The 72,089-nt window shown below is 43.4% G+C and overlaps 3 protein-coding genes and 1 long non-coding RNA gene across 4 annotated transcripts in view; 3 read left to right on the forward strand and 1 right to left on the reverse strand.

Moving 5' to 3' along the window:
- The first annotated feature begins 217 nt into the window (after positions 1 to 217).
- LOC145361217 (putative G-protein coupled receptor 139) lies at positions 218 to 3,458 on the forward strand. The gene is made up of 2 exons (XM_080216853.1): positions 218 to 302; positions 2,578 to 3,458. Exons 1-2 carry the CDS (start codon positions 218 to 220, stop codon positions 3,456 to 3,458), a joined length of 966 nt encoding a protein of 321 aa, XP_080072979.1.
- Positions 3,459 to 14,426: 10,968 nt separating this feature from the next.
- Positions 14,427 to 32,868, forward strand: LOC145361218 (scavenger receptor cysteine-rich domain-containing protein DMBT1-like; the record flags this gene model as incomplete). The annotated part of the gene is made up of 13 exons (XM_080216855.1): positions 14,427 to 14,472; positions 15,816 to 15,848; positions 16,601 to 16,915; positions 21,411 to 21,443; positions 22,188 to 22,502; positions 24,053 to 24,115; positions 25,085 to 25,408; positions 25,659 to 25,805; positions 28,696 to 29,010; positions 29,322 to 29,636; positions 31,049 to 31,363; positions 32,067 to 32,384; positions 32,624 to 32,868. Coding segments are annotated over exons 1-13 (2,784 nt in total), but the record flags the coding sequence as incomplete, so codon positions are not given.
- Positions 32,869 to 32,877: 9 nt separating this feature from the next.
- Positions 32,878 to 33,366, forward strand: LOC145361163 (uncharacterized). The gene is made up of 3 exons (XR_013889816.1): positions 32,878 to 32,932; positions 33,072 to 33,110; positions 33,298 to 33,366. It is a non-coding gene; the product is annotated as an uncharacterized LOC145361163 (long non-coding RNA).
- A 34,866-nt stretch (positions 33,367 to 68,232) lies between these two features.
- LOC145361219 (scavenger receptor cysteine-rich type 1 protein M130-like) overlaps positions 68,233 to 72,089 on the reverse strand; it is a 237,407-nt gene continuing 233,550 nt past the window's right edge. The window contains exons 18-19 of the mRNA XM_080216856.1: positions 71,531 to 71,662; positions 68,233 to 68,279 (exon numbers count right to left, since the gene is read on the reverse strand). Of these exons, the coding sequence (XP_080072982.1) occupies positions 68,233 to 68,279; positions 71,531 to 71,662 (179 nt within the window). The remainder of the gene's footprint in view (positions 68,280 to 71,530; positions 71,663 to 72,089) is intronic.

Here is a 72,089-nt window from a genome sequence, read left to right on the forward strand (position 1 = left end):
TCAGAATCTGAGAGCAACAGACTCGCATTTTACAACATCGGGTGAGGATCTGAGAACAGTCGATTGAATGGTTCAACATCGGATCAGAATCTGAGAACAACTGATTGGGAAGTTAAACAAAATGGATGAGAATCTGAATATAACAGCCTGGAATGTTACAGCAACGGACAGATCTTTATCCGGGGCTCTTTACGATCTTTTTAGTTTTTACGAAAACATGTCACCGTTATGGCGGCTCGAATGCATCCTGAAAGTTATTCAAGCTGGATACTATCCACTTCTCGCGATCATTGGTGTGCCAAGTAAGTAGTTATAAGCATTTATTATTTCTATTAACAATGTTGAACTACAGTGTTTGTGTATTTCCTGCCGATGGATCACCCAGGCTCGGAATGTTGGATCTATTCTCTCCCCACAGACGCTGCCAGACTTGCAGAGATTTCCCAGCATTTTCTGTTTCTGTTTCAGATTCCAGAATCCACAGATTTGCCTTTAACAATATATTGAATTATTGGGTTAGGGGTAGGTTTAGGGTTAGATTTTGGGAACACTGTATCCATTGTCTTCAGTTATCCTCACAATCTGTGCTTTCATGCTCACTGATTCCAGTCCTGTCGCAGAGCAGGAGCTGAGGTCCCCCCCTCTGACACTGAACTGAGTTTAAATCCCAGATCATCTCAATCATCAATTTCGCTTAATAGCATTTGGCAAAATCAACATTGTATTGTGTATATATAAACATAACGTGACGTTAAACCCTTTACAAAACGTTGTGCTTCTCTTTCCTGCGGCGAGATAACATTCCCACCTTCACCAATTTGTCCGTTTAACTGCATAATTCCTGTTCCCTGGAATAATTTGAGAGAACAAATATGTACATTCTGCAAAACGTTCAGCTCCTTCAATTTTATTTTTCGTATGTTCTAAAAACAATGCATTCACCCACCGTCAGAAAGCCTGCCGTAACATCTCTGAAAGTGTGCTGAAGATGCATCACTTTGTCAGAATCTCAGTGCCAATCTGGCATCCAAAATATCATCCAACCTATTATGTGTCCCATGACCATAGCTGTTCATGCCCAACACTGTAAGATCTCTGAACTGTGACATTTCCTTACTTGCCTCATCTGTCGCTTGAAGATATCCGTGTTTTCTTTTTACATCCATCCTTGGTTGTTCGAGGACACTCCTACGTTAACCACTCGCAAACTTGGCAACAAAATATCAGAGTTCTTGAAAAGGTTGTTGTCCGTGTACTTACTCACGCATGTCTTCTGTTATCCAAGATCTTGCTGATATATCGAGACTCCCGGTCAATTATTCGGATCATAGAATATTAGAACACAAAGTGGCTTTTCAGTCCATTGTACCTCTGCCAGCCATTAGCCAACTGTATATTGCAATCTCAGTTATCACTTTTTTCCCCCCACAGACTTGGTTGATGTGCTGCTTGAAGGCCCCATCTAAATTCTTCATACATGGTCTGAATGTTTCCACCTCTGTCACCCACATAGGCAGCGGGTTCCAGATTCCCACTGTCTTTGTGGTGAAAACGCTTCACATCAAACACACGACATTAACGGAATCTTGCTTCATTCCTTTAATCTATGCCCCTGGTGATTGACCCCTCTACTTGGGGTGACATTTCCTTCTAATCTGCAATTGTTTTGCCTCTCACGATGTTCAGTGAAGTGTCTGCTCAACCTACTTTAATGGAAGGATAAAAATCCTATCCGAACCATTCTCTCTTCACATCTGAAACGAATTAACACAAGCAATCTCCTGGAAAATCGCTACAGCGCCCTCTGGAATGCAATCACATGCTCCGTCCAGCATGGCGAATAGAACTGCACACCATTCTCCATTTGTGGACTAATGGTTGTTTTAGATAGCCCAACCATACCTCCCTCCACTAAATCTCTCTTCCATGGCTAATAAATTAGACGCCCTCTTAACAACCTGTGCCACAGCGTTGTGTACCTTCCGACATACACCACACCTTTCATTTGGCTCTTTGTACTTCCTGCATTCTGTCGTTCATTGTACATTCTCTTGCCTTGTTGGAATGCAAAAATGCGTCTGTTCGGACGTGCCAAGTTTAAATTAAAGTTCCCACTGGTTTATCAACTTGCCCAACCCGTCTGTATGATTCTGTAATCTTCCTCACGATTGACCCCATTATAAATTTGCATACCTTCTGTGAACTTCAAGTTCATACCTTCACTGTTAAGGTGAACATGATTAACGTTCACTACAAGCAGCAAAGAGCCCGCACATATCATTATTTTACACCAATGCACGCAAGTTTCCAGTACAAGAACCAGCTTCAAATATGATCTTCTCACTCCTGCATATTCCTCTCTAGTTTGTCGCGTGCCCTTCTAACCATGTATTTTTAACTTATTGATCAGTTTCCCGTGCGGGATCTTGCCAAAATCCTTCCTGAAATCCAGTTAGAATGCATCAACTGCAATGCCCTACATCAACACATTTGACAATGCAATTAGTACTCAATTAATGTCGTAATTTTACTTTGAGCCTGATTGTGAGTAACCGTGTTTCTTTCACTTCCCCACAGTTAATTTACTGACAATTGTGGTCCTGTCTCGAGGAAAATGTGGTCTTTCTAAATGTGTGACACGCTACCTTATCGCCATGGCAGCAGCGGATCTAATGGTTGTTATATTCGACCTCATATTGAGGCACATTCCAATCGTTTTTAAGGAGCAATTTCAATTCCTGTTGACCATCCCCACATGCAACATTCACGCCGTCTTTCTTTTTGCAGCCACCGACTGTTCTGTCTGGTTCACTGTCACTTTCACTGTCGATCGATTTATAGCGATTTGCTGCAAAGAGCTAAAAACAAAATATTGCACTGAGAAAACGGCGACTGTTGTTTTAGGGACAGTGACAGCATTGAGTTGCTTAAAAAACATTTCCTGGTATTTTATGCTCACAGACGAGTATCGGGAGCGAAACCAACCTTGGTTTTGTACAGTACGTATCAAGGATATGATTTCTTTGGTCTGGGGAACAATTGAGTTTCTTCATTATATTCTAACCCCGGCAGTCCCCTTTGTCCTGATTTTGCTGCTTAATCTTTTCACCGTCAGACACATTCTACTGTCCAGCAGAGCCCGCAGAAGACTCCGGGCTCACAACAGTGGGGAGACCTCCAAAGACCCCGAGATGGAAGTTCGAAGGAAATCAATCATTTTACTGTTTGTTATTTCAGCCAATTTCATTATATTATGGTCGGTGATTATGCTATTTACGATATGGAACCGGATGGATTATTTGGGATATGAATACATGTATCTCCATTGGTTTGTGCAGGAATTGGGATTCATGATGCAGTTTCTGAGTTGTTGCACAAATACTTGCATTTATGCAGTGACACAGACAAAATTCAGAGAGCAGTTGAAAAATACCTTGAAAAATCCCTTTAATCTGTAATTCATTGACGGGCATAACCAAATCAAAACAATACGAAACGTTACATTAAATGTAATGATCGGTATGTGCTGCTGTTCTAATGGTTGGCTCGAGGCTGATTTTAATTTTCTCAGGAATAGTGGGGCCTCATTCTTATTAGAAGAGGCTAAGATTTGATAGTCACCACTTGGGCATAAAATAAGTAGAAAATAATTCCAGGAAGTGAAATATGAGTGTCAGGTAACCAGGAACAGCAGAAAAATATATGAGATTCCTCAGTTATGACGTTTTGATCAAATAAATTCGGTGGTGTCGGGAATTTGAAATGATATCAGGGATATCAGGAGAATGGATTAACATTTAATATTGTGGCATGGCTGATAATTGGTGGTGCACTATTGGATATGTCCGGTTATAACCTGTGGTGTTGATGCTGCAAGGAGCCAGCCTGATATAGCAACTGCACCAGGGAACTGGGCAGATGCTACATAAGTATTGTCTGTTGTGATATTACTTGCGGCGTTTTTAAGAGTTTTATTAAATAGTGCCACGAATGGGCAAACATTAACACTGCAATGGAGTTACTGTGGAAATCCTCCAGACACCACAATCTGGCGCCTGTTCCGTTACAGTCGTGAATAAAATTAGGATGACCAAAGCACCTAATCAGCCCGTCTTTCGCAGTATGGGAGGAAATCAGAGCGACAGAGGGGGAGAAAAAACACATAGACAAGCTAAGAACGTGCAGTTTGCGCACAGACAGTATCCCAAGCCAAGAATCGAACCGGGGTCCCTGAGGCAGCAGTGGTGACCACTGTGCCATCGCGCCACCAAAATTGGGGAGGGGTAGAAGAAATATTTGAGGCAAACTATTGAATGGAGAGAAAATGTAGCAAGTACATAAGGGGGAGGGAAGATTTGCTGCATAAATAGCATGTTAGGTGGTACCAATGTGTGAAATGCACCTTTGGATATGTGGGCATACATCAGATGATATGGTTGAGTTGGTGTGCTACATCATGAACAATGGCTGAGGGAAGGCATGTCCTGCACTTGGGCAAGAGAGAAGGGAGTTTCTCCTTGTTAGAATGTGCTGGCCGAGATATAAACTACTTACAATGGGGCGGCACGATGGCACGGTTAGCAGTAGTGCCTCACAGCTCCAGGGGCCTGGTTCTATTCCTGGCTTGTGTCATTTTCTGTGTGCATTCTGCACGTTCTCACCGTGTCTGCATGAGTTTCCTCCGTGTGTTCCGCTTTCGTTCCACATTCTGAAAGACATGATGGTTTGATTCATTGACCTGAACTGGCGCCACACTGTGGCGATTTGGGGAATTTCACTATAAATTTATTGTTAATGTGAGCCTTTCTTGTGAGTAATAAATAAACTTTAAACAAAAACTTACACTGACACCGCTAAAGTGTCCCTTAGTTCCGAACCCAGGCAGACATTTGAACTGACTGTTCTACTCAGAACCCGTCATGTTATGGAACCCCTGCAAGGAAATAGAGAGAGAAAAAACAAACTTCCATGAGAACGTAAAAAACTCCGTGAAATCCCCAAAAAAAATCAGAAGAAAACACACTTTTTTGGACGAAATGACTTGGTGAGAGGAAATAAATGCTGGGTCGCTTGGCAGGCAAAATACAAATTGTCAAAGAGCTTTGAGAACACGATGAGATGGACTCTCAGCTGCAGATGCTGCGCACACACAACAAAAGTGCCTCTATATTCACACCTCTAGAAACAACCTGACACAATCATGCTAGATTCAGTAATTTTAAATATATTAGCAGATAAGTTAGCAGAGTGGTAAGCACTGCTCCTTCACAGCTCCAGGTACCAGCGTTCCATGCCCGGCTTGGGTGACTGTCTGTCTGGATCCTGTAGGTTCACCCCGTGTCTGCATGTGTTACCTGCGGCTGCCCCGGTTTCCTACCACAGTCTGCAGATTTGCGGGTAAGATGCACTGACCATGTTAAATTGCCTCTCAGTGTCCCGGGATGTATGGGTTAGACTGATTAGTGGGTTAAATATGTGGGGTCACGGGGATAAGGCCGAAGTGAGATTGTTGTCAGTAGAAACTCGATGGGCTGAGTGGTTTCCTCCTGTTGTGCAGGGTTATATGGAAAGGATTCTGTGATACACAAGTTCCAATCGGGAATGGGATCACATCCCAGCGCATTGGCTAATAGGGTCAGATCTCTTCTACACTGGAACAATAATTCAAACCAGCCGGGACACAAGGGAAACATGTTTACATACCTGGCATGCAGAAAGAGGCGATTTACCATCTATACCTGGGAAGAGGTGATTTGTCACACATCTCTTTAAACTATGCTAATACCATCTCCACTCACATTGTCTGCATCTGTAAGGCTTGAATAGCAGGTTAGCTGCAAAGACTTGCATTCTAATCAGTATTCTGTAAACTGTGTGTGCCTTTATCTGCCTTTCTCTGATCAGAACCTTCCACACACCTGAGGAAGGAACACCATTTCCGAAAGCTGGTGAGATCACTGTCAAATAAACTGGCTGGACTTAAACATGGTGTTGTGGGGCTTCTTACTGTCTGGACACTTACCCAGGTGGGGGGATACAGCATCGGGTGTCTGCTTCAAAGTAACCCGGCACCGTTTAGTCAGGGCCTCACTACTGGTTCTGGGAATATTAAGACTTAAAACACTGCAAGCAGATTTCATTCGCACCTGGGGAAACCCTGTTCGACTCTGTCAAATACTCATAAGGTGTAGGCCACTGACCTAATCTACCATGTCTTTCTTGTAATAATACTGCTGAAAGTGTGTGACTGGGGGCTGCAATCTCTAAGGTGTTTGGTATATCTGTGTCGTTTGGCATATCTAGTAAGCCTGGCGTTCTGGCGAGGGTGCGCTTTAAATCAGTTCCTACAGCTTTGTGTTGAGCTGTCCACCCCAAGGTTGTGTGTCTCACGAGGTGGCCTCTTACCTCAACGTTAACTAGGGGTCTCTCTTCACTATCCCACATGGATCTACAGACCCAGGTTCGGGAGTCCGGACACCATCAATCCAGGGTTCCATAGGCAGGGACAGTTGGATACAGGGGTGGGCTAGTGCTTATGTTCTACATGGGGTGACCGTGACCTTCTATCTCAGCCCAGCTGACTGCACCTTGTGGAAGCTTGCTGTGCATCACAGGAATTTTGTTTTAAAAAAAGCGTTTGGATTCGTTTTAAGAGGCGTTCAGCACTTTCTGGAAATTTGGGATGACACATACACACAGACTGACACACACGGGGTAAAGAGTCGGTAAGGGGACTCACAGCAGGCGAGAATGTGGGGCTTGCTTTGGGAAGGACTGCGACGAGGGAGGGGGGAGCGAGAGAGAGAGAAAGGTAGAGAGAGAGAAAGACAGAGAAACGTGGAGGGAGTGGAAGAGAGAGAAAGCAGAGAGAGATGGAGGGAGGTGGAGAAAAAAAAATGAAAGGGAGGAACAAAGAGGGTCAGAGAAAGACAGATACGGAAAGGGAGAGAGTGAGAGAAAGACAGGTAGGGAAGGGGGGAGAGAAAGACAGACAGGGAGGGGGAGAAAGAGAGAAACAGACAAGGAGGGAGAGAGAGGAGATAGCAGGAAAAGATAGCATGAGGTGAGGTTTGTGGGTTGCAGCGAGGGATTGGGAAGAGACACAGGATCTCAGTGCCCCAAGCCAGGAATGGAAACCGGGTCCCTGGAGCTGTGAGGCAGCAGCGCGAATCCACTGTGTCACCGAGCTGCCCTACATGTTATGATTCAATTCTGAGGGTGCCGGGGGGGGGGAGGGGGTGAATTTCACTGTCTCAGCCCCTCTCTGCCTCACTCTCTCTCTGTATAAAGATTTACCAAATTAGAAAAAAAAGGTTTAAAACAACTGACAGGAAATTCTGGGATCTTGCTGTGCACCGCAGGGATTTTGTTTTTAAAATGGTTTGTTTTCGTTTTAAGAGGAAATTCAACACTTTCTGCAAACTTGGGAAGACACGCGCGCGCGCACACACTCACACACTCACTCACACACACGCGCGCACACACTCACACACACACTCACACTCAGACACACACACAGACACACACACACACACACACACACACACACACACACACACACACACACACACACACACACACACACACATTCACAAAGACAGAGATCCCCTGATAGTTACCAATCAACGTGTAGAGAGACAGAGCAATGGATCCCCAGCCTTTTCATACACTCACTGAGTCAGACAAACTGCCCACACATCCCCAATCAACCTCCATCCAACCACATCTCCTACACATCACCTGAACCCACCGACTCAGGTACGGCCCAGTCCAACAACCTGTGTCAGAGAGGGTTCGGGGGTGTGCTTTTGTTTGTGTTTGATGGAGGTGATTTTGTGTGTGTTTGAGGCGGGGGGGGGGGGGTGGAGGGGGGTGGTGTTGGGTGGGTGGTATTGTGTGTGTTTCAGGGGGGGGGATGGTTTTGTTGTATGTGTGTGTGTTTGTGTGTTTGTGTGTTTGTATGTGTGTGTGTGTTTGTGTGTTTGTGTCCGTGTGTTTGCGTGTATGTGTTTGTGTGTGAGAGAGTGAGTGGGGAGGTGGGTGGGTTATTGAGCAACAGGCAAACGGTTTATCCCAAGGCCCTTCCTTCACATCACCCATACTGGGAGCTGAGGGAAAATGGGTTTAAAGTAACTGGTAGCCTGGGAGAGACCAGGCCTGAATGTGGATTATATAATTTGTTCATCCTGAACTCCATTGGTTACAGATTTGCATCCTTTGCTGATTCTTACAAAGTTCGTGTTTTGCTTCAGCTGCCTGAACGAAAACATTTTTTTGCAAGTTATTTGTTGTTGTATTTACAATTCAATTTCGGATTTCCAAAACAACCTCTGTTGTTGTCCGTCTCGGTGTCTGAATGTGTGTGTCCTGTGTTTAATGGTTAATGAATCACCACAGATCAGAGCTGCAAAAAAAAACGCGTTTAGACTGTTTTGAGAGTAGAAGCACTCACTGGGGGAGGAGAGGAAGCGAATGAGAGAGATGTTTCCGTCAGATAAATGTTGTCAATGTGTTTTTAAGCAGCTGCTCTGCAGAGAGAGAGAGAGAGATACAGTATTTTCAACTCTCTGGGAACTGTGCCCAGGGACACACACACAAATACACACAGACAGATATCAGCTCCTGTTTAAAGGAACAACCAGGCTGGAGTCTGCATCTTATTTCCCCACCCCCGTACCCACACCCCACACCTCTTAAAAAATGTACTTCATTCATGAAGTCTGCGAGGGTTACATTACATGACTCCCCATTCAGTGTAATCCAGTTCAGTTTGTTAGAATACAGTGTGTGACCCTCTGAAGGAGTTGACTCATTAGTTCGATTTCTAATCTTCATTTCCTACCAAATATTCTCCAGTGTGTTGGACTGCACAGATCAGATCGAGCTGGGCACGGGCAAGACCACAGCAGATCAGCCAGAGTGACCCCTGCCTCCCCCTCCAGCCCTATCCATCCTGGATCTACAGATGCCTGATTCCCCTGAAAACTACAGTTATCCACACTGTTTACCACATTTCACCATTCTGTCTGCATCCTCCCGGAACTTGCTGTTGTCCACACTCTTTACTACATTTCACCATTCTCTCACTATCCCCCCGATACCTGTTGTTGTCCACATTGTTTACTACATTTTAACACGAATCCCGATCCTCCAAAAGCTAACTGATATCCTCACTGCTTACTGATATCCAATCAGTAAAGCTTACTGATATCCAATCAGTCAGTGTCCACAGAAATCCTGGATATATCCCCTGCGTTTACAATCCTGACAATTCCTCCTGTGACCCTTATTCTTTGTTACGTTAAAGGAAACTGCCTGTCTTCCAGAATCATAGCTCTATCCTCACTCATTACAACATTGCACCGTTCTGCCTGTGTCCTGCCAATTCCTGTTGTCACTGTCACTGCTGTTGCCTTTCTCCCATCTCTCTGTGTCCTCCCAAATTGGATGATAATCATCATTATTTACTACATTTCAGCAATCTGTCTGGCACCTCAAACCCGGCCATTATCCACACTTCTAACTATGTCTCACCAATCTACCTATGCCTCTGATGTCCAACTGTTATCCTCACTCTTTCTACTTCTCACACATCTCTCTGTGTCCCCCAAACACTGTTATTATCCTTATTGCTATCCACAAATCAAGAATCTTTTTTTTGTACTAAGAAGACCTTCTGTTATCCTTAGTCATCTCTACATTTTACCACATTGTCTGTGTCCTCAAAATCTACCCTACACCCTCATTTACTGCTACACTTCACCAATCTGTGACCCCACACATCCTGCTGCTATCCTTCTGTTTACCCAGTTTCAACTCCCAGCCTGTGACCTGCCACATCCCACAAATATCCTCATTGTTTACTACATTACAGCAATCTGTCCATGTCCTCTCAGTTACTCCCTCACTGTCTCCACCTGCTGGTGTTCCTGTCTTACCGCACTCAGTTAGAATACTCACTGTCTCCATCTACTGGTGATGCTGACTCAATGCACTCATTTACCCCTCTCTCCATCCGCTGTTGATGTTATCTCACTGCAGTCAGTGAGCCACCTCACACTATATCTGCTGGTGATGCTGTCTGAGTGCACTCAGCAACCTGACTCTCCATCAGGTAGTGATGCTGTCTCAATGCACTCAGTAAGCCACCACACTCTCTCCATCTCCAGACCAGCCTGAGACACTGAACCTCAAATGACACAGTGAACCGAGCCAGGCATGTGACACTAAATCTCAAAGGACAAAGTGAATCCAGACAAGCCTCTGACACTCAAACGTAAATGATACAGTGAACCCAAACAGGCCCGCGACACTGAAACAGAAAGGACAGAGTGAACAGAGCCAAATCTGTGACACTGAATCTCAAAGAACAGAGAGAACCCAGGCAGGTCTGTGACACTGAATCTCAAATAACATTTCGAACACAGCCAGGGCTGTGACAGTGAATCTCAAAAGACATAGTGAATCCAGCCAGACCTGTAACACTGAATCTCAAAGGACACGGTGTATACACCAGGTCTGTGACACTGAATCACAAGTAGCAGTTTGAACACAGCCAGGCCTGGGAAACTGAATCTCAAAAAAAGGGATCCCAGTCAGGCCTGTGACACTGAATCTGAAAGGACGCAGTGAAACCAGACAGGCCTATTGAATCTCAAGGAGCACATTGATCCCAACCAGGCGTGTGACACTGAATCTCAATGGACAGAGTGAACCCTGTCAGGTCTGAGAGCTTGAATCTCAAATAACATTTCGAGCACAGCCAGGCCTGCGACGTTGAAAGTCAAAGGATGCAATGTATACAGCCAGACCTGCGACACTCAAACTGAAAAGGACACAGGGATCCCAACCAGTTCAGTGACACTGTCTTGAAAAAGCAGAGTGAACACAGCCAGGCCCGTGATACTGAATCACAAAAGACAGAGTGATTCCAGCCAGGCCCGTGACACTGAAACTCAAAGGACAGTGTGAATACAACCAGACATGTGACACTGAATCTTTTATGACAGTTTGAACAGAACCAGGCCTGCAACACTGAATCTGAGAGGACACAGTTTATTCAGCCAGGTCTGTGACACTGAATTTAAAGACAGAGTGAAGCAATAAAGGCCGATGACAGTGAATCTCAAAGAACAGCCTGAACCCTGCCAGGCATGAGATTTGCATCTCAAATAACAGATGGAACCCAGCCAGGTCTGTGACACTGAATCTCGGAGGACAGTTTGACCCCATCCAGGCCTGTTACAATGAATCTGAAAGGACAGAGTGACTCCAGCCAGGCGTCAGACACTGAATGACAAAAGACAAAAGACACTGATCGATAAGTTAAAAGTGCATTGGATCCAGGGTAAAATGATAAGTTGTGTCCATAACTCACCCAGTGTTTATCACAGAAATTGGAGGTAGAAGGCGTTTTGTTGAAATGGAGGTTGGTGTTCAGAGGGGTACCACAAGGATCAGTGCTCGTTAACTTATTGTTCATGATATAAATAGATATATATACCGAAAAAAGACAAATAGGATATCATTAAGTATTTGGCAGTATTCAAGATAGCAAAAAATGTCTGGTTGATAATGGGCAGGATGTTGCAATAAGTCTCACAAAACCAGGTTACAGTCCAACAAGTTTATTTGGTATCAGGAGTTTTCAGAACGCTGCTCCATCATCAGATGGGTGATGAAAGAGCAGCGCTCCGAATGCTCGTGATACGAAATAAACATGTTGGACTTTTATCTGGTGCTATGAGTCTTCTTACAGAACCCACCCCAGTCCATCGCTGACATCTCCACATCGTGGTCAGGATGTAGATGTCAGAGAGGTACACTGAACGTTCCTTTGTACACAAGAATTGAACCATTCCAAAAAAAAACACAGAGCAACGTTGGGCAGCTTAGGTCGATTATTAATTGTCCCTTAGTGTCGCAAGATGTATAAATTAGGGTTTTAGCAGAATGAAAAAAATGTGGAGTCACGGGAACAAAGCACGAGGAAGATGCTCTGTTGGAGACTCAGTTCAGACTCAATACGTTGAATGAGCTTCTGCTGCAAAATAGGGATCCTATGCTTCAATCACTGAGCGTTAACCTGTGAGTTCTGGTATTGGAATTAATGCAGATATGTTGGGGTTTCAGTTAATGCTCAGGTAAATAAGATTCTTCGCCAAGGTATTTGTACACTGATGAAACAAACAGTAAATAATCAATATATTTTTCTTCGAGATGAGAGACATAAGAAATTTTAGCTGGAAAAATATGTTTTGCAGACAGGTGCTGCCAAATGGAAAGATGAATGTTAATGATATCAAAGACCAACCAATGCTTGTTAATTCAACCTCCATAAACTGACTCCATACCCGCAGTATTTCCCCAATAACCAAACCGTAATAAGTCTCCATCCTGAATAACATATCAATATCTGAAACTGTAATTTCAATGGCACCCAGTACCTGCTTCAGACTTTGTCGTATCACAAAGTGGCTACAGTGCTTAAGCCGCCCTCTCAGTAATAAAGGAAGTCAGGGATGCCAACGTCACAAAATGACTCACATGGAAATCACTATGTGTTTGTAGTTTATCATTTCATAGATTGGATACATTTTTGAGAACTGAAATACATTGAAACTGACCAAAAACTGTCAGGATATTATGGAAGTAATGTTCCCATTATCCCAAGTTCTTATCTGTTCTCGTACTGGTCTGAGTGAACTTGTGCACCCGGTCTGCTGTGTTCACGGGGGAAGCACTGAGGGATAATAGATATGGAGCTGAATGGTGGACCCTCCGCGTCTAAGCGTGGCAAAGGTCTATGTGTAGTATATTGATTTATACAGCCCAGGGAATCAGTTTAGTCTCACACCATTGATTTCAAATTTGTTGAACACAAGTCAAATTTAATAAGGTTTAGCGACACACTATTCCTGGAGTCCCCGATAACTATTTGTAGATGCCGTTCTGTCACTTGCTGCTGGTGAATTCATGAAGGTACTTGAAGTTTTACATGTCCCAGTGCACTGCCCGTCACAAGTTCCAATGTGCAATTGCAATCTGTCAATAATAAAGTGTAGCAGAGACTAACATGCGAGCAGAGACCTAACCACAAGGCCAGGTGCTTCTTGTCGGTTCAGCAACTGCGCAGCGAGTGTTCTGAGGCTGCGCAGACAGTGAGCTGCTTCGGGATGACACAGAGTGTAACTCAATACCAATTGTTCAGCTTCTCAGGAATCATTTCTTCCTGTATGGAACAGATATGTCTGTGGGCTTCCCTTCTCTAAACGCGGCTCTGTAAAGACATTCACTCAAATGAATCTCAAGTTGATCATGAAAATAAAATTACATTTGTCCAACAGATAAGAAATATTTCTGAGCGGCACATTCCCGCCGAACTCTGTCACTCTAAACTGGGCGGAGGCAGCAAAATCGCTCAGATATGTAATGGTGCTTCTAAAGTATGTTCAAAAAGTAATTAAATACAAATTGAGAATAAGAGTCTTTTTAACAGAAGCATTTAATCTCAGATTTCCGGATAGAGATGTTAAACATTAAAAACATTCATAAATTGTGCTTTCTGTCTTTCGAGAATATTGTTCTCCAAATAGAAGACAGTAAAAACTTTGGAGGTTGTTCTAAGAGCAAGGAGAAAAAGTTGTGTTTCCACTCGGGAAAAAAAAACATTTTTTATTTCAATTCCATACGTTACAGATTTGAACTTCTTGCTTGAGTTGCTGCTGGAGTGACATTTCTTCACTTTTCCCTTGTGAAGATGTGAAAATCAGGTTGTGAATACAGGCTGTATTCAGACTCCATGGGAATCTTAAACAGTCGATTGGATTGGACTTGTCGGTGAGAACACTCACTCACAGATTTCTTGAGGAGAGTGATTGGATCTGATATGCAATTAATGCATTTTCTCCACATCACAGCAGTCCATTTCCCCTGGATTTAACCTGGGAATTTTAACACTTATCCTCCCCATGGCCTTCAACTGTTCCTCAGAAATTGGCCTTTGAAATAAGTGGGAAAACAGTGTAAAAATGTACTTAATGCAGTGCAGGCCCAATATGATTTGCAAAAAAAAAAATCCAATATCCATTTCCTTCACTCGCCTGTGTCTGTGCTGTAAGATATGATGATTTGATGATTCGATGCTGTGTTAGTGACTCACTTCCTTATCAAAAATGTAGGCCTCATTAGCCGCACAGGGGAAGGAGGTGGATAGAACTGTCATTGGTATCTTTTATCAAACGGCAATTTAAATTTCACACATGGGAGCATTAATTAAGCAGATGGGAGGAAATATTATTTTCTGAACAAAGAATTCATCCCTGGACCGTTTGCTGTTCCAGCAAGTGTTGGAAGGCCAGTCCGGTACCGGTGTACAAAACTCGGTGAATAGTCAAGTCTGATCGCAGTAACTGACAGTCGGGACGATGCTGCGCTCCTTCCTGACTCTAATTGCATTGCAGCTTCTCAACTGTGAGTTATTATTGATTGAAAGTATCCCGATATCTATTGAGAATTCACTGACATAAAATGTTAACATATATCTCGATATATTGAGCTTTCATGATAAAAATGTTGGTGACCGATGTAAGGGAAAGTTGATGATTTGAATAATAAGTGCCATCTGGAGGTAATGGGATATTAATGTCCATCAATTTACAATGAGAGGAGGCGAGTTCAGTGTCTGAAAAGCTGGAGGATAAAAAAGTGCTCAGCACATTGAAAATATACTTGCTTATGCGTTTGAAATATTGTAACGCACAAAGGAGCCAAGAACAGGCTAGTGGGGTGAGACTGAATTGGTGTTATTCCACCCGGCACAGTCAGTTTGTACCAGGGGCCGAACACTTTCGCCGAATATTGCTCTGAGGCCACAAAGGCCCAATGGATATTGTTTTTGATCGCCGTCTACCTGACATAGGTGTGCAGAATAAATAAATTGGAGTTGAAAATCAAAATGGACGATCAAATCTAAATCTGGAAATTTCTATTTTTTTTTCCAGCAATGTTTTGGATTCTCCGCTCCAGTTAGGGAAAAGGCTCTTGCACATTCAAATACATCCTTCGTTGTTATAAGTGTGTATTGGAATTGGGATTTTAAGGAAAGGAAGTTTCAGTTGGTGAATAATGTAGATTCCCTGTTTCTTTTTATAACTTATTTCCTTTCTAATGTATTTAGACTTTAGAACACCTGATCAATGCATGTTTTAATTTCTCGGCCGAGACTTAAGGCAAGCTGAGATTTAAACACAAAATTGAATGGAAATGCTTTACGCGCGCATGGCAACATTTTACTGTAAAACCTTTATTTGGACTACTTGATTTGTGTTGGTACAAATGAGAGCAGTGGCTGTTAGAATCTGCTGAAAATGAGTTTGAGTGGAAGCCAACTCACTGTGTTTAAAAATGCAGGAATTTTGGCGATGACCATCCACACATGCTTCTCTTGATATTGTAATCTGACCTTGATCTTTCAGCAATCCAACCGGAGACAAGAATCACTGCCCTCTTGATTCTATTATTAAACTGGAGGCTAAAGTGGATTTGGAGATTTGACTGACACAAAATACGGTTTGGGAATACGGTAACATGTGTTTAAAAATATATTCAAAAAATGAAATGAGGCCGGGATATTGATAGGCCATAATATCACTGCTGTAGTAATTTGAGTAAAACGTTTTTAAATGCAAGTGCTTACAAATCAAATATTAGAGAAATAACACAGATCCTCGGTGTTGACTTTGTGATGTGTGGTTTTTGCAGTTTCATTCATCTCGTGTTCCAGCAAAGACTAATTTTTCAAAATTTCATTTCAGGCAGACCAGGGAACAGCCAGGCAGATCCATCAGGTAATCGCCCTCCAAGCTCATATCTGATATTTTACTGCACTAATCCATCCAACTGAATGATAAATCCCTGAGACAAATTCAGGAACTTTGTGTTCAATGGTTCGGTGCAATGTCTGCCTGTCAGTTGTGAAGGAAAATGTTCTTGGACTGTTTTGTCCTGAAAAATCTTAATTGCTGCTCTCTAATTCAGAACGACAGTCAATTAAGGCCTCGAGATGCAGGGTGACAAACAAGATGGTTCCCCTGCTGTTTAGAAATACATTTTCACTTCCCAAGTGACCAGGCAGCGCTGAAATGCAATGCAATATTATAGTCCTGCCACCGGTATATTAGGTTCCGCCGAAAACTCGCCACATTTTCCTTCCCCGGGAAGGGCTGGAGAGGACCTGACTATCCAATTCCGCCGGTTGCAGCAGGGCGGCCCTGGTTTGACAGTGATGACAGATATCTAATCCATACTGGGATTGGGATTCCACTATATTAGTCCAGGCAGTATGGTGGACCAAGGACAATGACAGTCCTGATTTGTGTGGATGGAATCAATTAAATACCTATAGGCTCTCATCCTTCCAACTTCCAACTCATTTGCGGATGTTTCCCACTGTCAATCCATATTCCCCTACCACCTGCAATATTTCATATCATGCCAGGGTTTGTTGAAATCCTGGACACACTCAATATTTGAATTGATTCCTATCTGACCTGTTACATCAGGGGGCCAATAACTGTTGGTTTATTTCTGCATTTTACAGAGGCGGCGAAGCTGAGACTGGCGAATGGGCAGAGTCGGTGCGAGGGGAGAGTGGAGATTCACTACAGGGGACAGTGGGGCACGGTGTTTGATAGTGACTGGGACCAGCGGGACGCCGATGTTGTGTGTGGGGAGCTGGGCTGCGGGACCGCGCTCTCTGCACCAGGCGGGGCTCACTTTGGGGGAGGAGCCGGACCCATCGTGACGTATGATGTTGAGTGCGAAGGAACCGAGACCGCCCTGCGGGAATGTCTCTCAGGGCCATGGGGCAACTATCGCTTTCCCCACTCCAAAGATGCCGGCGTGATTTGCTCAGGTAAAAAAAACATCTGTCCACCATCTACAGCCTGCTCTCCGGGAACGTGCGGATAAAATATTCTGGGACGATAAAGAGATTGGTGAATAATTTCAATATTCTGAAAATAGAATTGTTGTTACATTAATACCAGGATTTAAGTTTATAATAAAGTAACAGCAATGAGAGTGATTAACAATTACCACAACCGTGCACAAGCCCGCTGTGTCCTTGAGCTGGACACAGTCAGGCTTCTGCTGAGGAACCGTTTATCTTCATCTATCTGCAGCGTTTGGTTTATTCTGCTATTTTAACTTAACTTCAAATCGTCCAATTCTCAATGCTTTTTTTTGCATCATATTCCTAAATTTGTACACTCGAATGAAAATGTGGTTCGAACCACAGATGGAGATGGAGTTTGCCAGGTGGGGTTTAACCCTGATAAGGATGAGGTGATCCATTTTGGTAGGACAATCTTGAATTCAGATTATAGGATCAACGGCAGGGTTCTGAGGAATGTGGAGGAACAGATAGATCTTGGGGTTCATATCCACAGATCTCTGAAGGTTGCCACTCAAGTGGATAGGGGCGTGAAAAAGGCTAATAATGTGTTAGCGTTATTAATAGGTGGTTTGAAATTAAGAGCCGTGGGGTTATGCTGCAACTGTACCGGACCTTGGTGAGACCACATTTGGAATATTGTGTTCGGCTCTCTTCTCCTCACTATGAGAAGGATGTGGAAGCATTGCAAAGAGTGCAGAGGAGATTTACCAGGATGCTGCCTGGTTTGGAGGGTAGGTCTTATGAAGAAAGGTGGAGGGAGCTGGGGCTTTTCTCTTTGGAGCGGAAGAGGCTTATAAGATGATGAGGGGGATTGATAGAGTGGATGTGCAGAGACTATTTCCTCTGGTGGATGTCGTTGTTACGAGGGGACATAACTATAAGGTTAATGGTGGGAGACATAGGAGGGATGTTCGAGGTAGTTTCTGTACTCAGAGAATGGTTGGGGCTATGGAATAGGCTGCCTGCTGTGATAGTGGCGTCGGACACTTTAGGAACTTTGAAGAGGTTATTGGATAGGCACATGGAACACTCCAGAACGAAAGGGAGGTGGTATCTTGATCTTGGGATTGCACATAGCTCGGCACAACATTGCGGGCCGAAGGACCTGTAATGTGCTGTAATGTTCTATGTTCTATGTTGTAACCCCAGGGATATGCTCGGATCCCCAACCCTTCGGGTTCTCCACCATTTCCCCTCCAATTATGCCCCAACCGACACAACCACACGCGTGGAGACAGAGACGGACCTGTCAGTAACCACTGTGGGGGAGGCGGGTTCCAGACCTGGGGGTAGCGCGAGAAACAGTCCTGGGCGTGATAACGTATCTGGATCTTACCCGCGAAGAGTCAACATTTTGGGGATGCTTTGATCAGCTGACTGTGTCCGGAAAGTACATTTAAGGGAGTCCCAATCATTCGGCGTTCCGTCAGAATTGGCTGCTGACGTTGACTTGGTTCATTTTCGCTCGGTTCCCAACGTGCCTGTTTGGTGATATTTATTAATCCGAATGTCACTGAAAATGCTAGTTAACTGATAGAGAAGCACCCCATTCCTGTTATCAAAGACGTCACACAGTAAAGGACCGAGAGTCCGCAAAGTAAAACCTTAAAAAAAATAGTGTTTGGACGTTGCAGTTGTTTGAAATAACATGTCTTATAAAAGAAAGTAGAACAAATGTTATGTTGCAATGTAACAAGTCCTATGCTCAATAATCTCATCTCATTAAAATTTGATTTGAATCGCCAGTTAGCTCGCAGTTCTGAAGTGAATATTGAAATCGTTGACTTAACTTGTAGAATGTAATCATAATATAGTTTGAGCAAAGTTGCATTTTCATTTCATTCGTCTCTGAAACCAACAACAAGTGAATAAGAAACTGAGATTGACCGCGGAATCCAACTCAGATCCGTCGGCAAATAGAATTAAATACTGCACTGGGTCTGTCGTCCAGACGGAACAGACATGAATTGAAATTCTAGCTGAACAGCGCAGTCTGGGTCTCGATCGCCGCCACTGTTAGAATAGCATAGATTGCCGAATGGAATCTCCGTGAATTAACCGCTTGCAGAATCCCAGTAACAGTTCTAATTCCTATCTATAGAGTGCGTACATAGACTTCTGATAAACATTTCTCAGTGAAAGAGCTGTATGCCCTTCGTGTGGTACAGTGAGCTGCCATATCTTAGAAAATATATATACTTTGAGTTGGAATAGTGGACACGGCTGGAAATACTGAAAAGTTAAATATTAAATCTCAATGGGACCTACATTGCTTTAACTGGCATATCAAGCATTATACTTAATATCAGTTGCATCCACGAAATAAACAGAAGTGAAAAATCGGAACAATGAGATTTAGAAATCAAAACAAAGCTTTCTAAACCAAACATTAACATCAGCTTTGTGTATCAATCCCTGGATACTTGTCAGCCTCTGCCCAGACACTCTCAATATTCACTGAGCTTTCTGTTCCTTATAATGAGCTATGAAATCCCGTTACTCTTCTTAGATTGGCTAACTCCACTGTTTCTTTATAAAATGCTTGGAATGATTTTATACCGTTAGCTTCGACCTCCAGACGCCGGAAAGATGAATAAAAAAAACAGTTGCCTCGCAAAGATTGGATAAGCGTCTGTTTATATTCTAAATTTGATGTCTTTTATTATATTAATTTGGTATGGCCATAGCTTTGGAAATTATGGTTCCATTAACGGCTCCGAGTTTGTCCTTCCTCCTGCGAGCTACACAGTTCCAGTGTTTAACTGTGGTTTTGAATTACAAATACGATGTTATGTCATTCGTTCCACTCATAACATTGACATTTATTTGTTACGTGTCAGGTCTCATAGTTTAACATAAAATCGAATACTCAGTCATGGGGAGATACATTGGCTGCCTTACGGTTTTGTGCTAATGGCAGTTTGTGATCTTTAAATGGGCCTACATTTTACTGTACGAAACTTTCCACGTCTCTATATCTCTTTCCATAAAAAAAAGTTAATCCCCTACATTCAGCCACTGTCTTTGCACTCTTGTTATTATTATGCTATCTCTTGTGAAGTCAGTGTCCCTAGCAATGGCAGCATTTATTGTCTGTACCCAGATGTCTTCAGGAATTGATCTCTGAGCCTTTTTTGCTGCCTCGCTGCAGTACATGATGCACTGGTGCAGGCATAGTGACATTAGGGATTGAGCTCACACGAGAATGAAGCAACCCCGATATTGTCCGAAATTAGCATGTTGGACCGACTTCGAAGTGAATGAGCAATTCAGGGTATTGCTGTAGGCCTGACCTTTTACTTCTAGGTGGTAGAAATCGCGAGGTTGGAATCAACTGCGGATGAGTCTTGGTCATTTGCTGCTGTGTATCATCTACACGGTACACAAATGATTCAGCTGACGGCTGTTTTGTTTCAGCAAATCAGGCTGCTGTCCAGCACCTTCTATTCCATTGCTTGTTCGTGTCATTACTGATCCGTTGCAGGAGGAAAGGAGGGACAGGCTTCAGGTGAGACGGGGAAAGTTGAAGGAAGATGTGTGAAAGAAGCTCAGAAAGTAGTGCATGCCTGGAAGGCGCTTCCAGAGGAGGTGATGGAAGTTGACACATTAGCAACATTTAAGAGGCATCTGGATGGGTGCATGAAAAAGGAGGAAATAGAAGGATACAGATGGAAACGAAACAGTATTTTTTTCCTTAATTGGGCATCATGATGGACAGGTGATTAAAGGGCCGAAGGGTCTGTCTCTGTGATGTACTTTTCTTTATTCTGTCTTGTTGAAATGGGTCACTGATTCAGTGGGAAAATTACTGAACGCTGAAAAGTGGAGCAAAAAATAGAAAGACGAAATGGGTGAAGGGGGTCCAGAAATTCCAGTTGGACCGCCGAAATTGTGAAATTTTGAGTAAATATTGAAATGTCATCCCACAATTCTGGCAATGAGTACCACATAAATGGAAGTTTTGCGACATTGTTTGTGAATAGTTAATAAGGATAGCTGAGGATTGTCTGCACTGGAAATAAACGACGCACTGTCCGTATTGTAGACGGTGGTGCAGAGATATTCGAGTGATTTTATCATTGTTATTCTGTGGATCAAGTTATAAATTTCAGCAATCCAACCAGAGACATGAATCACTGCCCTGTTGATTCTATTGTTAAACTAGACGCTAAAGTTGATTTGGAGATCTGACTGACACAAAATATCCCTGTTTGGGAATACGGTAACATGTGGCTGAAAATATATTCAAAAAATGGAATGAGGCCGGGATATTCAGGGGCCATAATATCACGGATGTGGTAATTTGAATAAAACTTTGTTAACAGCAAATGCCTGCAAATCATACAGTGAAGAAATAACACAGATCCTCGCTGTTGACTTTGTGATGTATGGTTTAGACAGTTTCTTTCATCTCGTGTTCCAGCAAAGACTAATTTTTAAAATTTCATTTCAGGCAGACCAGGGAACAGCCAGGCGGATCCATCAGGTAATCGTCCTCCAAGTTCACATCTGATATTTCACTGCACTAATCCATCCAACTGAATGATAAATCCCTGAGACAATTTCAGGATCTTTGTGTTGAATGGTTCGGTTCAATGTCTGCCTGTCACATGTGAAGGAAAATGTTCTTGGAATGTTTTCCTGAAATATCTTAATTGCTGCTCTCTAATTCAGAACGACAGTCAATTAAGGCCTCGAGAAGCAGGGTGACAAACAAATTGGTCCCGCTGCTGTTTAGAAATAAATTTTCACTTCCCAAATGACCAGGAAGCGCTGAAATGCAATGCAACATTATGGTCCTGCCACCAGTATATTAGGTTCCGCCGACAACTCGCGACATTTTACTGCCCCGGGAAGGGCTGGAAAGGACCTGACTATCCAGTTCAGCCGGTTGAAGTAGGACGGCCCTGGTTCGACAGTGATGGCAGATATAGAATCCATTCTAGGATTGGGATTCCACTATATTAGTCCAGGCAGTACTGTGGACCGCGGGCCATCATAGTCCTGAGTTGTGTGGATTGAATCAATTAAACACCTACGGACACTTCTCCTTCCAACTGATTTGCGGATGTTTCTCACTGTCAATCCATATCCCCGCTTCCACTTGCAATATTTCATATTATCCCAGAGTTTGCTGAGATTCTGGACACACTCGATATTTGACTTGATTCCCATCTGACCTGTTACATCTTGGGGCCAATAACTGTTGGTTTATTTCTGTATTTTACAGAAGCGGTGAAGCTGAGACTGGCGAATGGGAAGGTTGGGTGCGCTGGGAGAGTGGAAATTTACTACAGGGGACAGTGGGGCACTGTGTTTGGTAGTGACTGGGACCAACTGGACGCCGATGTTGTGTGCAGGGAGCTGGGCTGCGGGACCGCGCGATCTGCACCAGGCCGGGCTCACTTTGGGGAAGGATCCGGACCCGTTGTGACGTATGATGTTCAGTGCAGAGGGACCGAGACCGCCCTGCGGGAATGTCGCTCAGAGCCATGGGGTGACTATCCCTTTCCGCACTCCGATGACGCCAGCGTGATTTGCTCAGGTAAAAACAAATCTGTCCATCATCTACAGCCTGCTCTCCGGGGAAGGGCGGATAAAGTATTCTGAGACGATAAAGAGAGTGGTGAATAATTTCAATATTCTGAAAATAGAAGTATTAACATCAGGATTTAAGGTTATAATAAAGTAACAGCAATCAGAGTGATTAATAATTACCACAACCGTGCACAGGCCCGCTGTGTCCTTGAGCTGAGCGCTTGCTGTTAGCTCTGTTCAGGAGAGGAGTTGTTCACTCCTGGTTCCTCATTGTTCAGTTCCGATCACCATTCAACAAATAATGAATCATTCCAGGGTCACACAGAGCAAATTCTGGACAACAATCAGGCTTCTGCTGAGGAACCGTTTATCTTCATCTATCTGCAGCGTTTGGTTTATTCTGCTATTTTAACTTAACTTCAAATCGTCCAATTCGTAATGCTTTTTTTTTGCATCATATTCCTGAATTTGTACACTCGAATGAAAATGTGGTTCGAACCACAGATGGAGATGGAGTTTGCCAGATGGGGTTTAACCCTGATAAGTGTGAGGTGATCCATTTTGGTAGGACAAACTTGAATGCAGATTACAGGATCAACGGCAGGGTTCTGAGGAACGTGGAGGAACAGATAGGTCTTGGGGTTCATATCCACAGATCTCTGAAGGTTGCCTCTCAAGTGGATAGAGCCGTGAAGAAGGCTTATAATGTGTTAACGTCTATTAATAGGTGGTTTGACATTATGAGCCGTGGGGCTTTGCTACAACTATACCAGACTTTGGTGAGGCCACATTTGGAATATTACGTTGGGCTCTGGTCACCTCATTATAAGAAGGATGTGGAAGCATTGGAGAGAGTGCAGAGGAGATTTACCAGGATGCTGCCTGGTTTGGAGGGTAGGTCATATGAGGAAAGGTGGAGGGAGCTGGGTCTTTTCTCTTTGGAGCGGAGGATGATGAGAGGCGTCTTAATAGAGGTTTATAAGATGATGAGAGGGATTGATAGAGTGGACGTCCAGAGACTATTTCCTCGGGTGGATGAAGCTGTTACTAGGGGACATAACTATAAGGTTAATGGTGGGAGATATAGGAGGGATGTCCGAGATAATTTCTTTTCTCAGAGGATGGTTGGGGGTGTGGAAAAAGCTGTCTGCTGTGATAGTGGCGTCGGACACCTTAGGAACATTCAAGAGGTTATTGGATAGGCACATGGAACACACCAGAACGAAAGGGAGGTGGTACCTTGATCATGGGATTGGACATACCTCGGCACAACGTTGAGGGCCGAAGGGCCTGTAGTGTGCTGTAATGTTCTATGTTCTATGTTACAACCCCAGGGATATGCTCGGATCCCCCAACTCTTCAAGTTCTCCACAATTTCCCCTCCAATTATCCAATTAAGCCAGGGTGTTGATGGGCCATAACATCACGGGTGTGGTCATTTGGATAAACGTTTTAACATCAAGTGCTTGCAAATCATACGGTGAAGAAATAACACAGATCCTCGATGTTGACTTTGTGATGTATGGTTTAGGCAGTTTCATTCATCTCGTGTTCCAGCAAAGACTAATTTTGAAAATTTCATTTCAGGCAGTCCAGGGAACAGCCAGGCTGATCCATCAGGTAATCGCCCTCCAAGTTCATATCTGATATTTTACTGCACTAATCCATCCAACTGAATGATAAATCCCTGAGACAATTTCACTATCTTTCCTTTCAACGGTTCGGTTCAATGTCTGCCTGTCAGGTGTGAAGGAAAATGCTCTTGCAATGTTTTCCTGAAAATCTTTAATTGCTGCCCACTCATTCAGAACGATGTTAAATGCGGTCCCGGAGGAGCAGGGTGAGAGGCAAAGTGGTCCCGCTACTGTTTAGAAATAATTTTTTGAACTTCCCTAGTTACCAGCCAGCGCTGAAACGCAATGCGATGTTCTGACCCTTCCACCACCGGTATATTAGGATTCCGCCGAAAACCCGCTGAATCTCACTGCTCCCAGAAGGGCTGGAGACTACCTGACTATCTAATTCAGACGGTTGCAGTAGGGCGGCCCTGGTTCGACAGTGGTGACAGATATCGAATCCATACTAGGATTGGGATTCCACTATATTAGTCCAGACAGTATGGTGGCTCGCGGAGCATGTCAGTCCTGAGATGTGTGGATTGAATCAATTAAACGCCTATCGACCATCCTGCCTGACGCAGCCGAATGATGTTTTCAACTTCCAACTGATTTGCGGATGTTTCCCACTGTCAATCCATATCCCCGCTTCCACTTGCAATGTCTCAGGGGGAGGGAGTGGAAGCGGATACGACAGTGACGTTTAAGGGGCGTCTTGACAAGTACATGAATAGGGTGGGGATAGCGGAATATGGCCCCCAGAACGGTAGGGGTTTTTAGTTAAGTCGGACAGTACGGCCGCTACAGGCGAGGAGGGCGGAAGGGTCTGTTCCTGTCCTGTATTTCTTTTTGTTCTTTGTGTCATATTATCCCAGGGTTTGTTGAGATCATTGACACACTCGATACTTGATTTGATTCCTATCTGACCTGCTGCAACAACTGGCCAATAACTCGAAGTGTATTTATTTCACAGAGGCGGTGAAACTGAGGCTGGCGAATGGGCAGAGTCGGTGCGCTGGGAGAGTGGAGATTCACTACAGGGGACAGTGGGGCACTGTGGATGATTGGGACTGGGACCAGCGGGACGCCGATGTTGTGTGTGGGGAGCTGGGCTGCGGGACCGCGCTCTCTGCACCCCGCGGGGCTCACTTTGGGGAAGGATCCGGACCCATTGTGACTTCAGATGTTCAGTGCGAAGGGACCGAGACCGCCCTGTGGGAATGTCGCTCATATCAATGGGATCTCTATTCTGAATCTCGCTTTCCGCACTCCAGTGATGCCGGCGTGATTTGTTCAGGTAAAAAAAAATAATAACCTGTCTCTCATATACAGCCGACTCTCCGGGAAAGGGCGGATAAAGTTTTGGGAGAACATATACAGTAGTAACGTGGGTTGTGAGTAATTTCAGTGACCTGAAAATTGAAACATTAACACCAGGATTTATGTTTATGATAAAGTAACAACAATGAGATTGATTAACAATTACCACAACCGTGCACAGGCCCGCTGTGTCCTTGAGCTGACCGCTTGCTGTTAGCTCTGTTCAGGAGAGGAGTTGTTCGCTCCTGGTTCCTCGCTGTTCAGTTCCGATCACCATTCAACAAATAATGAATCATTCCAGGGCCACACAGAGCAAATCCTGGACAACAATCAGGCTTCTGCTGAGCAATCGTTTATCTTCATCTATTCGCAGCGTTGGTTAACAACAAAGAACAACACAACAACGGAAACAGGCCCTAACGGCTGTCTCTGAATTAAATCTGGGTGTCTCGGTCCATGTGTTTGACATTTACTGACTATTGATTGCGGAGGCCATAGAGCGCTTATCCAGTCACTGCGGCTACTTTCAGAGCAGCAATCAGTGGCCAGATTGAAGGTGTTCCAAGAGCGGAGTGAGGATGGGAAGGGTCTGGAGGAGAGTCATGCGGACTGGAAACTTCCCTCTATTCTTCCCTCGCCACTAATTCTGCCACAGCTGCTGAATTGATCCAACATTTTCTGATTTTCTGTGAGAGGAGACTGGCTGGATATCCCCTGTCTCTCCAGGCGTGCTGTTTTAATACCTGTCGTGTAAATCCTTTTCCCGAAATGTTTGACACAATTTGGAAACTTATCTCCCTGTCACACCCCAAACATGATGAATACCAACTGTTCCCATATGATTTCCCTTCGAGTTATTTATTTTTTTTTCTTTTTCTGGACAAGTTTATCTTCAGAGTTTATCAGCAGGATAATTCAGAAATGTGATTGGGAGAGATTCCCATTGAAATGAGCGGCAGTCGGTATTTCCTCCAGAATAAAATGAAGGGAGATTAGTTGTTTTAATATTTAAAGCTGCTGCAGCTTCAGACAGATTTCAGACAGTGTAAACTGATAGAAGGAGATGGTCTCTAGACTCAGTAACTATCAGCCTGGGACACTCCCACTGGACTGCTTTCCAGAACAGGAGATCACTTCAGGGATGCAGTTATTGTTAATTCCCATTCCAGATGTGGACTAAACAATGTTCTTGAAACTTGAAGCAGAAACTCTCCCCCTTCATGGTCTCGCCGTCAAAATAGAAATGGTAAAATTCCAGGAGGATTTCTGATTACGTTTTGTACTTGGTATTTACATTTTAGTGACCTGCGCACATGGACCCTCAATAAAGCTCCAGTGTTGTTTGCTAATCACCGTTTTGACATTCTGGGATCCAGCGTTTCACTTCTGGTTGAAGTAATTTCAGAAAGTTCATTCTCAACACGTTTCAGCGCCGAAGAAACACATTTAGAATTAGTTTGATGTCCATCAGTTAGAACGTCCCTGGGCAAATAAATCCATATGTTATTGATTCAGGTCCGCCTGTTGCACATTGTGATATTTCGCATCACCAGGCGGCAGGGGGCAGTAATACTCAGAACTTATTGAGATAAACCAGCAGTGTTCTCAATTTAAGGGGAGACGGATACGAGTGTTCCAGAGGAATCGCTGTCAGACTGAGCACGGCTTCTGGAGAGAATAATAATTGACACCGATTGAAATTGATGAAACATCTTTGATTATAGAATTTCTTAATGCAGAAGAAGGACACTCAGCCAGTCGAGTCTCCCCAACAGACCATCTAAACCATGTCGCACCCCATGTTTTCACCTCGATAAATCTTTAGATTCAGAGGCAACTAAGGGGAACCAAATTCAGAACCAATCATGATAGAATCTAATTAACAGGATGTGAATATTTTTAATAATAATTAGTGTGTTGTGAATTGATGTTGTTCAGCCCACAGGTTACCAAAACTAGTATCCGGGCCTTCCCCATGTTCCGGCAGATTGGAGATCCATAACGATATAGAATCTGGTACAGTGTGTGACCGTGACTTGGATTGGAATGCCGCCACAGTGATCTGTGCTGCGCTGCAGTGTGGAGTCGCCGTTTCCATTAGAAACGGGGCCCATTTTGGGAAGGGCGCTGGACTTATATGGAACGATAGATTTGAATGTAAAGGGAGTGAGACAAGTCTGACGGACTGCCCCCTTGTTCCTGTAAATCGGTCCAGGTGCACCCACAGGAACGATGTCAGTTTGATCTGTTCCGGTGAGTACAGACTTGTGAATATTAATATTAGAAAAAATGTTCTTAATATTTCAACAACGGAGAGATAACAGTTCGATGTGTCTCTAAAATGGACATGTCTAACCAGACCTTCATATCTCAATGTTCTTTGTTGTAATTTTGGAACAAAATTTCAAAGAATGATCACTTTTTGGAAATCGGAAATATTTGCAATTTTATTAATGTTCTAAAATTAGCAACAAACAATTATTGCTGATTTAATGTCCGGGCCAAACATAGACTCCTCTGAAATATGTGATATGGCGTTATTTGTGGAGTGCTAGGCAGCCGTGCCCTGCTTCCCAAGCGATGATCCCACTGCATCGACAATAACAGACTGTAACTCTGTTCGCATTTAAAGAGGATATTGGCACAACAGAATAAATGAAGGGTTTTGCATTTCAGTTATATTTCATTGAAGGAAATAATTGGATGAGATCAGTAACAACATTGCGAGTTCATGTCTTACATCCAGTAAAACGTGGAAAATTGTACACATGTATCTTGGAGATTTCAAAGCATGGAAAACGCGTCAATAATGTACATTATTCTGAGAATAATGCAATAGTTTTTCGAACGACATTTACTTGCTGAATTTCCTGGTGCGAGATGCTGTCTAAATTTGGAAATACATCGACCGTTTTTGGCTCAGGCTGTTGCTCCACAGGAGATCGTTTTACAATTGCATCGTAATGCAAAGTTTAAACACTGTAGTTTATTTCAAATATATTATGGACCTTCTCCAAAGACATTGTATTCTGCCAATAGCACATGAACTTTTCCCTTCAGGATGGACTGGTCCCAGTAGGTTGAATTACCTGCCCACAAGCATCACATATTATGTCAATTAGTTCTAATTGATCGTTTGTCAATAGTGGAAAATGTCTGTCGATGCAGATGTGAAGTGTGTTTTCTCCTTTACAAAAATAAAACTGGTATTTATTTCTTCTAAATTCAATAAGTTATTTGAGTCTGTATTTGTAATTGAAACAGGAAACCATGGACCGAGATTGGTTGGTGGAAAGGACAGGTGCTCCGGCCGGGTGGAAGTGCTGCATGGAGAACACTGGGGGACGCTCTGTGATGTTTACTTTGGTTTAGAAGACGCCAGTGTGGTCTGTGAGCATCTTCAGTGTGGAGTGGTAGAGAAAATCCCGAGAGGAGCAAACTTTGGGAAGGGAAATGGGACAATGTGGAAGAAAAGCTACAACTGCCGCGGGAAAGAGTCCTGGTTGTGGGAGTGTCCGGTTTCACCCGTCCACAAGTTTGACTGCTCACATGGAAATGACGCCAGAGTCATCTGCTCGGGTATGTCCCCAAATCAAGTTAATGATACAATGTAGTGTGGGGATTGATGAGGATGTTTCTACATTTTTCCGCCCAACTGCTGGTCCATCCTCCAGTTCCAAAAACGTATATTATCCCTTTGTATAGCAATGTATTTGCTTCAGATTCAGAGCAGCCACGCTGGCTGTTCAGCCTCCTGTCTGTCTGTACTCAGCAGCCTCTCGTCACATCTTTAACCTCTGCACAGGGGGAGCAGGCCTTGTGAGAGATGTATCAATTTGATTTAACTTGTTGCACTGTAACCACTGTTCTCCATGTCTTTCTTCGCCTAGATGAAATCTGGTCACTGAGATTGATGAATGGGGGAAGTCGGTGTGATGGGCGAGTGGAGATTTACTACAACCACAGCTGGGGCAGAGTGCAGGACAGCCTCTGGAATCTCCATGACGCTAATGTGGCCTGTAGACAGCTGGGCTGCGGCGAAGCGGTAACCGCCTATAACAATTCAAAGTACGGAGAGGGTGAAGGGCCTGTGTGGGTGAATGATGTCCGGTGTGAAGGAAACGAATCGCATCTCCGGAAGTGCAGCACATTCTCGTTGAACCCGCATCGCAGCGACAGCATCGGCGTAGGGGTTCTGTGCTCAGGTGAATAAACAGGTCACTTTTCCAGAAACATAAATGGAAAGATGTAATCTTGGTCAACTGGGAATGTAGTTCCCTTTTTCTTCGGGAAAATATAGCTGAGATATTTGACACTGACGCCAGGATGCAGAACAGAACGTCACGGGGGAAATCACATAGTTTGGAATATTATGACAATAACAATTTAATAAAAAGATTTAACGTCTTTATAAATCTCGAAGTAATTTCCATCAGTAAATTGAGACCAATAAAGACAGAATTGGCAGCGGGAAATAATATGCTGATCAGTGTGGGGTGGGTTACAACAGCACAGCGAAGGGAGAGAGGGGGTCATGTATCAGAAGGAAATTCCAATCTTGTGTCTCATTCCCCAAAATCATGAACGTTAACTAAGTGTGAGGAAAGGCTTGCTGAAGTCACATCTGAAAGTGTCAGATATGACGGATACCCAAACTCTTCAGTGAATTAAATCAACCAACGCTGGTTAGCGTGCTCGTGTGACGTGGCTGGGGTAACTTTGGTGAAGCGGTGGGCACTGGTGGAGTGTATTAGTGTCGTTGAACATGGCCATGATATTTTGAAGCTAATTTATATTGATGGAAGAGCAGCCAATGAAAATAAAATCATTAAGTATTAGCCAGAAGTAAGGCTTACATCAACACAGCAATGAAGATATTATATAAATCCCCAAATCGCCAGTGTTAGTGATGTTGTTGGTCAGCAATGGGGAAGGCGAGGGAATTGGGGAGGGAGAGGGGTGTAAGTGCGAGTTTGCGCGTGCGCTGGTCGCTGCCGGTGAGTTGGAATGTGCGCGATTCACTTAGAAACGTTTTGATTGCATTCATGTGTTTTGGAGCGGCGGCCGTCGGGGTACGTTGGAAATCTACATTATTGAGCAAACAAGGAACTGAAGAACATTTTAGCAGCAAATTGGGTGAGTTCGCAGGAAAGGTCGTTGTCTGAAAGGTCAAGTCGCTGCCTGGCAGTTAGCAGTATTTCTTAGTTGTTCCAATATATATGGCAGAGTAAGCGAGATAAGTGATGAAGTATGCATGGAAAAATTAGGTAGTGAATAACAAGGGATAACATATTTGTTTCAAGCTTCTGTGTGGAACAACTAATCACCGCAATGACACAATTCCTGGTAAAGCAAAGCATGCAAGGATGAAAGGTTCAGTTCCAATCGGAAAACCGTTGGATTATATTATTGTCAGAAATACGAATATCTGGCAGATCCGTAGTCTCTAAAATTGTAATTTTACGTAAGATTTTTTTTTAGCAGTGATTGATTTCTCTGTGAACAGTAGTTAAATACACGTTCTAATTTACTTCACATGATGTAACAGTTTGAATTTAACAATGAGATGAGTATGCATTAGAATTATAACGTGACCCTCCCATTCTTTTTCTATTAGAACACATGCAGTTAAGGCTCTCTGGCGGTGGAAGCCGATGTGCGGGCCGATTGGAGATTCATCACAACTGGACCTGGGGCTCAGTTTGTGATGATTCCTGGGATCTGACAGACGCTGACGTGGTTTGCAAGCAGCTGGGTTGTGGAAATGCATTGCGGCTTCCTCTTCCTGCTTTGGCCGGACCTGACTCACAGCCAATTTGGTTGGATGAGCTGGAATGCTCCGGGAGTGAATCATTTCTCTGGGAATGTCCCCATGCATTGTGGGGTAAACACGACTGTATTCATAAAGAAGATGTGAAAGTCATGTGCTCTGGTAACTGTCCCATTTTCTGCACTTATAACTGAAGCTTCATACATAAGGTGTGTTCCTAAATTACCTAAAAAAAAAACACTTTGGAAGGCTATTTGGCACAAAGGCTCACTTTCTTATTCTGGACATAACTATCACTGAAGTCTTTGTTCCGTCCACGTCATCGCGTTCCCTTTCGTTTCTTCATCCCTCATTTATTTATCTGAGTGCGAGTGAACTGACAAAGAAAATCAGTTAGGTAGTGAATCCCAGGAAACGGAATTTGTAGACTGTCTTAGAGATGGTTTTCTGGAGCAGTTTGTGACAGAGCTTACGAGGGAGGAGGTAATTTTGGATTTGGTGATGTGCAATGACACAGACTTGATTAGGGAACTGAAGGTGAAGGAACCGTTCGGGAGCAGTGACCACAACATTGACCCTGCAGTTTGAGAGGGAGAAGGTGGAATCTGATGTAATGCTATTACAATTAAATAAAGGTAATTACAAATTCAAGCGGGAGGATTTGGCCAGAGTTGATTGGGTCGAACACCCAAAGGTTCTCATTGAAATTCAATTTTGCATATTCTTGATGATATTGTTCTTTTTCAGTTTACTTTGTGATTTTTGCGAAATAATTCAGGTAAACGGTGACCTCAGATGGCACAGCATATATTATACACGCTGTTTGCAGAAGGTATCATCTGGGTATCTGTCATTTGTTTGACAGAGCACAAAGAGGTGCGTTTGGTGAACGGAAAGCATCGCTGTGAGGGCAGAGTGGAAGTGTTCTACAATGGGACGTGGGGAACAGTGTGCTCAGAAGACCTGGGTGGAAAAGATGCAACTGTAATCTGTGAACAGGCTAATTGTGGCTCACACGTTTCCATTGACTATGGCTCTCGCCGATTTGGAGTGGGATCCGGGCCTATTTGGCTGGATGATATCGAGTGTCTTTCAGATGCGTTGACCCTTCCGCAGTGCCAGGCAGACCCGTGGGGTCAACACAACTGTGATCATTGGGAAGATGCAGGCATCGTTTGTTCAGGTAACACAATCAATCATTCTGCTTACAGGTGTGATTTGAAATATTGATGTAGCTCATGGAGTCAACATGTTTGTCTTATCAACAGAGCGAGGGACACCGAAGCAAGAGCAGGAAACTGTGAACAGCTGCAAGAGAGGATCAGGTGTTTTCCCAACTTTAATAAACCAGCTATCTGATTGCATTCCTCTCTTGTGCTACAGCAAGGTTAATAATTTATTTATTATCTTTAACAAATTCAGGACAAAGTTTGCGTTTGGCTGGAGGTAACCACAGCTGCTCCGGGAGAGTGGAGATATGGTGTAATAGAGCCTGGGGCACGGTGTGTGATGATTCCTGGGATATGAACGATGCCAGTGTTGTCTGCAGACAGCTGGGCTGTGGCTCTGCTCTCGAGGCCACAGGAGGGGCCGCTTTTGGGCAGGGTAACGGTACTATCTGGCTGGATGAAGTGAAGTGCACCGGAAGTGAAACCTTTCTGTTTGACTGTCCTTCATCATTAGCTCAATCTGACTGTGATCACAAGGAAGATGCCAGTGTGATTTGTTCCGGTAAGTGTCCCACTGAGTGGTGTGGTTTGGGACTGTGTGGCGTTGTTCGCCCATTTTTTCTGAAGTTAATTAATGTTTTCAAATGTCTTTCTGACCAACAATGCAAATAATTGTCTCCCTTTTACCATATCTTCATCAGGTCCGGAATTATCTCCGACTGTTCCGCCCACACCTTCAGGTATGTCTCAGTAATAAATATCAATCACTATTACGGCTCATTTTACATTATGATTAATAGTTGCCACACATTTTTATTGCCTTTTTTTGTCAATTTCTACAGACAGTCTGAGTGTTTGATAATCATGTAAGGATTTAAAACATTGTGGACGCTTTATCTCACAAACTTCCTTGAATCTTTCATCAAGGATATGAAGATGAAAGCACCTCCATCCCTCTGGTGATCTGCATATCACTCGGTGTCCTGTTGATCTGTGAGCTCATCGCCCTTTTGGCAGTAATGCAGAGAAGATCATCAATAAAAGGTAAGGCCCGAATCATATCCCTGAACCCACGCTGAGTCATGGATGTTGCTTCATACATCAGAGGGGCTTCTCTGCCGATTTACATAGAATGACTTGAATACATTTCAAAAACAAATGAACTGAGTATTGGTCAGTAATTTATTTGAAGCCACATGAGAAACAGTAAAATTTTACATATAAATGAGGGAGTTATCTACATTCATATTCCTGCTTCATTCAACAGTATATAAGGTACGAAATGGGATTTATTGTTGATGCAACAGATTAAGACGTTGAATTCATCAAATTGAAATCTGACTATCTGCATTCTCGAGTATTAAAGGAGATGGCAAGAGTGATAGTGGGTGCATTAGTTGTCTTGTTGCAATTTTCCCTCGATTCAGGAAAGATACCAGTAGATTGGAAACACGTTAATATGACACCCTTGTCCAAAAAAAAACAAAAAGTGGCAAACTATAGACCTCAGTGGTGGAAAGTTGCCGGAGTCAGTCATTACGCAGGAGATAACTAATACATGGAAAACAAAGCGAAATTCACCGGGGTCCGCACGATTTTCATGAAGGACAGGTTGTGTTTGACAAACTTGCTAGATATTTTTGAGGATTTAGCAGACAGGTGGACAATGGGGATCACGTGGAATTGGCGTATCGGGATTCGGGAAAATATTAGACAAGAATTTTAAATCCCAGGTGCTGGGCACAGAATATTTGCTTGGATAGAGGATTGGTTGAGAGAGAGAAAGCATAGGGTGGGGAGAGAGTGAAATGCAATACGAGGGATGACGCAAGATTCAGTTCTCTATTATTTACAACCGACATAACGACATGTGATTCGGGCCAGAGTGCAACATTGCAAGATTCGCGGATGATCTGAAGATGACTGGGAAAGCAGGCACCCTTGAGTTTATAGGGTTTACAGATGAATATTGACAGGCTTGGAGAATGGGCCAGAATGTGGCAAATGGAGCTGAATGTGGATACCTGGGTGGCCATCCATTTTCTCCAGAAAAAAAAAATCAATGATTATTTTTATTGGAAGCATTTTCAAAGTGTGTCAGTGCAGAGGGATCTGGGTATCCTTGTGCATGAATGGCAGAACATAAATGTGCAAGTGCAATGTTTAATAAGGAAGGCAGATTAAATCTTGGCATTGATTGCGAAAGGACAGGATTTCAAATATAACGAAATGTTGTTAACACTGGATAAGGCCGAGCTGAGACCACACCTGGAATATTGTGTCCAGATTTATTTTCCATACCTGATGAAGGATGTGCTGACACTGGAGACAGTTCAGAGGGTGTTCATTGTATTGATTCCAGGGAAGAAAGGTCTACCATACGAGGACCATTTGAAGAGCCTGGGCTTCGATTCACTGGAGCTTAAAAGAATTGAGGGTGGGGGGGATCTGACTGAGGTATATAAGGTGCTAAAGGGATTGATGAGGTGGGTGTTGAATAGACATTCCCCTTTGTTGGAGAGTCTACAACAACAGCTCATCAATTTAGAGTGAGGGGAAGAAGTTCCAAATCTGAGGTGAGGGACAAATTCTCTCAGAGGGTTGTGAACCCGTGGGAAGATTTCCCAGAGTGCAGGGGAGACAGAATCAGTCAGCAGATTCAAGGAAGAAACAGATACGTGTCTCAATGAAAGCTGGGTCAAGCTCAAATGGAGCAGGATAAGATCAGCCATGATCATATAGAACAGTAGAGCGGGCTCAAATGGCTGAATTGCCCAATCTCACTCCTAATTCCTCTGTTCCTCCTCATTCCTCCGTTCCAAATAGTTCATTGGTTATTTAGCAACTGACATTTTGTTTCCACTTACAATTGGTTGCAAGCCAACACTGAGCGTTGAACATAGAACATAGAACACTACAGCACAAACAGGCCCTTCGGCCCACAAGTTGCGCCGATCACATCAATACCTATCAATCCATAGACCTATCTATAACCCCGAATCCCATTAAATCCCATATACTCATCCAAAAGTCTTTGAAAAGACCCCAGCGAGTTCGCCTCCACCACCACTGACGCCAGCCGATTGCATTCATTCACCACCCTCTGAGTGAAAAACTTACACCTAACATCACCTCTGTACTGGCTTCCCTGCACCTTAAATCTGTGTCCTCTCGTAGCGACCATTTCAACCCGGGGAAATAGCCTCTGAGAATCCACCCTATCTATTCCTCTCAACATTTTATAAACCTCTATCAGGTCGCCTCTCAACCTTCGTCTCTCCAGAGAGAAGAGTCCCAGCTCCCTCAACCTGTCTTCATAAGGCATGCCTCCTAATCCAGGCAACACCCTTGTAAATCTCCTCTGCACCCTTTCAGTAGCTTCCACGTCCTTCCTATAGTGAGGCGACCAGAACTGCGCACAGTACTCCAAGGGGGGCCTGACAAGGGACCTATAGTTTCGCCGTGTCAAGTTCCCTAGTAGTACTCGACACATTTTGAGACGTGATAGTATGATTTCTCACAATTATCAATGCGAAAACTGTATCCCAGCAAACCTATCTCACTAAAATAACAGGACCTATGCCGCTCGTATTGTGAAGAGCGTCCCGCTCTCTGAGTCAGATGCTCCACATTCGGTCCCAAGACTTTACACGAACAAAGTGTGACCACTTCCTGTAAAATCCTTCCAAGGCAACAATGTCAGGAGGTGAGAGTGGGAGATATTCCTGTTCGGCCATGTTTCCTATAGAGGGGCGCCGCTCTGACGACAGGTTCCCGACCTGCTCCATGTTAAAACATGGCCATGGAATCTGATGAATTTCTGCCTTTTGTACCATCAGTTTTGAACAGGTGAACAAAAACTACTGCAAGTATCTGAACTCGCACCAAGTTCTCTTGAACCATATCTTATCCGCTGACCTTCATTGGTCTCGAAATGCCTTAGTGTTCCTTGTGATGGAGGCAGTGGTATTATCACTGGATTGATAATGCAGAGAAACAAGATAAATTCCACGGGACCCTGGTTTGAATCTAACATCGACATAGAGTGAGATATGAAATCAATAAAAATCATGGCCAGAAATATAGTTCCAGAATGGAACAATATGCTAATTGTCCCGATCTTCATCCAACAGAATCTGTCGCGGGTGGTTTGGATCCACCTTCTGCTTTACACCAAGCCGTTTATGAAGAAATAGATGATATTGCTCCCGACCAGCTACACACTCAGTCCCGGGCATCAGGTTTGTTGTTTTTTTCCACAAACAAGCGACACTGCAAAAATGCTGCTTCATGTTTATCCGCTTTAACCATGGTCAAGAGATGCATTCACCTCACCGTCCTCATGTCGAACGGAGATAGATTTTTTTTTGCCTGCAGAGGATTCGAGTGCTGATTCGATTACCAATGTTCATCATTGTTCAAAAATATGTTTGTGTTCTTTAGAAAAAAAACGAGTAGAGTAGCTGCTTCCAATTTTCTGCTGCTTTGTACTTTGCACATATCAAAGTCCGACCTAATAACTAATAAGTAAAGCATTTGATTGAATGTGTAAATCAATTCAATACATTACTGCTGGCCGCATACAAAGCGTCTAATTATCGGATAGATGAGTACTTGGGAGGCAGTGATTAGCACTGTTGAATTTTTGCTCCAGGTAATAATCTTCGATTCCCAGCTTGGGACACTGTGTGTGGAATGTGCACGTTTTCAGCGTGTCTGCTTGGGTACTCTCCATGTGCTTCCAAGTCCAAAAATGCGTGCGTTAAATGTATTGGCCAAGCTAAGTTGCCCCGGAGTGTCGGTTGGAGGGATTAGAAGTAAACATGTGGAGTTATGGAGGTACAACCTGAGTGGGATTGTTGCCAATACGGACACAATGGGGCGAATGGCCTCCTTCTGTACTGTAGGATTTCTATGATTCTAAGATATTTCATCATTGGAGATGATAGTGTGGCAGGGTGAAGAAATTCTGGATCTGAAAAGCTGGTCAATTGAACCAGACAAAGTAGATTTTCTCTCACATAATTTCCTGTTCTCTGATATCTCACACATTGTCTCTCTGAAAGGACTGGAGATTTCGGAACCAGATTAACACCGATTGTCCAATAAGGTGATGCTGGTTGTTCATTTTGAACCGTTGCAGTCAGTCTGCAGACTGTTCTCCCAACTTGCTGCCAGAACCAAATTGCAAGGCATTGCCACAGAGACGATGAAGTTGTTGTGATCTCGATTCTGAGTGTGAATCATTCTCTGTCATGACCACATCGGAATAAACAATTTACCAACTAACCAATTATTTTGTGCTTACCAGTTTCTTCAAGCATCGACTCCTTCGATCAGATTGAATATTACACCAGTCACAGTTTGGGAGACACGGATCCTGGATCAGAATATCCTGAAGTGGATTCCTCCTCTATTCAGTGTAGGTCGAAGTTCACATCCTACCATTTCCTTCCGGGCCTTCTCACTCTGTAACATCTAAAATACCCTCTGAAATCTCCAAACGTGTGCACTATTGCATGTACAGCAGGAAATGACAGTGCTAAGCACCTCAGGGATTGCAGAATAATTTCAGTAACGTAAACCCTGAGTCTGAAAGAATTTCTTATCATTATTCCCAGCAATATAAGTGAACGATTCTTCTCAAAAAGAAGTTCAGTGTATTTCCCGAGAAGCCCCTCTTGGCGGTGAAATTTATGTCGGTTAGTGCGATCGGTAACACAGTGGGAACGGTGTAAATTTCAACTAAACTTGAAAAATACTCTGATAAAACTTGGCCCAATAATTTTCCTCGCTCAAATTCATGGACCCCCACAACACAACAGAGTTTTAATTACCGTGGAAATGAAGGTTAGCATTCTAACTGTCCTTTATTACTAAATAATTTCAATTCAAACACATTCCTTTCTCAGCTCCTGCTTTGACAGACTATGACGACGCTGAGACTGGAACCATTGACTCTCAGAGTGAGCACTTGCTGCTGAACCGGAGCCCTGACGGTATCTTCACTTTGACAAGTTCCAGCGGTGACGGCGGCACTCTGGGTGAGATAAATCATTAATTGTTCCGCTTCGGAGAAAGTCGATTGGGATCAGTACAAAATAATTTGATAAGAAATTGCGACAGGGGTAGGCCGTTCAGCTCCTCGAGCCTGGTTCGCCTTTCACCGGATCATGACTGATCAGACATTCTTCACATTGACTCTCTTCCCCCTTCCCCGTCACCCTTGATTCATTTATTCATCAACAATCTGCCTATCTCAGCCTTAACTGTGCACAGGGACTCTGTCTCCACCGCTCTCTGTGCCAAGATGCACCACCCACTCAGAGGAGAAAATCCTGGAAATTTCAGTCTTATGTTGGTGCCCCTTTATACTGAGACGCCTCAGTCTGGCGCTCGAATCTTTAATGGGGACGGCATCCTCTCAGCGTTTACCCTGTCAATCCCCATTACAATCCTATGTTTCAATGAGATCACCTCTCATTCTTCTGAATACCAAATGCACGTAGCGCCAAACTATTTAGACTTTCCTCCTAAAATTATTCCCGCATGCCTGTAATCATCATTTAGATTTAAATAACCCTTTATATTAGACATTTGGATTGAAATGAACCTTTAAATTAAATTACATCATTCCATCAAGCTCAGTCCTTGTGACTCCATGTTTCAGGAAGCTCCAGACAAGGTCACAGTGAAGGAGTTTTCTTGTTTTGACCCATAGCTTCTGAAGCTGCATAAATCCTGCTTTCTCATGAACTAGCTCCAGCTGAGGGGCTGTGAAAACTTGTTTTCAACCTACCATTAGAGTTCACCCAATCAGAAGTGCAATGTTTAGTTGATCACTAATTTAAGGATCACACTTGACTTTAGGTTGAAAGTTAGGATTCCATGGATATTACCAGGAAATCCCCGTCACTTTCTGATGTCCTTCATGGAATCCCAATGCTGAGAGAATATTCTGAGTCGATTATCACTTCCGAATATTACTGCAGCCTTCCGCCCTCTTGTGTGGAATATAATCGCTCTGGTTTGGAGTGAATTCCAGCCAATCAAATAATAATTTGGCATTTGGTTTTAGTTCCTGCCGCGAATTGTATTAAACAAAACAAATATTTTTAGCCCAAATTTCACGAAAACTTTCTTTACCCCCACAGTACTCAGTAGTTCCGCATTGATCCCGTCTTATGCGTTCCTTTCACAACAGATCAGGAAAATAATGCTGTCTGTGGCATACGCACGGGCTCTTAACCGCCATTGGGCAGTCACCATTCATCTCGGAAGCATACATTATAGTGTTGAACCGTATTTTATGAGATTTTCCAGTGGGAATGCCGCAGTGTAGGGATGTGACCTGTCCCACATAGTTTCTGCTTTGTGATTTCCTGCAATATTTTCAGTGGTACATTACATTGAAAGTATCGGAGAGTATGTGCAGTGTGTATTTGATACAAAGAAACTGACAGTTGAACTGGAATATAATACAATTACTTGTGAAGTGATGACCTGATTGTGGAAATGGTTGTAATTCTTAATCATTTTTCTTTTACTGTTTCAGATCATCGTCATCAACAAATTCAGGATGTGACGTCCTCAGACATATGACTTAAATTAAAGGGGACGCCCCTTCACCTTTCCACAAATATCGCCATGTTGAATACGCTGTAACTCCAGATATAAATGTTGCTGTTGTTTAAAATTAATTGGACATTACTTCATGTTGTGCTTGATGAATTATGATTTTTCTCTTCGATTTGCATGAAAAAAGAAACGTTCCATTCAAGGAACAATGAAAAACAGCGGTGAATGTATTTCGAGCATTACACTGTCCATATTAAAGCTGTTACATCGCATTGCATTGTGGAACGCAGTCACTGTTATGATTCAAAATTTATTGCAATATTTGTCAAGTGCATTTGAAAATTATTTTGTAAAAAACTTTCCTACTTATGCCATTAAATAAAGATTAGAACTGATAAATTTATAGTTTGGTTCCGTTATCTTAATTTACTGTAATCTAGATTGTCACTGAAGTGAGGGGGAGGGTCCACAGCATTTCCATAGCAAGTAAATACAACAGGATGTTGTATTCCATCACTACCTCGAGCACCCGGGACCACTGAGGGCGCGGGGACATGTGAAGACGGTAGTCAGATTTCCAAGTTTCCTTTTCAATTTATTTCCTCAAACTTTATATCCAGTATTCCATGAGTTTTCATTTACTCCAGATAGGCCCCTACACTATCGCCCAGCAATTCTGAACATTCTTCGGTTGTTACCGTCATTAAAACAGAAATATTCATTCGCTGAGACCGTCATTTTATAAGTACATAAATACAAGAAGTGTTGGTAAAACTGAACAGTTTAAACACAATTTTCCAAGAGGAGATTAAGAAAGGAATGTTTAAATGTAGACCCACCTCACTCACGCTGTTTTCAGCCTGCGAACGTGCTGTATTCCGCTGTGTGAGGTCCACAACTTATTTTCAATGAGACATTTGAAAAGTGATTTGCAGATGCATTTGTCCAGTGACGACCTCTAGCTGTTGGGGACAAAACATTAACTGTGTGGTATCAGGAACTATCTCGTCCTGGATCATGCCTGCCAACAACTAACAACAAGCAATCCATCCAAAAGCCCTATTCTTCCTGATATTATTCGGATCTAAACAAGCAAACGTCATAAAAAAGCTCGCCGTCCACCAAACATGCACAACCCTCCACCTAATCTGTCCCAATTTGCACAGCAATCAGAAAGCTTCGCATCATCCCTGAAAAATTGGCCAGCTTGAGTGACGAGCCGTCGATCAAATAGATTCTCCACTCACCCCGTCCCTTTGCCTGCAGTGTGCAGCGATTAAAAGATGCACTGCAGCAAAACAACATGGTCACTTCCACAGCACAGTCCAAACCGAGAAATCTACCAGCTAGATGGACAAATTTGTAGACATATCGGGACATCATCACAAATCATTATCTCTCCCAGCCACTCACCATCCTGACGTGGAAAAAATATTGCCTTTCTTTCACTGCTGCTCAGGCAAAGTCCTGGAACCGACTCCCGAGAAGGACCTGCACCATATGGACTGCAGCAGTTCAAGAAAGCAGTCCATAATGGATTCTCAATGGTAATTAGCGATAGGCAGTGTATGGCAGCCGATACAAGAACACCATCACATGCAAACAACATCTAATGAAAATATTGCTGAGCGACATATATATTTCCAAATGCAATAATATTTACTCACATTTCACTTATCTTCCAGAATGAATCACATTTTTCAACATTTCCAGTAACAGAGCTTTAAGAATGTCTGATTCATTCTGAGCCTCTGCTGATCTGTCAAAACCAGAACACTGCAACTCATCCATATCACCATTCGGTCAATGCTGATGGACCCAAATCAATCCAATCACTTTCGAACAACACTATGAATCTATTAGCAGCCTACACTGGACTGTACGCAGTGAAGGAAACTGGCCACCATCTTTCCGAGGGCAATTATTGATCCATAAAAACTGTTCAACTTGCCAATAATTCTCGCACCTCAAAAAATAATAATCTTTCATGCATTAGTTCAGTTTGTTTATTGATGAAGTTACTGTGAAATTCGTCTAATCGCCACAGTGGGGCGCCTGTCCTGGTGAATGCATCCAACCAGCACGTCTTTCAGAATGTGGAAGGAAGCCGGAGCACCCGAAGGAAACCCACGTAGAGGCGGGGAGAACGTGCAAGCTCCACAGAGAAGATCACTCAAGCCTGGAATTGAACCTGAGTCCCTGGAGCTGTGAGGCAGCAGTGATAATCACTGTGCCGCCCTTGATAATAACACAAATGTTCTTGTTATTATTAATAATATCGTCCATCATCGCTATTGTCGACGTCATTACCTACAAGATTATTCAACAATATTAATTTTCTCAGGGCGGTCAGTGGCACTGCGGCCTCCCAGCACCAGGGATCCAGCGTTAATTGCGGTCCCGGGTGGCCGTGTAGGGTTTACACATCGTCCCGTTTTTGTGTGAGTTCCCTGTCACTGCGCAGTTTTCATCCCACAGTGCGGGTTAGGTTGAATGGCCTTGTTAAATTGTCCCTTGGTGTCGGACAGATTGGCGGGTTAAACATGTGTCACAGGGATGGGGCGCAGGTAGGATTGTTGTCCTGCAATCTCGATGGGCCTAATGGTCTCTTTCTACACTGTCGTGATTCTATGATTCTTGTTTCAATTATACTGCTGCTAATATTACTATTAATCATATAAACATGGGGTATCTGGACCCATTACCTTTGTTCTGATAAATGTCCTGTTCCAGTAAGGAAGAATTTTATTCCCTTCTGATCAGCCAATAGACTGTGGTCCACACAACAGCCATCACAAGCTGCCGTTATCTGAATTCACATCCAGACCCATTATCGTCACCGTTAGCACCATGTCAGTGACCCACTTCACCCCTTTCCATCACACCTTTACCTCAAATAAGAATTCCCACTTGTTCAAGCTTCATGTCAACACCAAATACATCTTTGCGTCCCAGAAGCTTTCAGCATTTGGAAACATTTCGCTTCTCCCAGTTCTCAGTGTTTAATTCTGTGTACATTAACACCACTGTCTTTCATGTAAATCTTTCCATGCAAGATTCCTGGAGTTAAGTTGCTCTCTTGCCTGTGCTGTCTTTTAATTTTCCAGGAACCAACATATCTTGCTGTTTAAAACAATTATTTTCTCTTTTCTTTCACTGTTCCAACTCCGTGCTGACTGATCACAGCGAATATTGGGGAGAATGGGTTTGCACTGCACAAGGAAAATCTTCATCAACCGGGACAGTTTCTAAAATCGGCAGACAGAGGTGAAATGCACTCTGACATTTGGTCAGTTGCTGCTGGAGGGGAGGATGTATGTGTTAGAGCCAGTGCAGTTGGAGTGTGCGGGCTCTTAAACTTAATTATCTACTCCTCTTTCCCGTTTCACAGTCAGTGGATTTTTAATGAGGTCCACGTGACTTTCACCTGCCGTTGATGAAACAATTGCCTATTCTGACTCTTCACCTCTACTTGTCCTCCTGAATGAAATTGTTCTCAGCTGTAGAACTGAACAATGTGAAACGGAGGTTGTTCGCTTTAGAGACAACTCTTTGATCTTACATGCCATTTGGTTGGATGACGAATCACACAATAGCCCATGGACTCTCGCTGCAAGCTTGAAGGCCTTGAGCAGTGCAGCAGTAAGGTAAACTGCTCAAGCAGTAATATGGAAATGGGGTCACCATCCCGGAACTCATCAATAGGTGAGCTCTCCAGCTACGGGAACGATCGCACACACGCAAAAAAACTAACCATTATGGGGCAACCAACACATGCAGCTTACCAAATATTGTGTGACTCACACTTCAATCTGTTCCCAAATATGAAACCTGAATCCCCACTCACGCAAGTGCGCAAGAAGCAAACAAAACACTGACTCCCAATATTTGTGGTGCAGATAACACGAATTAAAACAAATCCTCTGTTTCCCACCGAACCGACCCGCTGACTCCGATTTTATTAGCCCCTGGACCCAACACCATGCTCAATTCGACCTCTGGACACCAACATTGAGAACACCGACCCGGATTTTCCGGCTCATCTACTTTCTTATGATCCCTCCTTGCTCCGCACCGTCTCCCTCTTTCCACTACGGGGTCAACTGTTATCCTGTACCCAAACATCACCCACCTCCGCCCTGCCTTCCGCCATTCACAGTTCCCAGCTCCCGGAAGTCAAGCTTTAGCTGCTGCCAACTTGTGCCACAGAGTTCAACCGGATTTGCAAGCTGCAGAAACACGATGGGACTTTAATACATGGTGAACTGATTCTTATGGATTCCTTAATTTATTCCGAGTGTAGGGTTTTATTGTAGAATGCTGGCCATAATGCAGCAATAAAGCCTCCCTGCAGCTGGACTTAGTGCAAATGTTCCGCCGCCCATCCCTCGGAAAATTAGCATCCCATGACGAGTGACGTCAATAAAAATTGACAACAAATTTTGGCCAGGTTGGGTACACTCCAAAAGACGAATAACTAAATAAATTACAATGATTGACAATATATTTCTCGGCCAACCCGCACCAAGGAATGAACGTGCACAGCGCCATCAGGCGGTTATTTAAGAAGGAGCACCCCGATTTCCAAGGGTCAGTATCAAGCGTGTCCAACTCTGTCAGAGCCCGACTGCTCTCGGAACACTGCACTGGCAGGAGGTTTGCGCTCAGTATTACTCTAGCAGAGAGTCAGTATCCAGCGTGTGCGCCACTACCAATGTGTCAGCACTATAGGGACACTGCACGAGTTGAGGGTCTGAACTGAGGGGGTACTGCTCTGTCCGAGGGTCAGCACTGAGAATGGGTCTGCAATGTCCCGGGTTCTGCTGAGGTAGAACGATTGGGTACCTCGGTGAACTGTGGAATTGGCAGTATCTGCAGAAACTTCCCTCAGCCATTGTTCATTTTCTAGCAGACCCACTCAACCAGATCACCTGGTATGTGCCTACAAGTCCCAACGTATGTTTGGTACATTAGCACCTCCTACGATAAAATTTATGCAGCAACGCTTCCCAAATCCTAATGAACCTGTGATGTTTTCCATCCATTCAACACATTGCCTGGAATATGTCGTCTAACCCTCCCTGAATTGGGTGAAATAATGGCACAGTAGTTCGCACTGCTGCATCGCAGTGTCAGGAACCCAGATTCAATTACCGACTTGGGTCACTATCTGCACATTCTTCCGTCTGTGTGGATTTCCTCCGGGTGCTCTGGTTTCCTCCCACAGTGCAAGTGAAAGCTTGTTTGGAGCATTGGCCATGATAACTTATTCCTGAGTGTAATCTAACAGGCACTGAGTGTGTCGACTAGGGGATTTTCAGACCAACTTCATTGCAGCGTCCATTAAACCTACTTGTTGCAGTAATTAATAAACTTTTAATACATGTAGCAAGTGACATCACAGCAGACAGTGCACATGGAATATCTGTCCCGTTTCCGTTGATTATGTTACAGCAAATAAGCTCTCTGGAATACCAACATCCCCATGCAACAATTAGCCATAACCAACAGTGAGGCACCCATTATCAACCACATCATAATTCTACTTCCGACTTAATCCTCCCGTGGCACATGGCATCATTCCAAATTCCCTCCCCCTGAAAGTCTATTGGATCAAAACAACATAACCAGGTGCCTGACATATTAACGTCCTTTCCCTGGTTCTCTGTTACACTCACTTCACTTCCTGACATTATTTCTCTACTTTTGTTGTGTCAAATTAGCAACTATCGGATCCAGAGTACTTTATGATAACAGCAGGGCCTCGCTATCCCTAGAACAGAGATCAGCCATGAGTTTACCATTAGAACAGCAGCATTTGTCCATCAGTAGATTTGAAGCAACATTTTGAAATGCTTGATTGAGTTATAACCGTCATTTATTTACAGATTAAGGGATTTTTCAATGCAATTTTCAACTGCTCTCTGAATTTCGTCTGTGTCACTGCATAAATACATGTATTTGTGCAGCAACTCAGGAGCTGCAACATGAAACCTAATTCCTGTACAAACAAATGCAGATACATAGATTCATATCCTAAATAATACATCCGCATCCATACTGAATGAAACATAAACACGGACCATAGTATAATGAAATTGGCCGAAATAACAAATAATAAAATGATTGATTTCCTTCGAGCCTCCATCTCTGGGTCTTTGGTACTCTCCCCACTTTTCTGAGCCCACAGTCTTCTTCGGGCTTTGCTGGAGAGTAGAATGTGTCTAATGGAATAGATGTTAAGCAGCAAAATCAAGACAAAGGGAATTGCTGGAGTTAAAGTGTAATGAATAATCTCAATAATTCCCCAGACCAAAGAAGACATATCTCTGATGGGTACCTTACAAAACCAAGGTTGATTTCCCTGCCAATACGTGTCTGCCTGCATAAAATACCAGGAAATATCCTTCAAACAGCTCAGTGCTGTCACTGTTACTAAAACAACTGATGCTGTTTTCTCGGTGCAATATTTTGTTTTCAGCTGCTTACAGCAAATGGCTACAAATCGATCGACAGTGAAAGTGACAGTGAACCAGACAGAACAGTCGGTGGCTGAATAAAGAAGGACGGCGTGAATGTTGCACATGGGAATGGACAGCAAGAAATGAAATAGCTCCCGAAAAACGATTGGAATTTGCCTCAATATGAGGTCGAATATAACAACCATTAGATCCGCCGCTGCCATGGCGGTAAGGTAGCGTGTCACACATTTAGAAAGACCACATTTTCCTCGGGATAGAATCACAATCGTCAGGATATTAACTGTGGGGAAGTGAGAGAAATACAGTTATTCACAATCAGGCTCAAAGCAATATTACCACGTTGATTGAGTACTAATTTCACCGCCAAATATGGAGATACAAGGATTACACTTGATGCATACTGGTTGGCATTCAGCAAGAATTTCAGCAAGATTCCACATGGGAAACTCGTCAGTAAGTTCAGAAGACATGAGACCAAGACCACTAAACAATTAAACAATGAAGGTACAGGAGTCGGAGTGTCATATTGAATCTAGTTCTTGTACTGGGAATCTGTGACAAGTGATGAGAAACAGTAATGCAAGTAGGCGCTTTACTGTTTTCAGTGAACATTACTGTTTACTGTTTGCAGTGCGGTAGACAGAGGGGAACCGGTGGATGCGATGTTTCTAGATTTTCAAAAGGCGTTTGATAAGGTGCCTCACAAAAGCTTACTTCAGGTGGTTAGAGTGCACAGAGTTGGGGGTAAGATGTTAGCGTGGATAGAGGATTGGTTGTCTAATAGGAGGCAGAGAATTGGTGTCAATGGGTGCTATTCTGATTGGCGGTTGGTGACTAGTGGAGTGCCGCAGGGATCGGAGCTGGGGCCTCAGCTATTTACCATTTATATATATGATTTGGAGGAGGGGGCTGAGTGTAGGGTGATGAAATTTGCTGATGACACAAAGATGATTGGAAAAGCAAATTGCGCGGAGGGTGTGGAAAGACTGCAGAGGGGCCTGGATAGGCTGAGCGAGTGGGCGAGGACCTGGCAGATGGAGTATAATGTTAGCAAGTGTGAGGTTATCAACTTTGGAAGAAATAATAGCAGGAGGTATGACTATTTAAAGGGCGTAAAGCTGCAGCATGCTGCGGTGCAGAGGGATGTGGGGGTCCTTGTGCTGGAGTCGCAAAAACCCAGTCTGCAGGTGCAGCAGCTGATCAAGAAGGCGAATGGGATGCTGGCCTTTATAGCGAGGGGGATAGAATATAAAAGCAGGGAGGTCTTGCTGCAACTGTACAGGGCACTGGTGAGGCTGCAGCTGGAGTACTGTGTGCAGTTTTGGTCGCCGCACTTGCGCAAGGATATATTGGACTTGGATGGAGTGCAGAGGAGTTTCACTAGGCTGATACCGGAGATGAAGGGGTTGGACTATGAAGATAGACTAAATAGACTGGGTCTATACTCGTTGGAGTTTAGAAGGATGAGGGGGAATCTTATAGAGACATATTCGATAATGAAAGGGATGGATAGGGCACAGCTTCAAGATGTGGGGGGTGCAGTTTAGAACGGAGAGTGGGAAAGTGGAACTGATCCACTTCAGATCAGCCATGATCTTATTGAATGGCGGGGCAGGCTCGAAGGGCTAGATTGGCTTAATCCTGCTCATAATTCTTATGTTCCTATGTTCTTATTAATTAATATACATATAAACATTGAAGGTATGATTAATAAGGCCGCAGAAGACATGCAAATTTCTAATCAGGAAAGTTGTTAGGAAGATTACACGAACATACAGACAGACTGGCCAGGCCCATACATAGTCTACAACTTAATTTAAATTTAAGAAATGCAAACCAATACATTTTTGGTGATCGAACAAGGCAAGGGAATGCAGAGTAAATGACAAAATGCTCAGAAGTACAAAGGGCCAGATGGAATGTGCGATGTAAGCACGAAAATTCGTAAGTCTGTTGTACAGGCAGTGAAGGGGATGCTGAGCTACATGGGATACTTGCCTTCATTATCCACAGGACATAATATAAGTCCATGAAAGGTATAATGGGGATAAAACACTCGCTGGGCTACGCGGAATCCCTAGAAAACAAAGTCACCTACAGCCGAAAATTTAGTGATGACAACTCAGCCTTCAATGCCATTATCCCTCCAAAACTCATCACCAAACTCAGTGACCAGGGCCTCGGCTTTTTCCTCAGTGACCAAATCCTGAACGCCCCATCCAACGGCCACAATCAACAAGGAAAGGCAAAATCACCTCCCCAGTACCACCGTCAAAGCCAGTGCTCCACAGGACTGTGTTCTCAATCTCCTACTCTACTCCTTATACATCTATGACTGCATGGCCAAAGTCCCCTCCAGTTTCACTGTCTATTTTGCTGATGATACCATCGGGTCTCAAGCAAAAAGAAGACATGGAGCAGGATTGAGACAGAGCATCTAGTGAACTGAGGTAATGACAATAATCTCTCTTTTAATGTTATCAAAATGAAAGAGTTTATCATCCACTTCAGGAAGTGAGAGAAGAATATGTCCCCTCTCCTCCTCATCAATGGGGATGAAGTACAAACAATCGTGATCTTCAAGTTTTAGGTGTCCAGATGACCAACAGCCTGTCATAATACCACCGCCCCCCCGCCCCACTAAAATAAAATCCGACATTTGAGTAAAGAATGCCGACCAACGCTTTTATTTTCTCTGAAGAATAAGTAAAGTGATATGTCACCGACTACGCTCACCAGCTTTTAGAATTGCAGTATAGAAAACAATCTTTCTGGTTTCATCGAATCTTGGTATGGTTTCTGCTCTGTCTAAGAAAACAAGAAAGTACAGGAAATCTGAAATGTAGCCCAATCCATCACGCAAACCAGCCTCCCATTCATTGACTCTGTCTATCCTTCCCGCTGCCTCGGCAAAGTACCTAGATTTAAGGACTTCACACATCCTGGACATTCTCTTCTCCATCTTCTTCAATCAAGAAAAATAGACAAAAGATTGTGGTTACGAACCAACTGACTCAAAAACTCTTCTGTGTTGCCGTCAGAGCATTGAATGGAGCTGCTTGCATTTTACACCTTACATATTACTGTAGCACTACATTCTGCACTCTCTCGTTTTCTTCTCTTGAGTGGCATGCGTTATCTACAGAGCGCACAAAAATGTTTCACCGGATGATAAAACATGCGACAATAGTAAATAAAATCAAACTTGGAGAACCGTGTGCCATTGTCTTTGCCACACCGAAAATCGCATGTGATTGCATTCCAAAACGTGCACTGGAGATTTTCCAGGGGATTGTCTGTCGCAAGTATTTTTAGACGTGAAGACATAATGGTTAATCAGGGGCTGTTACCCTTGAAGGAAAGAAGGCTGAGCAGATGCTTCAATAAAGTATGCTCAATCACGAGAGGTATAACAATTGTAGATCAGATGGAAATGTCACCTCGAATAGACGGGATAATTACCAGGGACATAGATGAAATAAATGCAGCATGAAAATTCGAAATTTGATGAAAAGCATTTTCAACAAGAGGACAGTGGGAATCTGGTGCCCGTTGCCCATATGGGTGATAGAGACGAACCCCATCAGGACATTTATGAACCCGTTAGATGGGCATTTCAAACAACAGAACAAACAAAACTGCGGGCCAAGTGAAGTGAAATAAAATCATCATATATGTTTGATTGATGACTGACACCGGCACAATGGGCCGAAGGGCCACCTTATTTTCCAATATTCTACTACCTGACAAATTGATTCGGATCCAAAATATATCAACAAAGTCTGGGATAAAAGTGGTATGGTTGAACTAGAACACGGGTAACAACTTGATTTACAACTGATAAATTGTTGGCAGAAGTGATTATGGACATCCGAGCATGGATGTAACAAATCATGGGTTTATTTCCAGAAAGAGATGAGATGAGACTGGCAATGTTCAGAATGGTTATAGAGCTGGACATGGGCGGCCATGATACCGACACACATATGAGGTTGTGATACTTTGGATGCCAAATTAGCTCCGAGATTCTGACTGTGTGATCCATTCTTAGCGAAGAATGTTACGGCAGGCTTTCTGACCGTCATTGAATGAACAGCTTTGAGATTATACAAAACAAGACTGAAGGAGTATCTGAACGTCTGCCATCACATACATCATAGTTAACTCAAATTCTGCCAGGGATCAGGGGTTATACATTTACATGCACAGACTGGGGAAGGTGGGAATGATATCTATCCGCAGGCAAGATAAGCAGATTTTTTTGTGAAGGGTTTAACACTACGTTGTGTTTTTATATCTGTAATATAATGTTGATATTACCAAGATGCAATTAAGCAACATTTATAATTGAGAGGATGTGGAATTTAAACTCAGTTCAGTGTTAACAGGGAGACCTCAGTTGTTGCCCTGGGAGAGGGCTGGATTCAGTGTGGCTGTGAGCTCAGATCGTGAGGTTAACTGAGGACAGCGCATACAAAATACAGTCAACAATAAATCAATAGAATATTAAAGCAAAATGTGCGGATTCTGGAATCTGGGCAAAAACAGAAAATCTCACCAAGTCGGACAGCGTCTGTGGAGAGAGAAGAGACAATATTCCGAGTCTGGATGTTCCGACGTCAGTAAAGACACAATCAATTCAGTTCAACATTGTTCATAAATCAAAAAAACGGTTATAACTACTTACGTGGCACGCCAATGATCGCGAGAAATGGATAGTAACCAGCTTGAATGACTACAAGGATGCATCCGAGCCGCCATAACGGTGACATATTTTCGTAAAACCTAAAAAGAGAGTAAAGAGCCGCGGATAAAGATCTGTCCGATGCTATAACATTCCAGGCTGTTATATTCAGATTCTCATCCATTTTGTTTCACTTCCCAATCAGTTGTTCTCAGATTCTGATCCGCTGTTGAACCATTCAATCGACTGTCCTCAGATCCTCACCCGATGTTGTAAAATGCGAGTCTGTCGCACTCAGATTCCGAACCATCCCTCATTCTTCGAACTATTAATAGGCGTGACAATCTCTCCAGAGGCACAGCTGGGTTCCAGGGAGAATGGCATTAATTACAGGTACTGAACAAACGGGTTTGGTTATCACCTTACAATCTATTTTGTACCAACATAAACAATGGTGGATAATGTATTCACTGGCAAACTGGGCCAATGTGAATTTATACAGATTATTTTAAAGGATGTGAGTGTTTGTTTTTAATGGAGAGATTAAAGGTTATGGAACTTGTGAATTCAGCCTGTGGGTCAAATGTTGCTGATAAAGCTCGAGAGGCCACAAATAAACGCAACAAGATTTTGTGTTTGTAAAGGAAATGTAATAAATGGAAATCATCACAAATATGTGAATGGAAAATTATTTGATGAACTTAGTTAAGTCACTATTATAGTACCTGACATGGCTGACAGGGAATGAGATGTTCATGTTCTGTGTCTGGGCTTCGCCAAATTGTGCAATTAAGACCAACATAAAATAATTGTCACGGAAACAGCAATGTATCGATTCCCAGGCACTGTCCGTGAAGATGTGATTTTGACAATAAAAAGGGAAGATCAGAGGAATGGGTAAGGTCCATTTTTCATATGACATCAGCATTGCTTAAATGATAAACAGTGAGCAGTTGGAGCTGTGCATCAAGAAAAACTAAAGGAAAAATAAGTTACGTTGGAGATAATGGGAGATACGTGGTAAAAATATATCAGATTAATATATTTGTAATGACTTATTAGGTTTCTGAAAGACAGAGGAATTAAGGGTGATGGGGAGAGAGCGGGAAAGTGGAACTGATCCACTTCAAATCAGCCATGATCTTATTGAATGGCGGGACAGGCTCGAAGGGCTAGATGGCCGACTCCTGCTCCCATTTCTTATGTTCTTAAGTTCTTATGTCTCAGCTGGAATGGTGCGCCTCATTCTAAATACAAATATATTGGAATAGCATATTTTTATTAGTCACATGTAAGGCTTACATTACACTGCAATGAAGTAACTGTGAATTTTCCCTATGTGCTCGGTATATGTCGGTCGTGAATACTTCCTTCCAGCTGTGAGGTATGATATACAGGGAAGAAGCAATGCGCTTCATTAAACGCTCTTAATTTATTCCACCATTGCTGATGTCAGTCAGGACCAATATTTGAGAGGTAGATCCCACACAAACTGCGATATTGACGCTGTCAATTGACATGACTGGTTTTAATATTTGACTTTGGTGCCTTTTCCCAAGGTCCTACAATCACTGCCAATTGCCATGATGGACACCACCTCAAACGCGGTGTCAGCACTTCGCTATTTCTACAGGTATATTCGGCATTCGTAAATGTTTGGAGCATTAACGTCTTTTATGTCTTTTGTGACTGACTCGCTGGGCAGGAGGTCACATTTATGCAGAAGTCTTCCATCCCGTGGCCATACCTGATCCTCCTAAGTTGTCTCGATATGATAATTCCCACTAAAAGTCTCAGATCTTCCTTTGTTAGAGTTCTGAATGTATGATTGATTTCCATTTGGCATAGACCCATCGCCAGCCAGAAGATTAGAACACAAAACAAAATGAAACTCTAGATCGCTATGTGTGGCCAGTTTTCCATAGCTATTGTGTTTGAGGGCAAGAATCTTAAAGAAGATAACAGGGATCTTCAGCAGGCAGTTAAGGAGGGAAACGTCATTTTGAGCTTTATTGCAAACGAGTTGGGTATTAAAAATTGGGAGCTTTTGTTGTAATTGCACAGGGTGTTATTGAGGCCTCACCTGGAAAGCTGCGCACACATTCGGGACCAGACCTTAAAAGGGAGTCTTAACACTGGGGGCAATCCAAAGGAGTTTCTCAGGGAATGTCTCCTCATCCTTCCACATTCCAATGAGTACAAACACACAACAGTTCCTCATGTGACAAACTCTTAACTCCTGGGACCATTCCTGTGAACCTCCTCTGGACCTTTCCCAAGACCAGCACATCCTTCCTTAGATAAGGGGCCCAAAACTGCTCACAATACGACAAATAGGGTCTGACCAGAGCCGTCTCACAAGTACATCGCTTGTCTTGTATTTTAGCCCTTGCTACGTGAATGCTTACATTACATTTGTGTTTCTAACTGCCGACTGAATCTGCACGTTAAGCAAATCTTGGTCAATAACTCCCCTTAATATAGTTTCCAATGGGGTACCATGAGCATAGACATGGGTCAAGGGTGGAGGAGGAAAAACGCAATGTTAAGATGGTGGCGCGGGCTCGTGGGCCGAAGGCCCTGTTTCCCGTGTTGTGTTGTTCTTTGTTATGTGTTCTTTGTTCAAGTTTGTTTGTGTTTCTGATTTCCTGAGCAATCCCCATTTAGAAAGTAGTATATGTCTCCATTCCTTCTTCCAAAGTGCATGATCTCACTTTTTTTCACACTGTATTTCACCTGCAATTTCTTTGTCCACTCTCCGAACCTGCACTCATCCTTTGATATAAGCTGTGGAATTTAAGTTGCTGCGCAAACCCACTCATTTCTGCGGTGAAACAATCGAACTTCAGTGAGCAGTTGAAGAGCATGTTTAAATATCCGATAACATCAAATATTGAATTAATTGACAACCAAATGTATGAAATAAAATCAGCTTAAACATTCTGTGGTGCCAGAGGAGGCTGCTGGAAGACCGGGAAGTGAGGGCCTGGCGAATTAAGCATTTTCAAGGACCAGATAACGATGGACTGGAGGGAACAGAGAATGGGGACGTGAAGAAAATTCGGCGCAGACATGTTTCATCGAATACAAATAATGGCAGGAAATGGGGAAATGACAGCCCTTTAGTGGACCAGAAGCAGCGGTAAATAGAAATACCACTGAGCAGCAGGAAGAGTGCACTGGAAACTCTCGGATGATCTGGAATAATTCCTCAGGTGGGATCTCACAGCGGGGCATGGTGAGGGGTGACATGCTGTTTCTACCAGAAAATTGACAGGAGGAATGTGGCGGGTCAGGAAGAGTTGACCAAAGGGTGAGAGCTGAGATCTGGAGAAATTGAGACAAAGAAGTCAGAAGGATAATTGAAACACGCTGTGAAATATAGGCTGGAAGATGATAGACACAGTCTCTTCTACACCACCTCCGGTTCCATTCCCAGCTCATCGTAGCTTCTAAGAAATAAGAGGAAACGAGTTGTTTAAAAAGCAAAATGTTGCAGATGCTGGAAATCATGTTTTTTTCAATATGCCAGTCATCGTTTCATTTCGTAACTTGTAGAGATATTTGATGGAATCCGTGCCCTCTGAAATATCTGCCTGATCACTGACAATCTCTATCTCTCCCCAGGCACTCGGGCCCCAATACAGACTGCGATCAGGTCTGGTCAAACCCAGGCCAGGGTCCAGGTGGACACACAGGCCTGCGGCCGAGGTTGAGAGCATTATTTTAGCTTCTGAAGGCCTCCACTATCGCATTGTTTTCTCTAGAACCGCCAACCCCAACGCACTGCTGCCCAGTCTCCGCTATCCACTCTCTACGGTCATTACCACAATCGTCCAGTTTTGTGATGAAAATCTCTCAGTCCCATTTACCCAACAGTCTCTTCACTCGCTGAGTGGTACTTGTTTCTGGACAGCTACAACACCATTTAAAAACAAATATTTGATTTTGCAACCCTCCATTTCTTCAATCCTCACTTTCTATGCAAACTTCTGCAGCCCGACAAAGTTACAGATGTCTCTCATGTCTTAGAACCTGCAAGACTGCTCCCCATCCCAAATCGGTAAATTACTCCATGACCCACCATCCCTCCAAATTTATATAGACTATAATCTCACTTTACATTGCCAAATCGTGGCTCAAGACAATTTCCAAACGCTACCAGATGTGTCAGACAGCTCCTTAAGGCTCTACAAATTGCTTCAGGTTGCGAGAGAGTGGATGAGGGATGGACAGTTGGTGGAGTGAGAGGGAGGGAGAGATGGAGGGAGAAGGAGACTCTCGTTCTTCCTCCCTTCCTGCCTCTCTATCCCTCACCTGATCTCTGCCTCCTCCCTGTCTCTCCCTCCCTCCACTATCTCTACATTCCTCGACCTGTGTCTGTGACCCTGACACCATCTCTCCCTCCATTAGCTTTCTCGGCCTCCATCTACACAGCTGTCCTTTCCTGGCCCCAACTCTCCCTCCCTTGTCCCGCCTCTCCTCGGTCATACTGCCTCCCCATCCTTCACAACATTTGTCTCCATTTGGCCACCTCTCTCTCCTCTCTCTCTCGCACATTCTCGCTCCCTCTCTCTCCTCTCTCTCTCACTCGCTCTCCCTCTCACCCTCTTGCTCTCTCTCTCTCTCTCTCACGCTCGCTTTTTATCTCTCTCTCTCTCTGTTTTGCTTTTTCTCTCTCTCTCCATCCCTCACACCATCTCTCTCTCTCTCCCTCGGCCAGCCTCTCTCTGTTTGCCCGTCACTCTCTCCTTCTCCCTATCCCTCCGTGCCTCAAGCTGTCCCTCTCTTACCCGGTCACTCCCTTCCTGTATTAGTTCCGAAACCGCGCCCCCTCGCCCCACCCTCGCCGCCCCCCCCCCCCCCCCCCCCGCCAATTCCAGGAATTCTCCAATCCACAGCGCCCACTCTGAAAACATAAACAAGGACTGTGAGATTTAGAAAACAACTTTATCACGGCCAGGGACTTTGAATTTCACCATTCCTTAGAAAGACCGAAATTAAGGGGGGAACTGATAGAGGTGCACAAAATAATGAAGGGTCGAGATAGAGTCAACAGTGGAAGGCTTTTTCCTAGATTGGAGACAACTATCATATTGGGTCACGAGCTCAGGGTGAGGGGGGAGAAGTATAATTTGGATACTAGAGGGAGATTTTTCACACAGAGGGTCGTGGGGATATGGAATGCACTACCAAGTAAAGTGTTGGAGGCAGGGACGCTGGACTTGTTTAATGTTTACTTAGGTAGGCACATGAGTGAAACAGGGATGGAGGGTTATAGGAGACGGTTTGAAAAAGGGTCAAAACCTCGGGACGATACTGGAAATGTAATGCTACATGTTAATGTCTTGTCTCTTTTAATCCGCGTGTGTGTCGGTCCACCTTGTTGTCTAACGAGGGGCATGCACTCCGGGGTTGTGCGTGGGCTGCTCTTGGATATTTCAAGAGTGGCCTAGTACATTGCGTCGATGTGTGTGCTTAAATCTGGACCAGCAGATGGGCACCACAACAGCTCAGTGACTATCACTGTTTGCTGTGCAGATACATGGATTAGGGCCATTGTCAGTGGGAGTTTGCGCATTCTCCCTGTGGTTGCGTGGGTTTCCTCCGGGTGCTCAGGTTTCCTCCCGCACCCCAAAAATGTGCTCTTAGGCTGATTGGTGTACCAAATTGACCCTACACTATTCTCTCCTGAATCTGGTAACAATAGGGGTACCATACGCATACACACGGGTCAAGGTAGGTGTAGGAAAATGCTTTGTTAAGATGGCGGAGCGGGCTCGTTGGGCCGAAGGGCCTGTTTCCCGTGCTGGGTTGTTCTTTGTTCTTTGTTTTTGTTTATCTGATAGTTCAGTGATAGTTATCACTGAAGGAATCTGGGATCGAGAGCAAGGGCTGATGGTGTTTGAGACAACAGCATGTATCCTCTTTGTATTAGCTGATAAATGTGATCAACAGAATCCTGTATTTGGAAAGAGGTAAGGCAATCTAAAAATAAATATATTCTACCCTAAACTGAATGACGTAAACTTTGTTCGCATACATACATTCATATTTTTGTTCAAACCATGATGCCATGTCAAAGTCCCTGAGGTGATCCCAGAGTGCATCATTAAAGGCTTTGGGGAAATGCAACCTCAGATTTAAAGACAGAGCCGCTTGCAGCCGCACAAAGGGACTCATCGCTTCAAACTGAAATGCATCTACCAGTAGCTAAAGCTGAGAAAATATTCTATCCAACCATTGCTGTTATTGGTGTTCCTGGTAAGTGATGAGAACCGTTGACGTTGGGTAAATCTGTGTGCGCGTGGCTCTCTGATTTTAAGCTCTGACTGATAAATTCCTATACAGATCTCATGATTACTATTTTTCAAACGTCAGCATGGCGATGATATTTGTTAAAATCAAACGACTTACAATATCTCAATGGTTTTAATCCTTTTCATCAACCAACAAACAAATTCACGGAACTCACAGGTTCTGTGATCAATGAGTTTGTTGAATTCCGTGGAATATTTTGTATTGTTAGATTGGACCTCAGTGACAGCAATCTCTCAGAAATAACATTCAGTGGCAGTAAGAATAAGATCAAACTTCTGATGCCATTGAACAAACATTGCTGATGTTTTTCTCAGTGTAGAATCGTATTGAAGTGTTTTTTTTTCAATCCAGAGTGTAACCTGTCATCTAAGTATCCCTCTTTTTTTTTGCATTATCTGTCCATGTCGGTTTGCAGTTTGTCTGAGGAATGGACTGGAATAAAATGAGTTGGTTGAATTTATTTATTTATGTTTAAATTGTTGAGTGAGATTTCCATTCAATTGAGTTGTCTTCGTCTTTCACCTTTGGAATCGCTTGAAAACAGGAAAAGTTTGGTTTTGTTTTAATGATGTTTTGAGGTCTTTGTATAATATGAAATTTCTCGATTAGTCTTTTATTTATTGAAACGAACCATACGTGAGCTTGTTCCCGACATTTAAACAACCTAACAACAAAAGTCCACATTTTGTGACTTTGCAATTCAAAAACCTGTTCTCGTTTCTATTAGTCAAGAAGTAAACTCCAATGATTTTTTTTTCCAAATTGTTATAATTCTGTTTAAACCCTCTTGTTGCTTCAAATAATTTGTGAATCAGATCAGCTGAACACGTGAACTCCTTGAAAGCATTCAGGAATTTGATATCGAGTGATTGGGGCATATGTTGTTCTGATGAAAATGCAGTACCTGCCACAGAACTTTCGAGAAATTAATTTCCAACTCAAATATCCAATTAGCATGCTTCTAATATATATTTTTTAACGTGTTCATGCATTTAGCTGTGTTCTCCCATTATGGTTATTTTCATTCCCACTTTGGATTTGCTGATGCATTTTGCTTCCTGTTTCCTTATCGTTGATGTCAATGGTGATGGAGAGAGAGATATCCCATTGCTGACCATTGTGGAAAGTCTCTTCCCACCTTCCAGGAATCAGAGTAAATCCCTTAAATCCTCGCCCCTGTGTTCAGGCTTTGTAGCCATTGGCCCATTCTGCTGCTTGTCCTATAACTCCACTTGCTATGAATTTACACATCAGTCTTTCAGGTCTTTAATTACTGAAGGCATTTAGAAATTCAAAGTGTCTGGCATCGATCATATTGATCTCATTCCTGATAATTGATAAAGTAATTCAATGAGATCTGTCAAGGAAGATCTTATTTTCGGAAGAATTGCTGGCTGCTCTTTGGCACAGTCCGTGTTACATTTTTTATAACTCGTATTTTTTTTACCTTTACTTACTTTCATAGTCTTGACTTTCTGACTGGAAGATTGATCTTTAGTTTTTTTTATTTCTTGACCGTTTGTTTCTTTCCATCACTTGGTTAACCCCTGATGATCAGATGATTAACAAGACATACATGATAGTAATCTTTATTAGCTGAGGCATATAAGATAGGAGCGGGGTAGTTATGAGGGAACTTTAAAAAATGGTTATTTGCCCTCAGCTAGAGCAATGTGAGGATGTCCTTAATAGAAGGAGTATATGATTGCCCTGGAAGTGATGCAAAAGATACTCACGAAGATGTGGCCTAGTTTAAGTGTTTCTGCAATGAAGGGAGGCTTCTTGGGCTTGAGTTGCTTTGCTGAGAACAGTGAACGCTGAGCGTGGACATATAAAATTATATGGGACATCGGGAAAAGGATCAGAGAAAATTACAGCGAAAATTACAAACTCTTCGCCCCTCCAAGCCTGCGCCAAAAAATGCTGCTTGTGTGCAAGGAAGCCTCTGCACCTCTGGAGGTCAGATAGATTTAATCCTACCTTATTCATGTCTAGAACGATACGTCTTTTAAAAGACACTGTAGTATATGTTTCCACTACCTCCTCCAGCAGCGAGTTCCAGGCGCCTCCCACCCTCTATACAAATAAGGATGCCTCGTGCATCTTGTTTCGACCTTGTCTCTCGCATTTTAAACATATCCCCCGAGTAACTGACTCTTCAACTCTGAGACAATTCTTACGGGTCAAGCTAAGGAGAAATGTTTTCCATGGAGCAGAGCCGTAAATATCCAGCCTGAATAGATATAAGGTGAGGAAAATGTGATTTAGAGGGGATTTGAAGAAAAAGAAAATGCCCCGGGGTCCTATCTCTCTCTCTTCTCTCTCTCTCTCTCTCTCGCTCTCTCTTCTCAAAGACAAATGAGATATTCCTTTAAAATATTATAAGAAGCAACATGGAAACAAATTGATGGAAGAGAGAGAGAGATAGATCTGGAGTGACAGAGACATTGACATTGAACTTCTCTCCTAACCCTTTCTATCCAGAAATTCTCCAATCCACAGCACCCTCTCTGCAAACATAAACAAGGACAGTGAGATTTAGAAAACAACTATATCACGGCCAGGGACTTCGAATTTCATCATTGTCCCCTCCCTCCCGTGAGCTTTAAGTTCACTGGTTTGGTCTGATTTTCAAATTGTAACATGTTGTAGTTCCCGAGAAGGCTGTTGGACATTTTATGCACAGCAATCTCCCATGGACAGCAGAGTTATCATGATGTGGAGATGCCGGCGTTGGACTGGGGTAAACACAGTAAGCATTCTGACAACATCAGGTTTAAGTCCAACCGATTTATTTGATAGTAAACTCACAAGTCTTAAACGCACAGGACATAAAGCTGGTGTTGTCAGACTTCTTACAGCAAAGTTATCCCCAGCCCACCCCAGTAAAGATGGGTCAAACTTCAAATGTGTGGAAGTTCTTCATTCCATCAGGAGGCATTTTAAAACAGACCATCTCAGGATTGGAGGTTTTGGACGTCACACTTCCTGGAATGATATGAGAAGGGCCTGATTAGTGACTGTACACAGGATCCCCCAGCATCTAATCCGAAATCGTTTGTACCCTATCACATTTCAACACTCGTTTGCTGCCTCTGTCACTATTGGTTATGATCCTCCCTTTTCTTTCTCACTTCCACAGTGTACAACACTAGCCCCTCACCTCAGCAGCCTCTCCCCAATTTATCACTTTCTCGCTCTCACAAACCAGAAAATGAAGATAGAGAGAGACAGAGAGAAGGACAGTCATAGAGACAGACAGTGAGGCATTCAATAAGACAGGTAGAGGGAGATAGAGAGACAGGCAGCGAGCGAGCACACCGACTATCACCACCACAGCAAACTGAATTCAAATATCCCCCATCACGTTTCATTTCACCACCGCATTTATTTCACTGCCTCAGGCACAAGTTTTGTTCCACACTTTTCCCTGCTTCAAGTTAAGTGACTATGATTCTCGGCCAGAAGGTATTAGCTGCAGTTGATAAGGTTGATTTTTAATGTGACCTCACTATCGTTAATGCAGAGAATTCTGCAGATAAATTGTGCAGAGGAAGATCCAAATCACAGTGACAAAACCAACATACAGCTCAGAGTTTCTGATAGATGTTTTCTGTGTTTGTGTGTGTGTGTGTTTGTGTCTGTGCGCGTGTGTATGCATGTGCGTGTGTGTGTGTGTGTGTGTGTGTGTGCGTGCGTGTGTGTGTGTGTGTGTGTGTGTGTGTGTGTAACAGTATTTATTATTCTGGTAATGTACAAACGACGCTGGAATATTGGTTGCACTGTATAATTCCACAAGTAACAATGTGACATTGTCTGAATCTCCCTTCAGTCCGGGCAGGAAGTGTGAACTAACATTCTCAGTCCCATCTTTCTATTTTAAGACTTGAAAGACATTGCCCCAAATCTGGAGACTTCCCTTCATTCCAATCAAAAGCTGAAACTGCCTCTTAAAACTGAGAGAATCTTTCAAAACAAATTCGACAGCAAAACCCACATGGCACCATTAACAGTGTGGCGTGTCTTTTAACTTTGGAGAATGCTCTATCCTCCATCCAGCTTCCTGAGACAAACCGAATTACAGCCCGGTGGCTTTGTTCAGTATGATACCAGAAGGATCTGCCTCACCCCTCGGGTTTCCTCATTCTACCTCAAGATCTTGCTTTCTCCAGTTCTTACCGCACAAGGCAGAAGGATTTAAATGGAAAGAGAGAAGAAAATCTACTGAATTTGTATTAAAATGTCCGCCCCGTCTCCCCTGCCCAATCCCTCTTTGACTCCAGAAATTGCCCACCTCCACCTTTCAGTTTTAGAAGGGGCTGCTGATTCCTTTAGGATTCCTTTTAAAATCACCCTCCCAGGAGGTTTCTCCTCATGTCAGACACTCTGAGGTAATTTCAATGTAGATGAAGCCAGTTAATGCACATTGGAGACCATCACATCTTGTGTATCTTTCGGTCCCTCACGACTTCAGCTTTGACCCTCCAGCCCCCTCAGCTTCCCTCTGCCCCTTCCCTTCTCACTATTTTTGAGTGATTTTCCTATTTAGGTAGATGTCCCTCTGCATCCCAATTTCTCCACCTATCTTTCCCAATCGTACACACTGTCATTGTATCAGTTTCTGTCTCTCTCACACAAGTATGTGCTCCGCGTTGAAATAAACAATGGAATAACTTGTTCACCCAGTGTGTGATAATCACAAATTGCTTTGTTTTTTTTGTGGAAATATTTCACTGATTAAAGGATTAAAACACTCAAAGAAGTTCGAGAGAGAGGGAAAAAAGGAGTGAGGTAGACAGATGTGGGGAGAGAGTGTATGGATATGAGATTGAGAGGACTATTGAATGAAGCTGAATGAGAGAGAAACCTGGAGATAGGGAATAAAGTTGGAAAGAAAGAAGGGTCAAGAAAGTGATAGATAAGGGAAAAAAGAGAAAGAAATAGAGACAGAGAAGAATGGAATGAGCGACAAACAGAGAAAGAATCAGGAGAAAAAAAAACAAATAGAAAAGCTGATGGGAGAGGCTAAATGGGGAATTAATTTGGCAAAGTTAAGATAAGGAGAAATCCTTATAGTGAGATCCAAGACAATCAGCTCTACAGGCAGGGGGAGATATAAATCCGGGGTGGGCTCTGGTAATTCGTTGTAGGGAGGGATGGTTATTTTCTATTGCAAATCTCTGGCATATTTCTTTCCACTTTGGGCCGAATTGGGAAATGCATTAGCTTTTAATCAATCCTGTGAAGAAATGTTTTCAGAAATGCAATATTTCAGAAACATTTGCCTCATCAGAATTTGCAGAATGCCTCATTCAGAGTGAGACCTGTAATTCACAGTGTTATGTCCACCAACCCCTGCTGAACCAACATTGTTACATTCACTACTTTCCAGTTTGCAATGTTAATCTCTAACATAATTCCTCTAACAACACCAGCTCCCCAAAAACTTATCTGTCCATAGGGTTGATGCTGAAATCAGACAAGGAAAATGCTTATGCATAATTTTCCTGGTGCTTATCTCTTTTTCTCTGACAGTTAATATACTGGGAATTGTGATACTGAGTCGGGGAAAGTGTGGCCTCTCCACCTGCACCACTCGCTACCTGATGGCCATGGCAGCGGCGGATCTACTTTTCATCATCATCAACCTCATTCTCAACTACATTAATAAACATTACATGCCATGGAATTTCCTGCACTTCACCTCTGCATGTTGTGTTAAACTTGTCTTAGGATCTGCAGCCAGAGACTGTTCTGTCTGGTTTACCGTCACTTTCTCTTTGGATCGAATTGTGGCCATTCGTTGCCAGGAACTGAAAACTAAATATTGCACCAGGAAAACTGCAACTGTTATTCTGGCAACAACCAGCATCTTGCTTTTTGTAAAAAATATCCCTTGGTACTTTACAATGGAACCCAGGTGGATAATTGGCAACGTGCAGTGGGACTGTCAGAAAAAGACAAGCTATTTCATTGATCGTGGTTGGGTTGTATTTCACTGGTTTGATCAGGTTTTAACCCCATTGCTCCCATTTGGTTTAATCCTGTTGATTAACGCTCTGACAGTCCAGCACATTTTAGTGACCAGCAAAGTCCGGAAGACACTGAAGGCTCAGGGTCACGGAAAGAATCACAGAGATCCCGAGATGGAGAGCAGAAGGAAGTCAATGATTTTACTCTTCAGCATATCCGGGGCTTTCATTCTCCTCTGGTCGGTCTACGTTGTATTTTTTTTCTACTCGAGAGTGAAAAGAAAAATTGACATCACTTCTCCTGATTACACATTTCAACAAGTCGGGTTTATGCTGCAGGATTTAAATTGCTGCACAAATACATTTATTTACACAGCAACTCAATCCAAATTCAGGGAGCAGGTTAGAATCATCGTGAAATATCCAGTTACATCAATTAAAAAATTACTGAAGAAACAAAACTGAGTGACAAGCAATCAGAGACCAGGATCGATAACTAACAGTCTTTGCGAATCAGAAGGGGTTTCATAACTGACAAATCATCAATGTTGCACATTGACTGACAACACAGTCCGCCAATCAATAGCCTCTGCAATTAAACTGACAGCAGGTCCGCCAATCAGCAACTGGGGATTCTGACTGACAGCCGTGCCCAGCAGTCAGGACACCAACCGGCCAGTCATGTAATATTGACCAGCCAGTCAGTCCCTGCCTTTTCTTCAATCATAGGGCTCAGCTCACGGACCAGCTGAAGCTTCGGCCAATCAGGCAGCTGGTGACTCTGACTGGCAGCGCCGGAGCCAGTCACATACTCGGCTTTCAGACCAATTGCTGCCTGAGCGAATCACGGAGCAGTGCCAGTTGTGAAACAGCCAGCTCAACCAATCGGGAAGTTCCAGTCACTGAAGGACAACCTGCCCAGCCAATCAGGGAGCAGAAATGTTACATCAGAACATAAGAACATTTGACTGCTCTCTCTTTCTCTCTCTCTCTCTCTCTCTCTCTCTCTCTCTCTCTCTCCCCCCCCCCCCTCTCTCTCTCTCTTTCTCTCCCTCTCTCCCTCTCTCTCTCTCTCTCTCTTTCTCTCTGCAGGGACGCTTGACAAAGCTACATTGCACTTTTCAAACTGTCTCTCAGTTTTTCTCTCCGTACAGAGATGTTTGAGAACGAATGTTTTGCATTTATCTGAACTGCTCTCTCAATCTCTCTGTGGAGATTTTTGGTAAAGTGACATTGCTTTTATGTGAACTGCACCCTCTTCCCCCCACCCCGACTCTCTCTCTCCGTCTCTCTCTCTCTCCCCCCCTCTCTCTCTCTCTCTCTGCAGAGGTGCTTGGCAAGGCACATTGCATTTCTCTTATCTACACTGTCATCCCTCTCTTACCTGCAGAAATGCTTAATAAACGAATATTTTTTTTATGTTATTTGCATTCTCATTCTCCCTGTACAGAGAAACTGCGTAAAAATGCATTCCATCAAAACTCTCACTCTCCTTCACTGACTGGTCATGTAGAAATAGTTTTTTTGAAGGAACATCGCAATCATAAAATCACAGAAACACAAAATACTCCAGTGCAGAAGAACATAGAACATAGAACATTACAGCGCAGAACAGGCCCTTCGGCCCACGATGTTGCGCCGACCAGTTAAAAAGCAATAACCCTCTTACCTAAACCAATCCCTTTCCATCCATAAACCTATCCACGGATCTCTTAAACGCCCCCAAACTAGGCGCATTTACAACTGCAGCAGGCAGGGCATTCCAATCCCCCACCACCCTCTGGGTAAAGAACCTACCTCTGGCATCCTTCCTATAACTACCTCCCCTTAATTTAAAGCTATGCTCCCTCGTGCTAGCTTTCTCCATCCGAGGAAAAAGGCTATCACTGTCCACCCTATCTAAACCTCATTTGCATTCGAGTCTACATTGACGCATGACGTGACGTAGCCTGCCCACTTAATCTCACTTGCCAGCACTTGGTCCATAGCCTTGAACGTTATGGCGTGTCAAGTACTCATCCACTTACCTTTTAAAGGATGTGAGGCATCCCAATTCCACAACACTTTGCAATCCAGGGTTTTCCTGAAATCACTCCTGAGGCTCACACCACTCACTTTCATCTCATGTTGCCTCGTAACTCATCCTTCAACAGGGCCACATTCGCTCCCTATCCAGCCTGTCCCAGTTTCTCATCATCTTGAACACCTCAGTCAAATCAACACTCAGTCTTCGCTGCATCAGACAAAAGAACGCAAGCCTATCCAACATCTCTCTATAGCGATGTTGCCCATGTCCATCCTCGGCAACATCGTGTTGAATCTTTTCTGAATCTCTTCCAGCTCGATGACATCCTTTCGATAATGTGGCGATCAGAAAAGCACAGTCCTCCAGCTGTGCCCTCACAACATTCCTATATAACTCCATCATGAACTGTGTTTTTTTGTAATGCTTTCCCCAACCAAAAAAGACAAGTGGATCATACGCCTTTTTCACTACTTTATTTGCCTGTCTTTCTGCCTTCAGAGATTTATGGATAAACATACTCAGTTCCCTTTGTTCGTTGGGACTTCCCAGTATCAAGCCAATCATAGTAACGTTTCTTGTCAAATTACTTCTTTCAATGTGTATCACCTCACACGCTTCAGGGTTAAATCCTACCTGCCATTTATCCGCCCATTTGACCATCTTGTCTATGGGGGTGACTCATAATGTTAAAATGGCGGCGCGGGCTCGTTGGGACTCAGGGCCTGTTTCCCGGGCTGTGTTGTTCTTTGTTTGTTCTTTGTCTTGCCACAGCCCAAGATACTCGACTTCATTGTTAACAACTTGGCCAATCTTTGCGTCTTCAACAAACTTACTGCTCCTTCTGTCCTCATTGTCATCTGTGTCTTTTACATAAATGACAAAAGATCGGCAGCATAACACGGATCCGGGGTGGGGGGGGGGGGGTGGGGTGGGGGTGGGGGGTGGGGTGAAATTTCATGGAGATCTGTCAATTGTCCATCATTGTGAGATCTTTGAACCCACACCTGTCGCTTACTAGGCCCACTTTTTTATGCTAATGCCCTCATTGAGACAAAGAACTCCAATTTGCAGAAGGTACAACAAAATCCTTCATGCTAAATTAATTCCCAAATTGAGGGTCTGGGCAAATTGAACAACACAGACAGGGGAAGACAGGGGAATTAAGGGTTATGGGGAGAAAGCGGGAAAGTAGAACTGATCCACTTCAGATCAGCCATGAGCTTATTGAATGGCGGGGCAGGCTCGAAGCGCAAGATGGCCTACTCCTGCTCCTATTTCTTATATTCTTATGTAACACAAGTTTGACGGCCAGAATGACCTGTCAACGGTTCTGTTAAAGAGTAGGCGTTTTCCTGTCCGCTAAACCCACTAAGATTAACTGAGGCCGGTGAGAGTTTAAACCCGTGTTGCTGTAGACATGAGGCGTCTATTGTTGATGTGGTGACCCCAGAGTCAATCATAAAGGGAATTCCTACACACTATATAGTTAAATCAACCTCCTCCTCCGGAGGCTCCTCCTCCGGATCTCTAGTCAAAACGGGCTTAATATGGGGTGAGGGTAGTCAGACCGAAAAGGGGTTGCGAGTGGAAAAGGGTTCCTTACTGCCTTGGGGGTCTCCCCTGAGGCTGGTTTTGAGGGCAGTCCCGTTTTCAATGGTCTCGACTGCCGCAACTAAAACATCCTTGCGCAGGACGGGGTGGTCCGCCGCGTGACAAGGGAGCGCTTGGTCCATGGGACGGGTGCTTCCGGTGGTCCGTGCTGGGGGCAGTGGGACCATTCGGGTGAGTCAAATGCCTGTTGTTATAAACCATCCAGGAACACAATATTGGGGTTCTATTTGATATGTCCTTGCTAGTTCAGGGCCGGAAACTGGAGGGGTTGGGTTTCTGGCCCTGGGTTGGCGCGGGGGTCGCTGTACCAGTTCATATTTAACCCTGGTCGGTTTGGGCTCGTTAGCAGTGTTCCTGTAATACGTTAAGACCCTTCTCTTCCGGTGGTGATTATTATCTGGCCAATCCATGTTATTAGTACGGGTGGCAGTTCCCACAGCCTCAGGGTGAATGACAAGTGTTCAGATAATGAATATTTCTGTTTTAATGGCCGTAACGACCGAAGGATGGTTAAAATTGCCGGACGATGATGCAGGGGCTTATCCGGAGTAAATGAAAACTAACGGATTACTGGACACAAATATTGTGGAATTAAAACGAAGAGGAGACATGGGAATCTGACCAGCATCTTCATACCTCCTGCTACTCAATGGCCTCTAGTGTTTCGTGTAGTGCTGGGATGCAATCGGGTTGTATTTATTTGCTGGTGAAAAGCAGTGGACCCTCTCCACCAACCACCACCCACCCCTCACACTCCGCCTCCATGGCGATTTGGAATGAAACGAATGAAGAAAACGGAAACAAGCCATGTCGTCATCCGCCCTAATCTTTATTTAATGACATAAGAAAGGAAGCTTTTACAAAATAAAGTTCAAATCCGTTTGACAAAAAAATACGCATCAAAACTTGACTGAGAATAACGGTTCCGTTCCACAATGCAATGCAATGTTACAGCTTTAATATGGACAGTGCAATACTCGATACACATTCCATGTTGTTTTCATTATTAATTGAACAAAACGTTGACTCTTTCATATAAAACAAGGAAAGAAATAATAATTCACAAATTACACAACATGAAATAATAACATATTGATACAAAAACAACTGCGTATTTATGTGAGATGAAAGCATATTCGACATGGCGATATTTGTGGAAAACTTAATGGGCGTCCCCATTGATTTCAGTCACATGTCTGAGGACGTCACATCCTGAATTTTGGGATGACTGTGACCTGAAACGGTAAAAGAAAAATGAATGAGAATTACAACCATTTCCACAATCAGTTCAACACTTCACAAGTACTTGTATTATAATCCAGTTCAGCTGGCAGTTTCTTTCTATCAATTACACACTGCACATTCTCTCTGATACTTTCAGTGTAATGTACCACAGAAAATACTGCAGGAAATCACAAAGCAGAAACCACGTGGGACAGGTCACATCCCTACACTGCGGCATTCCCATTGGAAAATCTCATAAAATACGGTTTAACATTATAATGTATATGTGTAAACTTCGGAAATGAATGGTCACTGCCCAATGTCCCTGCTTGTGCCACAGAAATCTTTGTTATCTTTGGCTGGCGTGGAAGGAACCGATAAGATTGGATTAATACGGATTTACTGTACACTGTGGGGGGTAGACACATTTTTGGTGAACCTTGGGCTTAAAGTAGGTTCCTTGTTTAATACAATTCTGTGCATTCGCGACATGAACTAAACCCAAATGCCAATTATTCTTTGATCGGCTGCACACCAGAGCGAGTATATTCCACACAAGAGGGCGGGAGACTGCAGTAATAATCAGAGGTGAGAATCAATTCAGAAAGCAGTCACAGCATGGGATTCCATGATGGAGATCAGAAATGACAGGGATTTCCTCACAGTATCCAGGAAATGCTAAATTTCAATCTACTTTGTTCATTATTTTAGCAATCAATTAAACATTGCACTTTTGATTGGGTGAATTTTAATGGCAGGTTGGAAATAGGTTTTCACAGCCTCTCAGCTGGAGCGAGTTAATTAGAAATCAGGATTAATGCAGCTTCAGAAGCCTTGAATTTCAGGCCCAAAAACAGAAGGCTCTTCAGTGTGGCCTTGTCTGGAGCTTCGAGAAACCGGGAGTCACAAGGGCTGAGTTTGAAGGAATGGTGCAGTTTAATTTAAAGATTTATTTCAATCTAAGTATCAGTCTGAATCCAAATTGTTTTAAATTAATGAAAACAAAATAAGGGCAGCACGGTGAGACAGTGGTTAGCACTGCGGACTCACAGCATCAGGGCTTTTCAATCACGGGTTTTCAATCCCCATCTCATTGTGTGAAGTTTGCATGTTCTCTCCGTGTCTGCGTGGGTTTCCCCCGGGTGCTCCGGTTTCCTCCCACAGTCCAATGAAGTGCAGGTGGGGTTGATTGGCCATGCTAAATCGCCCCTTAGTATTAGGCAGACGAGCAGGGAAAATATTTAGGGCCTGGCGCGGAGGTGCCACTGATGGTGGGCTGATTTCGATCCTGTTGGGGTAATGGCTTCTCATGTGATGGGAGTAACATCCCAATTCATAGCGCCATATATGGCTCCATTGCACGAGATAGAAGCAGAAAGTGTGGGAATGCGATCCTTATATGAGGTTCAAATGTCAGGGAAATTAGAAAGCATTCCTTTGGCCGCAAACGATACTCGAGGCTGGGATGTTGCGCCCCTGGTGTTCGGGTCAAGGATTTCTCAGGGCAGTTGGAAGATATTCAGCAGGGGCCGCTGAAGAGCCATTTGCCATTGGTATTAATCAAGCGGGTTAAAAAAAAACATTAGATCCAAAAAGCGGATTATGGGGGTTAGGAAGTCAGTTGAAAATTATTACCTCAAATCCGGTGATTTCAGAGCTACTAACAGCTCCTCCTATTGGACAAAGTTAATGTTGCCGGAATATCAGCTGAGCACCTGGCTGGGAAATTGGTGCTCTGGTGACGGGTTTTAGATTCCTGTGGCGTTGGGACAGGTTCAGGGGGTGTAGGGGTGGTGAGAGGGGGAGGGCAGGGCGGTGGTAGTGGGGTGAGATCAATACAAAGTGAACGTGTTGTACCTGGCTGGGACGGGAAATGCTGTCCTGTGGTGAGTGTTTGATAGTGTGGTTAGGAAGGGATAAAACAGAATGACAAGTTGATGGGAACACAAAGTGTGTGACACAGGAAAGAGAAACTCGAGAAACAATAATAAAGAGAGAACAGTAAGATGCACATCGGAGTTCGGATAATCAACGACGAAAGGCAAATATAGTCACTGCACAAATAATGATTAATAATGGCAATAGATCACCCCGAAACGCTTCTGTTATGTTTACCTTATTGCACAAAGAGTTGAGAATCTGTCAGTCAAATAGACAACACAAACCAAGATACCTGGATTCTAGTGAATAACTTTTATTTGCAAGTGCGGAATGCGTAGATGTGTTCCATTTGGACTTCCAGAAGTCTTCACCAGAATAGCTCACAAACAGTTAAACCACAACATAAGAGCCCATGGTTTTGGAGGGAATATATTGGCACAGATAGAGAACTGGCGAATGAGCAGGAAACAACAAGTGGGAATAAGGGGCTTTTTTTTTTCAGTTTGGCGAACTGTAGCCGGTGTAGCCACAGAGGTGATTGCTGGACACAACTCTTTACACTGTTTAAACAACTTGGAGGAGGGATGCAAATCTACTGGAGACACAATTTGAGAGGGCGACATACATTTTACAAAAAGAAATTAAGAGGCTAAGTGAATGGCCAAAAAATGGCACAAAATGCGTATTTACTCTTTCTAAAGGGAAAACAAAATGATATTGAATTATTTAATTGGAGGAAAACTGCAGGAAGCCAAAAAAAGGAACAGGAACCTGTTGGTGCTTCTGAAACAATCATAGAAAGGCAGCAACAGGGGTATTTTATTACGGTGCAGTTCAAGGAAAGGTCCCTCGGATAATTGCAGGCATCAAGGGATAGTTTCAGGACGTAAAGATAAATCGGCTGCCGCTATGCAAATTGGTATTCAGAAGAATAAGAGGCTATCTCATTGAAACATAAGATTCTTGTGGGGATCGACAGGATAAATGCTCAGAGGTTGTTGCCCCCATTCGAGATTCTAGCACCAGACTGCGCAGAATCCAAATAAAGGGTACCAACTTGAGACTGAAATTTGAAGTATTTTCTCCTCACAACATGCAGTGAATTTTTGGAACTCGTTGCCACAGAGAGCTGTGGAGACAGAGTCTTTGTGCACAAGTCAGGCTGTGATTGGTAGATTATTGGTCAGTTAAGGAATGAAGGGATCCGGGGAAAAGGCAAGAGAGTCAATATGATGAATGTCTGATTAGTCATGATCCACTGAGGGGTGGACCAGGCTCGAGGGGCTGAACGGCCTAATCCTGCTCCAATTTCTCATCAACTTATTACGTATTGATCCCGAGCGACTGTGTAAGGTACGGAACAATCAAAGTTTAATCTCACCCAGAGTGTTGAGATCTCCGCTGGAACTTGTCAAAGTGAAGATACCGTCAGGGTCCCGGTTCAGCAGCAAGTGCCCACTCTGAGAGTCAATGATTTCAGTCTCAGCGTCGTCATAGTCTGTCAAAGCAGGAGCTGAGAAGGAAATGTATTTGAATTGGAATTAATTAGTAATGAAGGACAGTTAGAATGATCTCCTTAAATGTCTATTTCCACAGCAATTATGGAAGAGATATTGATCTATTGTGGAGTGGAGACCAGTGAATTAGAGTATGAGAAATATTGGACGAAATTGTGTTTATATTTTTTTCAATTTCAGTTCAAATTTATACCGTTCTAATGAGACGCCGATCCCACAAACCAGTACACAACTCAGAGCCAAGACAGGCTTCTGGCGAGATACATGGTAATTCCAATTGTTCTGAATGATGATAAAACCTTGTTTCAGAATCAAATTTTATATAACTGAAATAATTCTGCAATCTCTGAGCGACTTGGCACTGTCATTTCATGGTGTACACGTCATGGTGTGCACGTTTGGAGATTTCTGAAGCTATTTTAG

The sequence above is a fragment of the Carcharhinus amblyrhynchos genome, chromosome 34, assembly GCF_965287045.1.
Source record: "Carcharhinus amblyrhynchos chromosome 34, sCarAmb.v2.hapA, whole genome shotgun sequence".
Lineage (NCBI taxonomy): Eukaryota > Metazoa > Chordata > Chondrichthyes > Carcharhiniformes > Carcharhinidae > Carcharhinus > Carcharhinus amblyrhynchos.

Bases quoted from the DNA above. Each gene is read 5' to 3' on its own strand.
- LOC145361217 (XM_080216853.1), top strand. From the start codon at position 218: ATGTCACCGTTATGGCGGCTCGAATGCATCCTGAAAGTTATTCAAGCT. The intron at 303-2,577 runs GTAAGTAGTTAT...ACTTCCCCACAG, and splicing joins CGCGATCATTGGTGTGCCAA to TTAATTTACTGACAATTGTG.